This window comes from Nesoenas mayeri (assembly GCF_963082525.1).
Source record: "Nesoenas mayeri genome assembly, chromosome: 2".
Lineage (NCBI taxonomy): Eukaryota > Metazoa > Chordata > Aves > Columbiformes > Columbidae > Nesoenas > Nesoenas mayeri.
Window position 1 is genome coordinate 20,099,636 of NC_137543.1, and position 66,572 is coordinate 20,166,207.

At 39.6% G+C, this 66,572-nt stretch overlaps 1 protein-coding gene across 3 annotated transcripts; it reads right to left on the reverse strand.

Annotated features, from left to right (window-relative positions):
* Positions 1-19,785: 19,785 nt before the first annotated feature.
* On the reverse strand, positions 19,786-59,680 carry EMC2 (ER membrane protein complex subunit 2). Of its 3 annotated transcripts, XM_080340094.1 has the most exons (12): positions 59,606-59,680; positions 54,972-55,085; positions 51,759-51,823; positions 47,126-47,211; positions 44,190-44,247; positions 31,120-31,205; positions 30,908-30,967; positions 28,386-28,467; positions 27,161-27,271; positions 25,394-25,498; positions 20,541-20,627; positions 19,786-19,808 (listed from the first exon to the last, which is right to left on the reverse strand). In XM_080340094.1, exons 1-11 carry the CDS (start codon positions 59,643-59,645, stop codon positions 20,541-20,543), a joined length of 894 nt encoding a protein of 297 aa, XP_080196220.1. In that variant the 5' UTR covers positions 59,646-59,680; the 3' UTR covers positions 19,786-19,808. The 3 variants fall into 3 exon arrangements, with proteins under 3 accessions (XP_080196220.1, XP_080196222.1, XP_080196221.1); XM_080340096.1 differs by lacking the exons at positions 19,786-19,808; positions 25,394-25,498 and having other exon boundaries at positions 20,256-20,627; positions 59,606-59,656; XM_080340095.1 differs by lacking the exons at positions 19,786-19,808; positions 20,541-20,627; positions 25,394-25,498 and having other exon boundaries at positions 26,516-27,271; positions 59,606-59,656.
* Between the last annotated feature and the right edge of the window lie 6,892 nt (positions 59,681-66,572).

The window sequence follows — 66,572 nt, forward strand, 5'->3', positions numbered from 1 at the left end:
ACCAGTTATGCTGTACGACTGACTGCACAGCAGTGCCATGTCTTGTTTAGTTTACTACAAGTTTTAAAGACTAATTTAGTTTACCAAACCAGCGTTACTTTACCAGGGCCAACCTGAAAGCATCACTATTGCTGGGGAGAGTGGAGGGGGTAGAAGAAAATGTGTAGTGGGAGAGTTTGCAAAACAAACCTCCTGAACAAATCCCAAGCTTAACTAACACACATAATCTCAGGAAACAACATTACCAAAAGCCTCTCTCACTGCATATTTACTACTAGTTGGCAAAATTCTGCAAGGGGCAATTCTCTACATTAAGCTGTGGGCCTGGCTTTGCACCCACTGCAGGCTGATCGGATCCATTTTACCTGTGATATAGCACTTCATACCTATTAATCAGTCACCCAGGTACTAGGGACATTCAAGCAAGCCCACCACCCCTGTTTTACTGGGAAAATTAGGGCCAGATTGTTTCACAAAGATGTACACTTGTTGCAAAAGTCACACCCTAAAGCTCTCCTGATTATTATTAGCATTTATTATCTGCACTGCAGTACAGCCTATGCACCCCAAGCCTAAGTGTATGAGGTGCTAGATAGAAAACCAGAACAAAAAGATGTTCTAATGCTCCAATGAGCTTGTTCCGATCTGGCTGCTTAGCAATATTGAAATGTTTTGTTGAATATTAAGATTGAATAAACAGACAAGGTATGTGGCATGTACTCAAATATTTTTTAATGAAAATTTCTGACCCAAATGACCCTTGAAAGGTAGAAGCTGTCATTCTGAGAAATGCTTAGGAACAGGCGTCATCTTTTACGATGCAGAATCTGACACACTTTCAAAGCCCTGGCACCAAAAGTAAGAGAGACTTGGGGACAATTTTTGGCATAAACATTAAGGAAGACTGCCTAAACACTGGAAGAAACTGGGAAGTTTACACCTTTTTGAGAATTTAAACCAATCTATGGTGCTTCAGGGTGTTTTCCTTTAGAATAAGTATTCTGTCTTTTCTGGCACTGAGGATACCATTTTTGAGAAAGAAAATAAGCCTCATGACACAAATCCTGCTCACCACACTTAAGAAAACATTCTTCATATTGAATCCAATAGAGTGACTTATGAAAAGTAGAGAAGAGAATTTGGTCCATTATGTGGCTATCAGATTTAAATTACACCAATAACTGAGATGCATGGGGTATCAGTGACAGGAATAGTGGACCCAGAGTGTATGATTACTCAATTACTCCAATGTCTGTTGGATGCTTAAGGGCTAAAACAATTTTGGGCTCCTTCCAGTCAGTGCATATCACTGTCAGCTCTTCAGACAGTTTACCTTTCCCAAGAAGCTTTTGCTTACCTTATCACCTTCCCAGATCTGCTGCCTCTATTCTCCAATTACTGCACTTAACTGCAAGCCACGTTACATATACTTTACACTCCATCTTTATCTGTTCCATTTTGGTGATGTGATATTAGGCAAACATCTTAAACTTAGAACACTGGGCTTTAAGTCACTGACATCTTAGATTTATTTTCGCCAAAGCCTTCAATTTTAGCAGGAGCTCAAATGGAGCACTGAGAAAGCGGAGCAGGGAGCTGTAGCCACAAATGTGAAGACAATTTGGCAAATGAAAGTATTCTTAAAATGCAAGGCAAAAAGGGGCAAAAATCTGCAATACTCTGTAGCTCTGACTCATGGAGGAGATCACATAATTGAAAGTTGAAAAGAAAGATGAAACAGAGAGACATGAAGCAAGAAGAAGTAATCTATAAAAGAGAATACATTAGCTGTTAATATTTTGTATTACTGTGTTATCCCTAGTTAAAGAACCTTAAAGGAAAACAGAGTGAGCCAGAAATAGATATTTCCACCATTAAACAGTTTTATCTGATTTAAGTTTACCCTGCAGTAACACTATTTGCAATGTAATGCATCATTCAGGGAAATAACAGCCAACCCATAGATTGCTCCTAAAAAGAATGCAACTAATACTTAATATCCAAAATCAAACTTATTTGTTCATTCTAATTTGTCGCACAGGTCTTAAACTTGCTTGTGTGCTGATAAAATGAACCTGTAACCAAGTGGCTTCTGCTTCCATCAGTTAAACATGTTGAGCATCAGTCATCTCTTACAAATTCTTACAAATGCTCACAAATATTTTCCTCAGTTTGCTGTTTCTCTGAACACTCTTCTGCTCCAAAACTCAAGGAACAGCTTTTTAAAGCAAATAAAAAATTTAATCAAGGACAAGTGAGACAAATTTCTCACAGCCAATATAAGCAGAAAACTCATATACCAATAAATGGAAATAGTAAGAAAATCAGCAATGACTACAAAATAACCAAACTATTAAACTGATGTTATAATATTTTTTTATATTAAAATACAGTTGTAATATGAGATAATAACGGACACGTTGAAAATGCTGTCTAAGCAAAGTGAGGTGCTCCACATAACTTCTAATCCTTATGCTTTCAGGGCAAAGGCTCAGACTATCAAAGCTATTCAAGGAGGACGAGAAACTTAAATACCTCTTCAGAGCCAGGCTACAGTCAGAACTGGGTCTCTGAAAGAGACTTTACAGACACCGAATGCACTGATTTAAAACCATCTTTGGGTTACTAAGATCTTCTCCAAGGAAGCACCCAAGCATTCACTTGACCGTAAACAAATGATGCTGACTGAAAAAATGTTCTTTCTTCAGAGGGCAGTGTCAGCACTACTGGTTGCTTAGCAGCTCTGTAAACCATATTTTTCCTGAAGGTGACCCCATTTGAAATTAAAGGCATGAAATTTCAAAATATCAAGCCCAAGTCACACGCACATACCCCACCTATCTGTACATAAATCTAAGTCATATAAATTCATGGAGTGCCTTGCCCAATAAGGCCATGTAAATGCGTTCTATTATTCAAAATTAAAAAAAAAACCCTCTCTAGATAGTTATATTAATCATTGATTGAAACTTTTCAGATTTCAGAGTTAGTAACCCAAAACCTGCCTCAAATTAGAAAAAAATTGATGTGGTCGTAGTTAACGTTAAGGTGGAATTCTTCTGATTGAACTATTTATCTGGTAGTGTTTCAGATAATTAAACTGAGGTCTGAGTAATATGAAAGGGTATAGTTATGGGCAGTTTTTATCTTCTAGCACTGCAGGGCTGTTGGGACTTGAAAATTATATGCAGGCAGGTTTGGAACAGGTCCAAGGTAGACCACACTGGACTAAGTAACATCTGGTGCATAGGGCTTAGGTTTTTTAAAAGTGTGTCTGGACAGCTACAAAATGGAAATGACATACATCTCTGACTAAAGGCTATACGCAAATTTGGCAGCAAGGTAATTGTATGTTATTTGGAGAGGCACTGTTTTTGTCTCAAAGCTGGGTACAACCACCCTGGAATAGGTGCAAAGACATTCCAGTTAGGCTGTAAAGAGTTTATTTTACATCAAGTGAATGAGAAATACTTGTAAAACCTTCATTTTTTACTAGCATTTCTCCCGCCTCTCTTTCATGTCTAACAAGCTGAAAAAAAATACAACCCAACACAGTTCTAAGACCCTGGTCTGGCCTCAGGACATTACTGACACAGACAATATATAGACAACTTCAGAAACTGTTAACATGGTATTAAGTGCCAACACATACCAGCCTCGTCATTGCTGAATTCAAACAGTTATATATTTTACTCTAAGTTTTCAGATAAGAAAGACTCTTCTGTAAATTATAATGTACAAGCAACGTCCACCATAAGTTGCCTTCTTACTTTTTTCTCCATACTAGTGTTTAAACATGACAGAGATTTCTCCTGTGAATCCATACAATTGCCTTCCCACAGGTTAGAGCCAAAGCCAGGGAAAAGAGATGCTCCCCCAGCTCTGCCCTGGGCACGTCCTGCATGGCAGAGAAGGCCAGGAAGGCAGCGGAGGCTGAACGTTATCACCATTTGTTTCTGGCCAACTCCAGCGTCAGAGAGTATATTTGCACATTTTCTATTGAAAAAAAAAAAAGCAAAACAGGTACTCAGTGATGACAATCACTCTTGGAAACAACGGCCAACGTCCACTTGTGTGTTTATCATTTTCAACCTGCTCTCCTTTCCTCTCTCCAAATGTTTGTTGCACTGCCCTGTTTCATGCTCTCTTATATGGAAACGTCCATGGGACAGGTCACGCACGCACGCACGACATATGTTCGCAGAACACCTTAATGATCCAGTGCCTCAGAGCTTTACTGCAATGATACTGCATAGGCAGGAGAGAGCATCTGACCTGGCATAGGGAAAATTCCCTAAAAAGGCTTCGACATTTGGAAAGAGGTGGAAGGAAGAAAAGAGATGGATCTAAGAAATCAAAGAACTAATGTATCTGACCACAAGTCATAACTTAAAAAAACAACCAACCAACCAACCAGACAACCAACCAAAGAAAAAAACCACACACACAAAAAACCCCAAAACCCCAAAACCAAAAAACTAAACTACGTTTTCATGATTTCAACAAAAACTATTTTCTATCCTTTAAAATGCAAATTTTTGTAGAGGAAAAAAAATATTTGGGCAGAAAAAATGTAATTTATCTTTGTCTAAACAAGTAAGAGGCAAAAAAGCAATTACGTCACTAAAATCATAGGCTATCTTTAAAAGAAGTTATGTACATATGGTCAGTTTACCATTCATCAATGAGGGCTGGTTGCTCCTGGGAGCAACTATAAGACGTGTGCAGTGGTAAGGGATCGCTGAGACCTCCGCCTTCCAAGATAACTACCACATCACAGCTTAATGTGTTGAAACTTCAGAGCATGCAACCAAATGGTAGGGTGTCATTTTTTTCTTAATAGAGGTAGCTGAAATGTCCATTAATCAAACTAAAGTAAAAATTGCCTTGTCCATAACAGAACAGCAACCCTGACCATTGTGGAGTGACAGGAAAACTGTCAGTGTTCTCTAATGGCAGAGCTCTCACTCCACCGAATTTCAGTGTTTCAGCTCCTTTCAGCACAGTTCACACTGAGGGCTCTGCCTCTTCGTTTGGAGGGAGAGGAAAAGGGAAGGAGGAGAGAGTTTCCTCTTAATTAGAATCACCATGAAAAGGATGCTTTTTCTTTTTAATGAAGCTCATAGCTGACCCAAATACATGCCTGAGACAGTAACAATTTTATATATATATATATACATATATATATATATATATATATATAAAATGTTGGAGGCCATAACAACTCTTCTTTTTTTAATAAAATCCTGTGGTATGTAAAACGTTTTCTCTTACTGATCACCTGAGAGGCCCACAGGCTGCTGCTGAGACCAAACCTCACCCAGCTAACCACTGCTTTGGCTGCCCAGCTAAGTTCCAGTTGTTGTAATTAAGTCTGGTCCATACTTCAGTGAAGACCGGGCTGCATACGTTCAACGTGAGGAGTCATTTGTCCTTCAGCAAGAGCTGAATCCTGCGTGCTGTCTCTTTTTGCAGCCACCCAGCGGCCAGGCAAAGCACTGGGCTGGTGGCACTGCACGAGGTGGTGGCACTGCACGAGGTGGTGGCACTGCACGAGGTGGTGGCACTGCAGGAGGTGGTGACACTGCATGAGGTGGTGACACTGCACGAGGGCAGCGGGACCCACGCACACCAGCAGCCACGGCTGCTCACCCCTGGCTGGCTGGAAGCCACTTTGTGAAGGTCTGTGACCTGCTGCTTTCACAAAGTCGTACTATAAAACTCCTAGAGACACCCCAGGACAAAGCACCTGCAAAAAACACTTAACTCCAGAAATTCTTTTTTTTTTTTTTTCATTTAACAGCATCTGAAACCATTAAGTCAGCAAATAATAACGTTCCTGAAAGTGGAAAAAAATAAGCCAAACCATTTTCCTTCCAAAATCTGAAACATAATTCCTAGGCTGCGAACATCGCCAATTTTTATCCCGCAATTACATTTTTGCTGGTTTTAAATCTAAATCTATTGCAAACTGTGACTGAGATTTTACAGCATATCAACTACATGTTTAAAACTCAGTCACTAATTCCAATACAGCAGATTTCTTACAATGGGCAAAATGGACCTCTAGCAGCAATGGTTTATATTAAAAAGGGGCTCCAAAAGGCTTAAGGAACTTTTTACAATAGGAGTGCAATGCACTCATTGCAAAGGTAAAGAGAAGTTAAAATGCAGGAGCTAGAAATAGTATGACTTTGTCTTCAGAGCAGAAGATTGCCTATGAAAATACACCACTGCCAAGCAAAACTTTTCAAGTGACCAGGGTGAAGGATGAGCAAAAATTTTGCTATCAAGAAAGGACACTTTGTAACAGGTCTGGCAGATGCTGAGATGAGAGCCGAGCTGTGCCGCCTGGTACCCTCTGTCTGTCCGGGAGATGAAGAAAAGGAGAGAGGTGAGGACTGAAAAAGTGAAAGGCTGAGCACACAAAAGTTTGTGTGCAAGTGTCCCTGTAGGTTTTCTCTTCAAAACTCTGCCTCACTTGAAACAACGCTGCCGCGTTATGAAACGGTTGCAGCCGTTTTGGCATAGGAGATATTAACGCCACAGCCACGTAGCTTAGCATCATCCCGAGCTGCAGATTATTTGCTGCTGTTATGCTCCTGCTTCACCATCTTGCACTGTGCCCTTACACTGGATACTCTGACTTCAGTCATAGATCAAAATGTTCCTTCAGCAGAGGCAGCTGAGTCCACCCTGCGGTGCCAGCACCGTGAGGTGCTTCCCTGCCAGCCTCCTCTGCAACAGTGTCTTACCTGGGGGGAAACTCACCCCTCCTTTGAGCTCCTTAATATACACCATCCAGAAGAAGCTCACACTTAAAAATACTAACAGCTTATTATTGCACTGCTTGCTCACTTTTATGTGGAAAATGCTATTACTTGAAAAGTGCTCACAGCTTTTCTTCTCCATCTGAAAACATTCTTCCTGATTTGAAATATGGGGAGCATGGAAGAGGTCCAGCTGCAACCTGAAATTCAGACCAGCTTCTAAGTAACACCACAGCTAGGGGTGGCTTCACACTGACCTGTAATTCAAGAAAAGCTCGATCCATTTTCATAAGGCCCAAATACCTAGAAGGTCAGGAAAAAGGCAAATATACTTTCTACAATAAATTTTGGAAACAGTAAAAATAATGACATGAAACCACATCCTGGGGTGACCTGTAAGTGGATTCGATTCATTCAGGAGCTGTAAGCTGCAGCTGTGGGCTACTGGAGGGGAAAACAGAAGGTCTGTTTCTACAGTGTACATCCAAGGTATGCCCAAACCCACGCACAAACCTGGATCTCCCTCACATCCGTGCTGAGAGGACACTAATAAGCCCTTGCTCAAAGATAGGAAGCAACTCTTTTCTGTGGCTGAACATTGTGTAGATAAGGTTCTTAGGGACATGGTTTAGAGTCAGTGTTCTGTGAATGGTTGGACTCAGTGATCTTGAGGGTCTATTCCAACCAAAATGATTCTACGATTCAATGATTCTATGATCAGGAGTGAAACCGTGGGCTCTCAGTCATATGGGTCAATGCGTACACCAGCATGTACCTGACGCATGTGGACACAGCCTTACAGACCAGATGTTGTCTCACACTTCCAGCATCGCTTCATTTGCTCTCCATGGTTAAAGATGTTTCAGATCATATCTCTAGCTAGTTTGTATGGAGTACACATTTCCATGTCTTGGTGCTTTTCTAGTGACCTTTGTGACACTGCTGCTCGTCCCAGTGCTGTCCTTGCTCTGCCTGGACACACCTTGGCTCCTCTCACCTTCCTACAAAGGAGAAGGACAAACCCATCCCTCCTGGCAGGTCATCTGGCCAGTGTATTACAGGGGAAGGTCCCCATCATTACAAATTTGCTCCTTCCCAAAAGATAGCAGCAGCTTTTGCTACGCCTCACAAAAAGGATTGTAACTTTCACCTGTAGAAAGCTGCACTCGTGCAAGAACTCAAGTCACAGCTACCACCCCAGCGCCTAGCTCCAGACACACTACACGCTTAGCCAAAGCCTGTTTCAAGTCAACATAAACTGAGCTGAAATCCATGCAGTAGTTTACCCAATGTAATTACAGAGGATTAGGTTTAATTTCACATTTAGCTACCATGGCGAGCGCTCAGCACCACCACGACAGCCTCCACCCGTCAACGATGCATCTCGCTCCTGGTTCTTTTCCCAGCATAGTTCTCCATGTGCTGTGGTTGTTGATTTCTGGGACTGACCTGGCTACTACGTGAACAATTTGGCCAAATTACCAGGGTAATTAATGTCTTAGCTTCCTCTCCCTCAACACCCATACAGACAGTGGTTAATAACTACATTTGAATAGAAGCCTTGCACGTGAGTTTCCAAGAAGCTTTTACTCTCTGCAAACCTGAACACCATGTTTTCAAACTAGTCACATGGAAAAACCACACAGCAAGTGACACAATGAGAACCCAGAAACATTTCTGAATTACTTTTGCAGAAAGACTCTCCTTAGATCTGAAGCCTACAATTAAATTCCTGCTAAAGCAATGTTCCAAATAAAAAAACATAGGATAGGAGGAGGAAGGTAATGCAGCACCAGAAATAATGATGGTTGCAGCCATGACTGTGCAACCTTCACAAACAGATGATGAGGCTTAGCCCACTTACAGTTTAAAAGGCATTAGACCTTCACTACATGCCTGTTGAGCCCCTCCAGTTCCCAGTGAATTCTCTGGGATACCACGAGCAGGCACACACAAGTGTCTCCAGCCCCATGTGCCCTGCCTGGCACCCCTGGGGCACGTTCCTCACGGCGTCTGGTTTTGAATGTAGCAGGAGGTTGGCACTGGGTATCCCAGCTTCAGAAACACATGTGGGATTTGTCCCCCAGACAAAAATCTGCACAGCCTGACTCTGGGGAGAGCTCTCTCACAATGAACAAGCATAGCCAGTTTGGATACACTATACCTCATCAAGTAGATGGTTTATCAGGACTTAAACCCCACTATACCTCGTAAACATGTCCTTTCAAAGAGCCACTCATAAACTGGAAACAACACATCCTGCAAAGGGGAAAGTGTGGCCTACAGTTAACTTATTTATTCCTATCTAACATACTACAGACATCCTAATTTTTACAGCATTACATGTTTTGAACCTTTTCAGTAAAGTAGAGGTTTCTCATTTCAGCCTAACTGCTGTTAATCTGTTCCAAATGTTAACATTGCAAATAAGGTCTGGTTACCATCTCTGCCCCAAGTCGATAATAGGAACAGAGCTGATCAGCATCTGGTTTAGTTCAGACTACAACTTGCTGCCTAATACTGCAGAATTTGGGTTGGAAGATCGTTGCATTTCATGAACACCACAAAAAAAATTAAACTAACAACACTCACATACAGTCATGTGTCATTATTTATTGCTCTATAGGCTTGCTAAAGATGGAATATCACATTACTAATTTTGGCAAATTCCAGCACACATAAACAGGCCGAAACCGCTTAATATAAATTATACCAGAGCTCCCTAATGATAATTTAAAAACAAAAAAATCAGTTGTTTACTTTCCAGACTTGTGATGGAAAAACAGTTTAAAAATAAAAGAAAATCTTAAATCAGTTTCTTATTTTGTCTCGCACTTCGAACACTTGGATTGTTATGTGTCTGATTCATTGCAAGGTACTTGGCAGTCAGCACTGCCAGGATGCAGAAAACTATGGTTATAAATGGAAATGGTCTAAAATAGATTTATAGAATACAAATTGGTATTTTAACAGAATATAATAATTGACGTAAAACTCACAACACCAAGTTCATGTTAGATCAAAATAAAACCTCCTGCTGAGTTAAATCAGAGCTGAATCCAACTCCCAGTATATCCCAGAATAATCCATCTCAGGATTAGCTGTGACCCTTCTAACATTCAGAACCACTTTTTTCCTTCAAGCACTTTTTATACTTTATTCATTTACTGTGTGATCTATCATTTTGCAGCTGATCATATAAAAATTCTGTATGCAAAATATTTTTATTACATTTTTTTCTTAATCTAGATGGCAGATTATCCTTTATAAATTCAGCGAAGACTACAAGATCAAAAGCTCTTGACATGTATAGAAAATAAACCATGAATACCTAATGAACTTTATAGGTTAGCAAGACATGCTAACTTATATCCATTAACTATTCATTGAAAAGTTCAGTTTGAGAAAAAAAAGTCATAATCACTTCAAATATTAAAAGACCGTTTTTTAAACAAATGCAGAGAGTGCTTAAAACATCTGGAGCCTGTAAAACATGTACATTAATTCTGCCAAATTTACCCTACACTTTCCTGTCACCCGAAGCACTGACTGGGGTGACCCACACGACATAAATTCCTCGTTACCTGTGAGAAATGACTGGACACAGAAATTATTTCTTTCCCCAGACAGATGTAGCTGGTTGATCAGCCAACTAATAATACAATATGTATTAAGTTAAGTAGGATAAAACTGATAAGCACTGTATTCATTTCATGGTGACACCTATGAGCAGTGATTTTTTGGGCACAACAGATTCCATCGATCCTGTTTTACATTTGAGGAACCTGAAGCAGAAAAAGCCTAAATTACTGAATTGCACCATGTTGCAGAGCCAAGTCAATAACAAAATTCACAACGTGGCAGGCTATGTCATGCCACTCACAAAACTATACTGCTGCCCACGTTTTAGCAAGATCTCTCTCATTTTAACAGCTTGAGTAAATCTCCTTCCACTCCACAAGGGGAAAAATAATTAATCAAAGATAATTTTCAGCAAACTTACCTATTTTCTGCATACAGATTTCATCAGAGAAATTTTAAACTACATAAGGGGGAACAAAAAGTAATAACTGCACAGACTGAATGACTCGGAAGATAAGACATTTAACTAATAACACAAAGATCAGCATGAGAACGAAAACTCAACCCAGTTATAATCATACACAAACCCCAAAACCCACCAGCCTGAGACAGGTAAGAAAAAGAATGTTTTAAGATCTGTCACTGCTGAAATGGCATCTTCCTGACCAGTACAAGCCACATGCACTTGCCCTCTGAGCCAAGTGACAAACTAGAAGCAAGGTGCTGAGTTAATTAATTGTAACGAAGAGAATGTGCACCCATATACCTGGAAGATAATTCAGTTTATTCAGGCTCAGTTTTCACTTCAGTATTTTGCTGATATTTGAGTCTCTCCATGAAAGAAAGGCAAAGTGCCTAAGTGATGTTTCTTTTCCTTTCAAACTGCCAAGAGAAGGAAGACTTACTAGGCTGGCCCGTATCTCCAGCTCTCACTGACTTGTACAGAAACAAGGACTTCTCACCTTTCTCTTCCTTTGTGTTCCTTAAAAGTAATTTTCCATATATTGTTTACGCTATAGAGAACTTAATATAAATTATCAGAAGCACCAAAATAATTTAAGTTTTTTCTCTATGTTCCTTCTTAAAAAAAAATCTCCACCAGGCCATCATATTTCCTGGCTTCTCCCTTTTTTCATGGCTGTTACCTGAGCCTGCCCATGCAATTGTCCACGTGTGCAGTGACTTTCCTGGGTGACCATCAGTGGATAAAGCTGTTAACTGGGCTCTACAGAGCCAGCAAGAATTTCACAAGTCTCTTCACCTGGTTTATCTGCACTTGAGGAGCCCGAGACGACTGGTTGCTGCAGGTAGCTCAGCCCGTGTTGCCTCCTCTCAGAATTTCACCTGGGGTTCTCTGCTCCTCTGGGCAGAACCAGTTGTCCACAAGCTTCCCCTCACCAGCCACCACTCCCTCCTGCCTCCAGCTGGATTCTACTCTGCAAAAAGAAGCGATGCTTCCCCCTCACGCCGCCTCCCAAGAGCTGCCACAACTCAGGAGGTGTCTCTTCCTCCGGAGAGGAAAGAAGGCGGCCAGGACGAGCTGCTGGGTGATGCTCTTACAGTGAGCTACAAAGGAGAAGGGGGAAGGTGATTGGTAACAGAGCTGCCCAAATCTGCACATGAACCCTGACCTTTCCCTTGCCCGGTTCTGCTGGAACAGAAAGCTGCGCACAGAGAAGGCAGACAGGCAGTTCAGAATAAAACAGCCCACCTTTGCCCTTCCAGACGCAGGCAAAGCTCTGCAGAATCGCCTGTTCGTGCAGCTGCCTGCGCTGCCTGCTGTCCTGAGCTGCCCTGGAGCTCAGAGAAACCATTCACATCCTCACAGCACAAAGGGCGTCAGCGAGCAAAGAAAGGGAGCAAGCACCAAGCGCAGATTTGTGTTGTCCTTTCCCTGTAAAGTTCCAATCAATTAGCTGAAAAATATGCAAGTTACTTGATTATTTTTAATGCCTCTGAGCCACTGTATGTTAAACATATGATGAAGTCCATGTCCTGGTTGTGAAAGATCACAATTAATAGTGTAGTCATTACGACCCATAAAAGCCAGATGCTTTCCACAGAAAAGCATTTGTTTCACTGGAGCTTTCTCAGGGTTGGGTTTGTTTTAGGGAATTTTAGTGAGAGAGAAACCCACCTTATCAAAGCTCACTGGCCAATCTCTCCTGTTGAGTTCTCTCATTTTCCAGCCGTCCATGGGCCAGAGACTGACTCAACAACACGATGGTTTGGTCACTTGCTGGGAATACAAGAAACTCAAGTTCACAGTCTCTTTCCTAATCAGGTAGACAACTTAAACCTTGTTCTCCTGCAACCCAGGGAAATGACTCAGTTGTTAGGCTGCTGGTAATCCAATGTGTATTCAACTTCATGGGCATGGCTGTTTCAGTAGTGAAAAGGTCTCTGTTTTTTTTCTAAGATGATAAAAAATTCAAACCTCAATTTTATTGTATGACAAAATTCTTGCATTCTGGCCAGTCCTCAGTAATATCACTTCCCATTTAAAGAGTCATCTTCATCCAGGGTGGTTGTGCTCTCCTCCCTCCCACCCCTCAGTGGCACTGAAGCATTGGTTCCACAGCCTTCTTCAGACCTCTGGCGACCTGACAGCAGACAGACATCCTCCTGACACCTTCTGCTCTGCTGTTTCTTTTACCTGAAGTGATCAGAAATAGGTGAACATAGCCAGTATCTGGCAGCCTTCTGTTATTTTTTATTCACTGCCAAAGAATACACCTGCAGTTCTGACCCACCACTGAAAAGGAAACAGGACAAATCAACAGGAAAACTGCCACCCTGGTGTGACCAGATGTCATCCCTCAGTTTCCACGTGTGCCACGGTTGGCCAAAGCATATGGACAGAAACGTTGCCCCAAGAACCACTGCAAAAGATGTAACTGGTGGGAGGTCCCAGGTGAGAGACTGCAGGAATGGATGGAGCATGAAGAAAAAAGACCATGTGGCTCCAGAGTTGAACGGCATGCAGGCTTTCTTACACCTTCTCTATTTCTAGTGGACCTTTTACCTCACTAACTTCTACCATTTCCAGCCTCTGTAGCCTTTCCTGCATTAGTTTTGTGTAAAATGTTGTTCTTAACTGCATTAGCCAGCAGTCACTGTTGTTGCTTTCTTCCTATGATTTTACACATACGTGGCCATCTATGAAAAGGCAATTTTCAATTGCTTACAAATACACAGCCAGGGCGATTTAGACAAGTACCTATTTCTGCTTCCACTTCAGAGTCTGGCAAATGAAGGACTTTGGAAGAAAAAAAAAAAAAGTAGTTGGTGCCTAAATTTAAGAATCAAATCCATGTCTAAGCACTTACACATGTGGTCTGATTTTCAACAACATTTGGAATCAAAAAATGTGCCAGCAAGGCCAAATGGGAGCTGGTGATTTGGAGAATTCCATCCCTTATTTTGTTGTCTAAAGTGCAATCCAGGAATAGGGCCCAGGAGCTCATTTTAAACAAAATATTTGTACGTATGCTGGCTAGAGCTGGAGGGAATAAATCGGACCATGGATCCCCTCTGAACTGGCAGACCACTGGAATTTTGAAAAAGCACTATTCATATTATACAGGTACTTAGAAAATACAATGTGACAGCTGAGCATTGTAAGGACACGAGAAAGGTTGTTCTTGCCCTAAAGACAGCTGCTGGAGCTGGGTAACAGCCCCACCGCCTTGGCACCCAGCGCCCAGGTGCTCCCAACCTGGAATCCACGTGAGATGCTGCTCCTCGCGCTGACCTCAGCCACCCACCAGCCTGGCAGGCTCCTACCCCTCAAAATTCACTTTCTGTTACGTAGTTAGGCAGCTGGAACACAGATATTCAGCCCAAGTGAACTTTCTTCACAGAAGGCTTTTTCTTCAGCAAACTTCAGAGAGAAAAAGAGCCTGAGGAAAAACAGACATAAATCTCTTGCTTGGCTTCTTCATCCAATTCTCTCCCAAAGTGATAGCATCACGTATTGATTTGCTCTCGAACTTTGCTCCCAAGTGGCTGCATCTACATCTCTGCTTTACTGAGAAGATGGTTTGTACGTGGAGACGTCTTGATGTTCCTTGAAACTACTCTGATAATAGGTGTAGCTGTTTTTTTCACACGGCTAATGAGGCTCAAAATTACCTGAATATGGGAGATTCCCAGGAGGAGTAAATGATCTGTATTAGCAAAGGCTCCTTTCTCGGTCTGGGCAGTGCCCACACTTAACTAAATCAAAGTTTACTTAAAAGCTTATTGGAGCTTTTGGCTCCATACAGACATCACATTTCTGGGAAGTTTTGATCAAAAGCTTTGGCATGGCTACAATTACAATATTGTTACAAGTCACTAAATGTTATTGATATGTTTAAAACAGAAGTTCTGTGCTCGTTTTATATACAATTTATCGCAAATGCAGTCAGCAAGACCAAGGTATTTTTAGGTTTTTCAGAATATTCATCCCTCCTTTGAATCTTTCAAATATATTTCCAGCTCATGATAAAGCCTGCTAAAACGCCCAAGAAGCCCACACAGTAACCATTAAATTAAAAAGTAATGGAATAACAATATTGATTGCAGAATTAAAAGGATACAGCAGGTATTGACTTTTAATAGACCTATTAATTTTTTTTTTGTGGTTTTCATTATTGATCCTAAGCTAAACAGAATAAACTGCAGCAGCTCCCGCAGAAAGAGGTGCTGTTCTACTGGTTTTCTTGTGCTACTGCCCACACTGTGATCTGTCCACATTTACACAATTTCCAAAGTCTAAACTGAAACAAATAAGCTCAGATTTCCAGTGACAGCTTTGAGCGTCGTATCTATATTTAGTGGAATAAAAAACACAAACCACCTCGTCAGACACACCACTATGTCAAGTTCAATTACCTAAATAAACAAAAGTAATGGTTAATTTTACTTGCTGCTCACTTTTTTGAAGCTGCTTCAGTGTTGATTTTTGCAGTCCCTTCCCGAGAGGATTACATCTGCCTGATTTAAAGTTTCACTTCCAAAATCCACCTCCAAAACCTAAAAGCTTGCTACAGAAAAACTGTATCAATTTGGGAAAAGATCCTTCATTCTTTGGGGAAGATTAGCCTTGGTCCTAAGAGGAATCGTATTTAAGCGACACGGTCTGCGGGACAAGCAGTGCGTCTATTGCAGATGCAAACAGGTCGTGACCTGCCCCCGTGGAGGCCCATCGGGACCTGTTCCCCTGTGGGCAGTCACTCGAATTGTGTCTTTCTCCACTGGCAGCCCTGAGGCAGATGCCTACATGCCAACCAAACGGCATGAGGAACCCAGACATCAACAAGGTCACGCTGAAAGCAGTTAAAATATATAGGGATGAGGAGCAAAATAGTTTTGCACTAAAATGTATTGGTTTTTTTATAAACACAGCCTCAATGCAAAATACAGCATATTTTATCATCTTCCACAGCGAAGAGAACTGCTGGACGTACGCTGAATCGGGCAAGCTGAAAAGGTGGCTCATCCTCCTTCCAGTCATCCCTTTGACCTTGGAGAAAAGGCGTCCCATCTGGAAGCATTTTCCCCACGTTTCTCACTCCGTGCTCTCTCACACACGCACAGAAAGGCCCAGTGACTGCGAGAATCAAACTGCAGTCACTACAGCCCTGCGAGTAATAGATCTTTCTATACATTTGCATGTCGTTCATCAGGGATAAAATCCACCCTCTGACGTTCTTTGTCAAGCACCCACAGCCGGGCTCAGCAGGCTGCAGATGTTTAACAGGACAGGTCTGTTGTCCCACGTCCTGGCAGCCTGAGACAAAGGCTCACACGCTGACCTGGAGGCGTGCACGGGCAACTGAGTGCACCGAAACCCAGGATGTGCAAAACCTTCACACATCCAGGACCGATTCAGCCAACTCACCCATCTGTACCTTCACCTCTGTGACACCAGCAGGGTACCACACCAGCACGACTCTGCTGCAAAGACTCCTGCTCTGCAGAGGCCAGCAGGAGAAAAGTAAAATATCAAGGCCAGTCCCTAGGAGGGGCAGAAACCTGCGGGCACATTCACGCAGATGTGCTGCTCTACCAACAGCTGGAGGGAGGCTCCTGTGCTGGGTCCCTCAGCACACCTATGTGAGCAACTTGAGGATGTGCGCTGGGCTATTTCCAGTTGCACTGGTGCCTGCTCACCAGGAACATGCACTGCTGGGAGCCTGAGTGCACATAATCGGCATTTTCTACTGTGGCATGTGGATCAAACAGGCCTTTGTTCTGCCCTCCAGCCTTTCTTCTTTATAGACAAGCAATAAAATGAGTCCATAGCTTCATACAGAGGACTTCCTCACCACAGAACAAAATAAATGCACCTGGGACGTGTGCTGATAAAGGCTTTCCTTTTCACATCCAGCACCAGAGGTGACTTTTGGGGGGCTGTTGCTTTTGGATTTTTTTTTTGGCTGGTGCTTGGGCATTTTTTGCAGGGTGGTTGTTTATTATTATTATTATTATTTTAAGAGGCAGGTAGATCAATGACCCTTTATTTCTAAAAACCACTCTCTGGGTTGAATCCAACTTCCAGCTGTTGTCTCTCACAAAGATACAGGTCTGAAAGGTTACAGAGTTATTCCAGATACGACCAATTATTAATTTCAAGTACTTCGTTCTCCATGTAGACTCAAGTATCTGTAGTTAAGCAATAGTTAGTCCTAAAATTCAAGTAATAATATTTTTGAGACATATAAAGCAGTATTAGTTTTCTAAACAAAACCACATTAAGGAACTGTTCTGATGCCCCTCTGCTCTGACACCAGCTTGAGGGAGCATGGGAGAACTGTCCCCTCCCCGCGTAGCGGGGTCTGTGCACATGGCACAGTGCTGTTCCACTGGAATCTGTATGGTTTAGATTTTAACAGAGTGTTGTTCTTAGAGCTGAATATATGGAAGCTCTTGAGTTACAAGAAGAATTATTATTGCAAACCTGACTACAGCTACAGTTGGTGTTCTTGGAAGATGAGGGTGCAAGTAACAAGAAGCTAACAAATTCATGCCAGGAAGTCAAGTTTAATTTGCTTTCCTTTTCCCCTCCCTTCCAAAGCTGGCCGAGACACAAGTTCCACTGTAAATGCAGTGACTAGCAAACACGGATGCCATCACAAATACAGTGCTGCCAAGAGGAAGTCCTCCGTTGACTAATAACAGAGTTTCCAATAGCAACTGCAAGATATTCTGGGCACCGAACCAGAGAGATTTAGGGATATATTCTAAACAAGATGTGCTTTTTGTAGCTACAGAATATGAATTGTAGAACAGTTGGACAAAAGGTTTATAAGAAGTTACCCGTAACTTCTATTAAAAAGGCAGAATCGGAGGTTTTGCTGGCTGTTCAATGACCTTTACTTCAACAGGTAACATCAAGCTCTCCCTATCAAGCCTCTTACCAAAGTATGGCTGCGAAAAATAAAGACACAAGTCGTCGCTACATGGTTTGGCATTGCAGAGGTCTCAAGTTTTTGCTGTCAACTGAAACAATATGAAAACATAGCCTTTTATTTTGGAAAGAGGAAACTGCATGCTTGATCGTAATATTTTTGTGCACCATTTGTCATTGTCAAAGGACAATACAGAACATAATCAAATTCATTTGTTCACTAAGTAACCCATTCTTTGAAAACCTATTCTTCAATGCAATCCAGCACCAGTGACATGTTACAAAATCATTTACTAGAACTGGAAAATGACTTTTACAAAAATCACATTATGTCACAGCTTCTCTTCTGTAGCCTTTGCTTGCTCATATTGCAGGGCATTTCATACAGTTACTTCCCCTGCAGACACAGGGTATTAAGGTTTTTTTCCACTTGAGTACAGAAAAAATCCTCGAATTTCCATTGCTGCAATTCAATAGTTCTATCAAAGGCTGCCCATGCATTTTCATATGAGTAATTTATTTTATCATTGAAGTAAACAAATATGTCAGAACTATTTGACGGGTGAATTTGTAAGCTCTATCTATGTGGGAATTATGCCAAAATACAAGCACAAATCAGAGTGCTACACATTCATTTCAAAAATATACTAAACAGCAGTGAAAACTAGAAGGTTGTACAAAGCCAAGGGAGATGAAATTTGTCATCGAATTATTGAAAACAAGAAGTAGTACAAGCATCCTTACAGAGGAACTGATATAGTATATGCTCAAGTCAGACTTTGTTACGTTAGAAGTTGCCTCTGAATAAAATTCATATACAACACTTGCCAGCAGTACAGACAGAGGTGCCGGCTGCACAAGAACACTACACTGCTGGTTTTTAATACCTTGGAGGTAAAATGTTACACACCACTAATTATTTTAGTTTACCGTAGAGCTTCCCACCATTTTTAATTTTAGAATGTAAGCAAGTTATTTGAGTTGTAGGTAAAACTGAAAAAAAAAGCCTGATGAGGGTTTAAAACTCTAGATGGCACACTCATGCAGTAAAAGACTATAAATCTGAACAGAAACACACAGGTTCACCACGAGATTTTCTTGGTTTTCCACCTGAAACACACATAATCTATCTGCAAACACTGTTCTGAGGCCAGTTTGTCAATTACTGTTATAGAACGATCTGCACTAATTCCCCAAGTTAGAATTAGGTGATTTAATGTAATACTAGGAAGTATTTGCAGTTTTATATTTCAACAGGACTGAATTAAGTTAAGATTCCACATAAAATTAATCCTTGTGGCATAGCACCCATCCTGTAACACTATCATACTCCAACCTACTTTATGTATAATGGGAATGAGATCTTACACGTCTCTTACAGGCACAGCCTCATGCGACAACCAAGCTTTGAACTCACAGGGGAAGCTTTTGTTGCTGCTTTGCTTTTAACCAGCTCTGCTTTGTTTTACTACATCAAATCCAGAGTCATAAAAAGGACATTTTAATACACAGCCTTTAACCTACTCATCCATACAGAGCAGGCGATATAACATCTGAAACACACATGAGCCTGGATGGTGGTTACAGTCATGAAGAAAATGACACCACAATATTTTTATTAGAATTTGTCAAGGGTATATAGCTGCTGTTACGCAATCCTACTGAAGTTGTAACAAATGAAATGGTAGCTGTGTAACTGAATTGCCACCGTACACATGTGAGGAACATCCAGAATGATCAGAACTGCAAAATTCATGAATTAGTATGTTTGACTAATTATCTGAGTAAATAAAACAAGCACCTAAAAGACAAACGAGACATAGATTCACAGTGATCTAGATGCTTCGTGCTAATGGTGTAAAACCACTTTTATCTCCCAGTAAGTACAAGGCAGTCAAGCAATCAGTCTCATCCTCACAGCCTGTGACACTTGGCCACTGCGGAGCAGTTAATACACCACAGCTTACACCAGGGTGCAAGTGCACTGAACCGCAGGCGCAGCAGCAGCGCAGACCAGCACGCAGCGTTCAGATGGTTTTGGAATTCACGATGTGAAGCATCTGTATAACAATGACACGCAAAAGGAATTTAAAAAGTGCATATGCATATTCTGACTGGAGAACTATGTGGACATGGAAGCATTTGGCCGCTAGGCCACAGAGAATGTCTTTGGCCTTCAGCCAGTACAAAAGTCCCCCTGAAACAAAGGACACCAAGTTTTCTGCATTTCTACAGTACTGGCTATCAGCTGATTAATAAAACCATTAGCATCAACTTTTTTCTCTAATTAAGTGTATTTATAATCACTCCTTGCTGTATGGTAATAATTTACCAGAAAGTATACATCTGCAGTGTGCTTCTACTCTTAAATATGCAAATAAGAGAAAAATTTCTCACATACATTATTCATCTACATACACACATTGGTAATTTCTGTTTGCAAGTCCAATAAATCACTGTAATAGTCTTTTAATCATTTAACAAGTTTATTTCTACAAATTACGGCATAAGAGCAGGTACTGTAGATACAAAAATCTAATGAGACTGATGTGCAGCACATGTTATTTCTTTATGATATTGTCTTCAGGGATAAGTTATTCATTTCAGTGGGTATTCAACACCTTTCTCATAGCAGCAATAAATAGGTATTTTACTTTTCATAAAACATTATCTTAGATAGCAAGTTAATCAATACAAAATTAACTTTTAACAGTACTAGAGTAATATAATCCATAGGTCATTACAGGTTCATCACAGAACTGGAAAATTTAATAGTGGGTCTTTGTGCCAACCTAAGACTGAGTGATTTGCAGTGTCTCCAACATGTCTTCCACCGCCTTCAAAGAGTATTTAGTTTCTTTCTTACTGCGACCTGCAAACTAAACAAGAGAAAATATTGTTGTCATATATCACAAATTCTGTGGATAGATCCTGTGCACATAACAGTTCTTAAGATTAAGCACGAAAAATTAACTCTAACTACTACACACCTAAAAGCACAGCCTCTTTAGTCTTCCACTACAGCTCAGGTTTTTAACTAGAATACAAGCTATGTCACCCTTTCTCTCATAAGTAATGAAAAATAAAACAGAACTCCTTAATTTCACTCATTTGCTCTAAATTTGTATATTCAGCACTAATATTACACTTTAAAATTCAACTTTTCTGAACAGAGATCTTCCTGTTGTTTTGTTTGCTCTGTAAACTTTAACATAGTTTTTCTTTCAGGCTCAAATTTTTTATGCAATCCAAATTAGATTATATTCATAATTTAAATGGTAACAAGACTTGGACCTGTTATTTAAGCCAATCTATCTTCTTTTTTTGTTATAGCGAGACAGAGAAAGCTCTACTTAGTAAAATCTGCTATAAAATAATCAAGTCATCATATCATGATATTTTATCGCTCAAAGTAACTATGAGTAATGACCTTGTATTTGATTGTAACCTACTATTACAACAGCAATTTCAGGGAGTGTTTGAAATAAAGTCTGTCTTGATAACAAAGAAAGATATGGCTTAATAAATACTACTGATGGCTTTAGATTCCCTAAGACAAATGCAGGCAAGTTTGGGAAAGGAAGGGGTAGCAGGGCACGAGATGTTGATCACCCCACGCTGACCTCACACGGGTTTTTCTAACTGTACTGACAATTCCCATCCCTCATCAGCCGTATCTAACACAGTGGATTTATTGACCAGGTTGGTCTTCGGTCAAATGAAACTCCCAAACATTTTTAATGCACCTGCACTAAAAAGTTTTGCATTCGGGGTTGGGAGGGGTGGTAAAGACATTACAGAAGTAGTAACTATAACTTGCTGCTAGTAAAATAGTCTATTCTCTACCTAAATGTTAACATCTAAACACTCAGTAAATTTTCAATTTAATGTTTTTTATTTCTAATACCACTGATGTCTTGCATAGTTAGCCCTTGATTTATAATGTGTCCCTTCTCTCTTGTAATTGACTTAATTTAGCAAACTCTTCATGACCTGTTAGGAAAGATTAAGTCATCAAACCCAGGTAATATCACACCAGCTACAAGCTGCAGGACCTCTTAACCTGATTCTGACCCCCAGGCTACAATCTAACATTGGGATTCTCAATCAGTACTGAGTCCTTAAAAAAGTAGTTTGACACAGTAAATGAAAAGCTATTTCAAATTAAATAGTCAGGAGAACGAAATGCTGTTATTGTGACGACACTTTATAGTTAAGAGACATACTGAAAACACCATATTTTCGTATTTCATATTTCCAGATGCAGAACTGATGTGCCATGTTTTGACTCTAGTGTTATGTATGAGACCATTCCTCATGTTCTGCGGTTTCCATAGTGACCCACAGTAGCCAACTTCAGAGGAACACCAAAGATTTCTTAACGCTCTCCCGGGTGAGAGACGTAATGTTTGCTCAGATCTGACTTAATACAAGATCCTCCTTTTATTCACACTAAACAAGAATAGTTCCAAGCAGATACTCGGAAGTCCAAATCCTTCCATAAAAACAAGCAAATGAAAAAACAGAATGCAAACCCTTGACTGAAAAATGGTTTCAAAATCAAAGAATTCAGAGATTTCAAGAAAAAGCACAGAAGCCTGAATATACTGTGGTCAAGAAGCGTGCTTGGCAAGACACACAGAAAGCACACAGAGGAAAGCTTCAAAATAAGAAAAAAATTACTTATTTTACTGCTCTTCAGGGACACTGAAAGCAAAAGTGACATAAGACATTAGTTTAAAAAATGTTACTTGCTAATTTCAAGAGTGGTCGCCTTCCTGATACTGACGTGTACTTTAAGCTGAACAAATAAAATAAAACTCTGCGTCATAACAAACAGAAGTGTACTTGGAAATGTAATCACTTCAAATTTGCCCTGACGAACAATTATTTTGTCTATTCTGCCATTACACAGCAACTTGACTGATTGAGCTGGAATCCATTTCTTGAAATCATGATTTAATTTTCTGTTTCCCAAATGGTCTGTAACAAAATCACCTCTCTCCAACCATAAATAACGTGTGGATTGCTAACACAGAAGAATTTAGCAATGTACCCGAGAAGCATGTATCTGGAAAATTACTACGAGTAGGATCAGATTAAAGATTTTTGTGAGCATTAATCAAACTTGCCCGCCTCTGCTGAAACGCTTCTAGCAGAGGACATGCTAAACCAATTACCTAATTGGAGAGCACTGGGTAGCCATATTTTGTTTCGATGTTAAAGTGACTGTGACTCGTGTCCTCACTCAGAACAGACACACGTTCTTCACGGGGTCTGCACAGAGAGTAATCCAGTTTCCCAGCAATAAGGCAAAACTAAGCTTGTAATAATAATAAACTTTTAACAATTCCTCCAATAATGAGTACTCCTCTAACATTTGAAATAAAAGACTAAAGTTGTCGTCCTTTTTTTTTTCTCCTTCTTTTTTTCCTTCACTGGGTCAATTAAATTTAAGTGGCCTAGAGAATATTGACCTTTCTTTCCAAAGCATGTGTTAGCAGCCAGGAATTCCAGCTCCATGCAGAAGCCCAGGCTACAAGCCCTTCCTGTCTTCCTTTGAAAGTTTACATTTCTTCTAGATTAGGCACAGGTACTAATCAGCACAGAGGGTTATGTATTTAACATCAAAATAAGTATATTACCCAGATGGAGTGTCAAATATCTGTGCTTTTCAAAAAATTACTTAATTCAACTATTCCTTATCACCATATTTTCTTGTAAAGAACACGCTGTACAGTCTAACCAACACTGGTGAAAGTAAGGTTTTCTTTTTACACCCAAAGATTGTTTTCTTCTTTAAATGACAATAAACTAAAAAGTTCCTCTGGTTTCATACAGGAATGGACAGGAAAAGCAAAAATCAAGTGCCAAGGCAAACGGCCCGAATGAGAGAATAAATCGAAAGAAGGGGACCAGTAAAAATATTTCAAGTAAATTGCATATAAAATTAAAAAAGCAACTATAGCCAGTGCTAAATTTGAAAAAATAAAGGCAGTTTTCCAAAATTACTGAGCAAACTGCTGGTAATCCAAGTTCAAATCCAGATTGAAGATGGGGAAAGATCTCACTGCTTGAGATCACAACTGCTTGAAAGGAACTTTTTGAATTAATAACTTCATGTATTAAAGCCACAAATTCATATAATTTGTCTAGGTACCCAAGTCAGGATTCTAAATGCATCTTATTGTCTAGAACATGACTACAGGAAAAAATGCATTTAGCAATATAAGGAGGTCCAGTTCATAAAAGAAGTAAATGCCAAACTCAACAAGCCCTTAAGGTTCTTATTACACTTTACAAAGTGCTTTGGAAAATGCAAGGACAGTGGGGAGGATTTATACAGATAATATAAATATCTAGCTCAAAACCTGGCTAGACAGCCCTCCACTGAAGGAGAAACGCTCTGAGGGCTTCCACTGGCACGAGCGACCAAGGTTTCATCCTTAGGGCCAAACGATGACAACTTCCAACCACTCAACACGCCGAAGGAGCAACAAATCAATACTGACTCACAGGGGAAACTGGCACCTACTACATCACCGAACACCGTCTGCTGTCGCAGTTGGACGTTGTAAGTCTCTGATATAAACACTGAGCGGCCCAACCCTTCTGCAGCCCAGTGGGGCTGGGCTGGGGCGGCCCTGTCCAGCTGCAGCCACCAGAGCTGCTTGCGGTGCTTCTGTGAAGAGGAACGGGGTGTCCACACCATTTGCACACCAAACCCTAGCTCAAGTACTTACATTTTCTGTATAGCTAAATTCCCCCTGATTCCAGTCAGATATGGTGCTCGTCACTTTGTGTCCCTAACAGCTAAAACGAGCAGCTGAAGTATGCAACATATCATAAAAGTATGAAGTCACAAAGAAGTTATGGCATGTGTTTTAAATACATTAGTCATGTTAACGTGATCTGTTCTGGGAAGCATCAACCAAAAATGCTTGACATAGGATGCAAAAGACCTTCACAGAAACAGTGGAACTGCATTTTTCAGGAAAAAAAACTCAAAAACCCCTCCCCAAAAAATATAGAGGCTTATAGTACGAAAGTAAATATAGATGTTTATGCATAACTTTTGCAACAGCTGAAAAGACTCCTAGTGACTTCAGGAAGCCTTGCTTGTGGCCTACAAATCTACATTTTCACAATTCAACATGTATTTTTCTATAAAACTATGCAAAACCGACTTCAGGAACAATTGCTAAGGTAATTATTAGGAACACCACTAAATAGGATTTTAAAAGGAAGGAACACAAAATTCTAGAATTTTCATTTGTTTTCTAGTAAAATAGAAGTAGCTGACCAAGTTACTCTAAGAATTAAGACATACCAAGCTTTATTAAAATACTTCGCTGTAGAACTGAGTCTTGGAGGTCAGCATTACACTATTGTACATCCAGTTAATATTAGTAGAAAAAAAATCTGTTTAAAGCTAATAAGTAAATAATACTAATTAATAACTGTAAAATATCAAGCTTACAACAATTAAGACTTACAGGAAATCAAACAAAAGTAGAATGCAAAAAATCAAAGCAAATTATGCTAATTTACATGTCATATCTAACCCCTTGAACAGCAGCTGATACAAGTGCAGAAAAGAACTAGAGAGCTTATTACGAGTATCACAGAACAATAATATACTAACCTGGTATGCTCTGTTTATTTGGTTAGCTGCCCAGCTGGCATATTTCATATTATCTTTTTTCATTTTTGCACTTGCTTTCGGATTGGAAGCAATATGGCTGGCAGACTAGGAATACAAAAATTAAAAACTTGTAACTACAAAATACACGTGCATGACAAAAACTGAGAGTATTCAGCATGTTTGCAATCAAAGCCCCACACACCGTGACAGCAGAAAAAGACAAAAAATAAAAACAGTTACTGGTAAACAGTATCCAATTAAAAACGAGCTAAACTTTTTTAACAGTTGTTTGTTCTAAGATAAACTAGACTTCAATTCAGTTATGTACCAAGTCAGGAACAAACCTGGGCACGGTCAGCAAAACCAGGTCCTAAAGCCTAGAACAGCGCTACAAAGAAGCTAGGAGCCGAAGGGTATGGACAGAAGCAGCGATGGCAAGCTGTGCTTGCAAACAGCACATGGAATGTGACAGCAGCAAAGCCGAGCAAACCAAAGAACTGAAACAGAGCATACATGCATTTTTTCCAGTAATGAACCCATAGTATGTAAATCAGGGTTTATGCGTATGACTTTCAGGCACTGCCAAAACAAAAAGTTTCTCAAATGCTTGGGTTATATTAGCCCAAGGTTGCCAGCCAGTTCGTCACAGACAACAGGTTCTAAATCTACTTTACAGACTGAAAATCATAGGCAGGACATAAGATCTGACTAAAGACAAACCAAGCTTGGCCATAATAAACCCTCAGGCCCATTCTAGAACCAAAGCAGAAGTCTGTATGTATACACACCTTAAAAATCAGTTTAGGCCACTAAACGGATTTGCTACAAAACTTACTCCTAGCGAGCTAAATGACCTAAGGAACAGTGAGGAGCCAGTCTTTTCTCCTTCTCGAACATAAAATCACCAAGCCAAGAATCGCTGCAGATGGGCTGAGAAGATTAGGTCCAAGTCTATTTGATTCTTAAAGGTGATGCCTAACAAGTCCTTGAAGGGAAGCTACTATTGCCTGGTGTTTATAGGAAGCCTCAAAGTTATCTGCTTGATGAGTCTCGAAATTGCCCCCTTCCCTCCCAAGAAACAAAAGGGTGGCCTAGAATTTATTTTTTTTTTAATAAAAAAAAGGAAACTCTTTTTTTCCCCTAAAAAGATCTTTTAAAAGATCTAATATCTAGAGGAAGATCTTCAATGGAGCAGCTTTGGAGAAACTGAACAACTGGTGCCAGTACGCACCACCTGTAGTTACCATAGTCATGGCTACACTCAAGCCAACAATCCTGTGCACGCTAAAGACTAATTTTGAAAGTGAAAGTAGAAAATTGTACTGAGAAATTAGACTGAAGGTTAAAAAATAAACAAACAAACAAATAAATAAATAAATAAGAAAAAATAAAAACCTGGTTTAAAAAAAAAAAAAGGTGAAAAAAAGCAGTCACTGTACTGTGCTGGTATTCTTCAGCAGCTCAGCATCCTGTAGAGAGGAGTACGACTTTAAATCTTTTTTCAAGAAGTTACCTTCATGTGCCAATAATTATAATTCTTTGGAAAACATGGGCAAGACTTAAAGGTTAAAAGCACTTCAAGTAAGCAGTACTTACTGGCATAAAATTGTCCATACTCAGTATAATAAAAACACTGTTAATAATCTGACCTATTAAGTTAAACCAAAATGAAAAAAAAAAGAACAAAACAGCAAATAGTCTAGGATAATGTACATACACAGAAATATACACAAAATTATAACATGGAAAATATATAATCATGCTTACCATGTAAAGTCCAAACAAAGCTCTCATATTTCGGTTGTTAAGCTTCAGCGCTTGTGCAAAATACTTTCTTGATAGCTCAAGGTTTTCAAGCCCCCCTTGAGTGTATTTAACCTGTAAAAATTATAAGCTACTGAGACTTGCACATGTCATCCGTATCTCAGGCATTCACTCTTGAAGCAGAGATATTATGAAACTTCACTTCAGGTTTGTTTCACATGACATTGCAAATCAGGCAAGCTCTACTAAAGGATAAATACTGGCTGGGGAGAAATTCGAGCTCTTTTCAATATACAAATTAAAAAATATGTAACTATAGGAGGAAAAAAGCCAGCATTAATTTAATTAATTTATTTTTGCACCTACACAAACTTACAGCCTCGGGATAGTCTCTTATGAAAAGCATTACAAACTTTAAATCTACAGCTAAATTCTGACTGCTATAAATCCATACTAACTCTATATTCCTTCGGCACAGCATTTCACCAGTACGCAAAATACCATGATGCCTTTCATTACCTATTCAACTGCAAAATAGCACACAAAGTTTAGAAGATTATTCCATTGTTTTTCTATTCATTTTGCCCGTTATTAGATCAAAAAGAGGGATAAATATTAGAAGGCATGCTTCACAATCTTTCTAACAGAAAGCTGTTTAGACTTTCCAGTTTTAATGTTAACCCAATTTTATCCAGGTTAACAAAACACATCCATTCTAAGCAGTTAACAGCATAGTTTAGGAAAAGAATAATATACATCAGAATAAAAGAGTGCAAACAGCTAAAAACCTTGAGCTAAAACTTCTAAGGGCCCTCTCTCCCTCCCACTGTTCTTTCAGGCAAAATTTCCTATGTGGATTCCAAGATCTGGCTCCACAACAACAGGCAATATATCACAACCTTCTAGGCAGCATTGTTGTCGAAAAGTTAAACTTCTCATGCACTTAATTTGAAAAGTGTATAAACACTTCAACAAGAATAGCTCATTTAAAACAAATTTTTATCTTCGGTAATTCCTGCCCTTACTCTCATATTTAAGTTAGTCTCACTAAGTAAGAAACCACATTTTCTTTACATGTTAAGTTCTACGAGATGTTAACAGTCCCTATGTACTCTTAAATCTCCTAGGGAAAAATTAAAGAAACCATTTTTATTCCATTTTCACCACTTCAGTAACATGAAAACAGAATAAGTATTCAAACATAATTGATTTTTCTGCAAATACTTACTTCAGCGTATTGCTGACAATATAAGTGGTTGTGTGGATTAGTCATCATAAGCTCCTCTAAGCAGAAGGCGGCCTTTGCATAGCTGAGGAATACGAAAAACAGTGACAATATGAAACAGAGTTTACAGCTCTTCATTTCAGTTTCTTTACGGCACAATAAGTCTTTCTCCCCCCATAACTTCATGACTCATAATTAATAAAAATATTTTATTTTTAAATTATGTTTGAAACTTAAAGATGCTTTTTTTCCTTACATCACAGATAGTGAAAACATACAAAATTTCATAGCCTAGGTATATATGGAACAGCTCCCGGAAAGCATTTAATATATTAATTTCTTATTAATAAGTGCCATTTCTCAGCAACAAGAGTGACAAGTGGAAACAGGCATTAGGCACTACAAGACATTGAACTCAAGGCTACAAAACAGTTCACTTTTGTTTCTACAAGAAAATTCAGTTACCTGCGGATCCACAAACCAAAGTACAGACTAGAGCACTTACACTATCAGTTACCTTCATCTGCTCACAGTCACCCACAGAAGTGAGACTGAAAAACTATACTAAGAACAGTTCTAAAAATCAAAGAGTTCAAATCTGTGTATGAGAATAGCATCATGCCATCCAAATAGGCAACAACATCATTGCGAAAGAAAAGGCTAGTACCTGTTCTTTAAATGAAATCTTTCAGAAATAACTGAGAAGTCAAGCTCAAAATGTAAGTTTATTTAATTACAAAAATCTTAGCTTCATAATCTTTCAACTAATAGAGTTTCCTGCAGAATTTGCATCTTCTACAGATACGTGATAGCACTTTTGCAGAGTTTACAAGATAGGATTTCAAAATTCAGAGACACGGTATTTATAATGACAGTGTGGGTAGATATTTAATATTGGAGTAAAAGCAATTTAGCAATTACGAGACAATATTAAATCACATAATCTGTAAAACCTTATTTCTTAAAATGAATATATTGTGGTTTTCTCCTGTTCACACTATGATAGTTGTGTATATATTTCAAATATTAATTTGGAGATAAAAGGATAGCCATCTCATTCTCCAAAAGCAGACGCTACCGTCCACATAACGGAGCACAGCCCAGAACTGAGGAAAATATAAACCTTGTACACTGAAGTGTGTTTATGAACAATGGTAACAGCACGGTGATTTCACACTGATAAAACAAATGAGCTGATGAACTGTTTCCTCTTTTTAAAATTCATTTTTAGTTGCTTTTTAGCCAAGATTCCAATTTTTTCCCTAATAATAATAATAATGCTCATAAAAGTACAGTAAGCACTGTCAATTTTTTCAATGAACTGGAGAAAGTTCTACTTTTTTTTTTTTTAATTGGAATTACAGACCTAGACAAATACAAGCAAAAGCAATTTCTTTCTGTGGTTTTATTACACAATTTTGTAATAAAGATTATAGCAAAAAAACCAAACCAAACCACCAGTAATGAAGTATGTACGTTTGCACCACTCTATCATTCACTTTTGTACTGACAGATTTGACAAGCTTAAATATCTTTCTAACCATTTAAAAAAAATAACAGCTATTTTCTTGGAAAAGTGGCTGGTGAATTTCCCCAAACAAATGGAAATCTGGATATCAAAATTCTAAATTATTCCTTAAGTCAGCATTTGAAAGAGTTAATAATTATTTTCTTTCAGAACGAGGTGGAAGGAGAGGTGATGGGAGAAAAATGTTTTCATCACAGTGAGAATGGCTATTTCTTCCATGAGAATTTGATTCTTTTACTACTCTCTAGAAAGGAAGGAAGGAAACAATGTGGTATAATTCAGACTGGGCTGAAGAACTAAAGAAGAGAGGGGGGGAAAAAAAAAAAGATACGCCTTTGGTTGGAGGTTAGAATTAATGCTGTGATATTAGAAAACTTGCACTAAAGCTTTGAGCTAATCCTCTCACACTGTGATTTCCTCCTGTCACTACAGCAATAAAAAAAAAGCTAACAAAAACATTAAATATCCAATAAGCAAGTTACTACAACATCCAGCATTCTTGATTGCGTTGGGTTTTGTACCTAGGCGACCAGCTGCCTCTAACTCTGTAGCCATGGTTTTTGTTACGTTTTGTTTTGTAGAAGTTACTAAAAGTTCTTGCAGAGGTAAGCGAAAAGAAAATCAGAATATGAGTTGCTGTGATCAACCAATTTTGGAGGAATTAAAATCTATATCACTTCAATGAAAAATTATGGGAAATGAGTGCTGTTCCCTGCTATACTCAAACCACTTATTTTAAAATATCGGATTTAAATAAATGAACTAAACATACAGGTAGTTAAGAAAACTGTTTCTGTTTAAAAATCAAATGCCTTCTTAAAGCATTTGGTAGTCAAATAAAGTTGGTAATTATTTCCTGCTGATGCTTGTCATACTGGAAATGAGACAGCCTACTTTCTAACACTAGTCCTTCGAAAAAAAACTCACTGAGGTCTTTGACTTACACAAAGTAGGTTTCAATTTAACAGTTTTCATGTGGACTTAGCAAGCAACTTACTCGTGTTCATTGATGTAAAGTTCTGCAAGTTCATGCCAAGCTTCTTGGTCTCCAACAAATCTGTATAGAGAAGAAAAAAGGAAAGAATGTGCAAGGGATTCTGTAAATGACCAGCATGGAAGCAAAAGCGTAAATCAAATGCAAATTCCATTTTAATTAAAAAGATTTATCAGCATAGCAAAACACAACCTGTATTCTTGTAAGACACTCACTGTTCCAGATACTCATTCAGCTCTCGGATGGCCTCAAGATTTTTCCCCTGGGCTTTTCGAATGGCAATCTTACGCTTTCTTGCTGCCTATGGGTTGACATTAATAAAGGATTAGGGTCTCATAATTCCCTGAGTTTTTGTAAAGAAAGCAATTTGACTGTGCAAATTATTATCTCAATACCAGTGGAATTCCACTGCAGAGCAACTGCTAGGTTGAAGTTTATAAACATACCCTATGACACCCCACTGAGAGACTGAAAACCTCTTCTTACAATCACATTATGTATGCTTTTCTTTGGAGGCACAAACTGTATGCATTATTTCATTCAAATAAATGACTGTCCAGATTCTGATAATTACAAAACAGCAGGGGATGCTAATCTTCAGCCGTTCCAAAGACCCCCACCTTGTCATTCACAAGATCCGTGACTATAGAGGAGAGACGGTGACTGAGTCTTAGAGAATCCCACAGATGTGTCTTGTTGCCACTGTATAAATAGGGCTTTCAGCCATTTTTAGAGGTTCTTGGTGAGTGCTGAATGCCATCTTTAATTAACGTTGAACACACACCAATTTCATAAACGAGTCTCATCATTCTTGGAGCACAAAGTAGGCTCTTCAATGTAAAGGAAAAACAAAATAGCTATTTCAGTGGCAAAACTGAGCAGTACTTTGATATTTGGGTGGAAACTTTATTTCAACAGAAACACCACAAAATGAGTTATAAGAATTAGAAGGTATTTAAATTTTGAACTCCATAAAAGCTGTTACAGAGCACCAGGAGAAAAGATACACTGAATTTTTACAGTTGATTATTCTGTACTTCAATCCAATATTCCAGTTTCTGCAGTATGTTAGTTACAGTTCTCTAAAAGCAGTTTGCAGACCTCTAGGAGTTGTGAATCAAGACACACGAGAGGTGTAACCCAAAACAACAGACACCTTCCCTGCAGCCTGACAGGGTGTGGGGCAAACAGCACCACACCTCTGCCAGCCTGAAAGTCATCACAGCGGGGATGTGACAGAACAACAGCAAACCCAAATTCCAGCGGAACAGGCCCCAGAGAAGGAGCCGCCATGAGCCCCAGCCCTGCCCGTGGGCTCGGCTCTCCTGGGATCAGGAAGGAGCAGACACACGGGCTGCTGTGCCTGACGTGTCTGCATATACACACACACACACACACACACATGCCAATTCTCCACGAGGTATTATTCATTAAAAAAGCACACACTTTTCCAGCAACAAAGTCCCACTGCTTATTGCCCTCATAGCTCTCATCCCACTTCATATCTTGTACTGAGGTTACACGGTTGGAGATCAGCTTACAGAAGCCTGGACAGCATGGGAAGTCCTGAACAAATCCTTAAACAATTTTAACATCTGAATTTAAGATAGCTCTGAAATTAGTTTCTTCATGATGTACCTTCCTAAGATCACAGGCACATAGTTCTTGTATTTTTACAGTATTTTAAATGTAACTATTCTCTTAAATAATTTCTTAGTCTTTGATCATAATTTAAAGAAATTTATTGCTTCTGGAAGAAGAGGAGAATGTAGCATTGAAGTAAACTAGTTCAAGTAACCCAAGCAGAATAGCTAGAAATGCTTTTAACACTATCTGTAGGTTTATTCTTTCCTTCGAGTGGATCCCCTTTTCGTCCCACGCAAACATATAATCGATAAAAATCCAGTGAAAATTACCCGTGAGGAAAAAATATTTCACTCTTCTGCTTAAACACGAGGCACAGGCCAAGAGAAAATTTATCGGAAAGATCAAGAGACAAATGAGGACAGAGGCAGAGTGGTGGGGTTACCCACAGTCATTTTGTTTCCCGCTGCTGCTTTGTCAAACTGCAACCTGTGAAGTTACATTCATCATTCTAATTTTACTGGGAGAGATTTGGCTAAAAGCCATAACAGACTCTGGAAATTTTAACTGCTGACCACATTTATCACTATAACAATAATACACGCTGTTTATTTTATTTTTCAGTTTTACAAATAAAGATAACAGCGTAATTAAACTTTTTAAAAAATATAAAAAGAATAATCCCACGTTTATCTTATTGCTGCTACTAAATTAAACTAGTACTGAACAAAACAAAACAACCCAAACCCATTGCTATCCATCACCTTTCACAAACAAGTCTCAAAGCACTTCATAGGGCAGGTCAGTCACTACCCCGCAGTGGTGGAACAGCAGGGCAGCATTGGGCTCCTGCCCAAGGCCGGTGTCACCCAGGGCAGGTGGGGACAGCAGCGGGGACAGCCAAGGGCATGTAACACCCAACTACAGCTCACAAAGACACAAGATTTTTTGCAGGTGACAGACTATTTTAAAATGTAGCTTTTTGACTAAAAATTCAGCTGTTTTCAAAATTTAAAGAAAAATTTATCAAGAGATTGAACGGATCAACACTGAACTACTTGAGAACTGAAATCACCTGTTTAATACATAAAAACCAATCGATGCCTCTGACAACTTAATTTGCAATGGCACACAGGAACAGTCTACATCAGCCACTCTTCTTTTTCGTTTCTAATACAACCCCTTCAATCGCATGCAAGTCGGTCCTCCGCATGAGGCTGGAAACAGATTTTCTCCACAGTTGCTTTATTTCTTAAGCACGGTGCACCCAAATAATGCAAATCACTGGAACCTCAAGACAACTATCCCCGGTCACAAATATAAGCTGATGTTTACTTATAACCAGCACACCATCTACAGTAATCAAATAATGAGAAGAAAAGGATTAGACATCATTAACAGGTTCTGATGGTAGCACTTAGGAGTAAAATGAATTACAGATTTATTTGATGAGAATTATTTGCTTCTAAAATGCACCACATCCACGATAATTCTTCAAAATTACACTTTTTCTTGTTTGAGAAAAGTAGAATTTGAAACTTCCTTTTTTATTCACCTTATCACCAAAAATAAAGCAGCGACTGGTCTTGAAATCTGCGCTCTCTTCACCCTCAAATAAACCTTCAAAAATGCCAGGACAAGTCAGTTTATTTACAGAGAACTCTTAGTTTACAAAAACGAGGCTCAGACACTCAAAACAGCGCTGGTGTTCAAAGGATGAAAAAAATGCTGTATAGTAGCAGAGAATTTTTGGAAGTCTCTTTAAAACTGCTTGGAAAGCATCAAGGAGGATGTAGATTTGTTTGAGAGGGTTTAAGTCATTACTAACATTTTTCAATCACATAAATAAAATTATAATAGATATTCTGAATGCATTGCCAAGGGTCATATATATATGTGTGTTCAGTAGATCTGACTTTCCTAGCAGTGATGAGACAGACTAAAAATAAAGAAAATCAAACACACCAGTATTGCCTTTATTCGTATTCACAGACTCTCCCAGCTGACTTTCTATCTTTTCTTTGAATCATGAAAACTATCAGTTAGAGTTTGGGGGTTCGTTTGTTTTGTTGTTGTTTGTGGGGGTTGTTTTTGTTTGCTTGTTGTGGTTTTTTTGTTTGTTTGGTCAGGGTTTTTTGTTTTTCCAGTAAAACCTGAAATTCAATATGACTGCAGTGGTCAATGCTGTAAGTAAAACATGTGCAAAGATCTGCACTAAAACCAGGACATGGGTCATTTTGTGTGCTGTAAACTTCTAATTCTTATTCCAGTTTATATGGTCCCCAAGGCCCTGTGTAGGTCCCTGTGTGCGTCAGGCTGCTCCTCAGTGAGCTGCTTACTGAGCATCCTGATGAAAGCAGTGACAATTTATACACATAGCGTCATTTTTTCTTTACTTTTCTTTATTCCCATCAACTTAAACAAAAATGTTTAACTGCACAGGACCACTGCCAACATTAACAACCACCTTACCAGACAAAAACTGGTTCTTTTATAAGGAAAGGCAGACTACCACCAATTCTACAAAAGCTTTACCCAACCTTTGTTTCATACACCCAAGATTTATTCCCTGCCTTAGTTTCAGCTGACATAAGAAAACCAGGCCACTTCATATGTTTTAGCATGTTTCAGGGCTTTGTTCAGTAAAAATCTCACATTTAGAACACCAGCTCATCTGTAGCAGACCTGTTGTAAGATACTAAAAAATGGAGAATGCAGAGTACAAATCTGTTCAATCGTTAATTTCAAGTCTACTAAAAGTAGTCACGAGAAACCTATTTTAAACAAGACTTGAGATTATTTTGAAATCTATGAATCATACCAAAATAGTTGTGACAATGATGTTAACAAAGATAGAAAAGTAACATTCAAGAGTTACATTTAATTTCTTCGCATCACAACAGTAAGATTTTTAAGATCAAGCCTGATAAAGAAAAAAAAAAGAACTCAAACATCCTTTCTCCTTCCACCTTAAATTGAGAGGAAAAAATGAAAATTTCAGTGCTGCAACAAGATCTGGAGTGTTTGCCCATGCAGACCCTACAACATGGAATTCCCCCTATCAGTTTTCCAGTTTAAAATAAAACGCCGGAATGGTTATTGCCTGATTCTGTAAATCAAGCATTCTTAATGGAAAGATATATGCCATCTTAAAGAAACACTTGTACCATAATCAGTATCATATGGACTAAGGCACTTCAGTATGTCACCTATTTATTAAACAGTGAACTTTCCAAGCCATTTCTTTAAAAGACTAGTAATCCCCAAACTGGCACAAGAACTAATCCTTCATTTGTCATGATTCTTTTTAATTAGGATTAAGTAGACTCAAAGTGAAGTAAGGATTTGAACATTTATCAACTTCTGCATTTGATCAGTAAAACATACCAACAAGGAGCCTAAGATTGTTCTAAATTTCATGGTTGCAAAGAAAGTATTAGTAAGAGGATTTTCAGGGACTGACACCTCTAAGAAGGGAACAATTTCAGATCTGTATAACTGCTGCAACGTTAAACAAATAATATTCTGCACCTTAGAAAGAAATCCTTCCTTTTTTTTTTTATTTGTTTTTATCAAGGACTTAACATTTCAGAAAATGTGCGTTTGGTATGACACATTAAAATATTTTCCTTCAAATTGCAATATGCAAATCCACAGAATCACAGAATGTCAGGGATTGGAAGGGACCTCAAAAGATCATCTAGTCCAACCCTCTGCCAGAGCAGGAACACCTGGATGAGGTTACACAGGAATGTGTCCAGGTGGGTTTTGCATGTCTCCAGAGTAGGAGACTCCATAACCTCCCTGAGCAGCTTGTTCCAGTGTCCAAACAGACACGTAAACAATTACAACAAAGATAAAGGGAAGGAATTACACAGACATCAAAAAATACCACATCGTCTGAATACAGTCACAATAACAACTGTACTCTTAACAGACTTAAAATTTTTTCAAAGTTAACCCTGGAAGACAGCTAAATCAGGCCAAATCTTGCAAATGACTCTGTGCAGGAACAGAGCTGCTGAGGTGAAGCTGCTCCTTCAGGGATATTGTCAAGGCGTAAGCAGCAATGGTGAACACAACTTTTTAAGAGAGCTCTAGGGGGAATCCAATAAACAATCGTCCACAAAGTCTAACATCAGCACACAGCAAATTGGTAGGATCTATAAAGGCTAAAAAGCTAGGAATCAGACAACATGAAAAATGTTATATACCAAAGAAGAGTAAGAACAGTTTATGCAGAGGAAAGTAAGGCTTCCCCGATATACCAGAGTTCTTCAAAGGAGTCACAAAGAGTGTGGATGAATAAAGATCCACTTAAAAGTCAACTTTCACTTCAAAAATATTTTTAACAAGACCTCTCACTCTCAAGCCAAAAGCTCTGAAGGAAATTCAGCTGCCGCAGGGTAAGAGGGGGAGGTTTTCATGTGGATAAATAAATTAGTCAAAAGATATAAAATAGAAAAGAGTTACTGTCTATCAGTGAGTTCTCTGCACTGAGAATCCCAGAGTCACCTGCACTAAAAACTACTGCTCAGCAACTTCGGAAGTAACCTAACAAGGGAATTAGCAGTGATGTGCTGAAGTTAGTTGATGATAATGAGTTACGCAAGTATAAAGAACAAAAGTCAACAGCAAAGAACAGCATTCACAACAGTGAATGACAGCATGATAAAACAGCCCCTGACATTTAATCTAGATAAAGGGTTGCATATAGGGTAAAACAGTACTAATTTAATTTACACAGAAAAGCTGCCTGAATTTGCCCACTTAGGAAGGAGGTGCTGGAGTTGCAATAAAGATATATTTACATATAAAGCATCAGCTCAATATTCAGAAGAGGTCTTAAAAAACAAACAAAAATATGCCCCCCAAAATCCACAACACTGCGATACTGGAATTGTCAGAAAATAATACAAAAGAGAATACAGCGGTGGCATCAGTTTGCCATTGTATAATTCCATAATGCTCTTGCATTTTTAATACTGACTGCAGTTCTCTGCTCTCCTTCCTCATCCAAATATAAAACAAAACAGGATGGACGCTCAGAACGGCAGCAGGGGTTTGGGGCACAGAATGGAAACAAGAATTGCTGGACAGATTAGGACTTCTCAGCTCAGAGGGAAGAAAAATACAAAAGATCCCTAAAATCATGAGCATGAACAAAGTGAACAGAAAGCAACTGTTAACCAGGGTATCAAACACAATTGTGAGACTGAAGGTTTGAAAAACAAAGAAAATGAGAGATTTGCACAATCCACGAGTAAATTACAAAATTTCATTTCTGAGTGATTTTGTAGACACACGCACACCAAACTCATAAAAATCCAAAAAGCAATTAAAAAAAAAGCAGAAATTAAAGCTATTTTAATTAAAATTAAAATTAAAATTAAAGCTATTTTTAATTAAAGCTATTAAAAACAGTTACCACTTCTGGCACAGGAAAACTGTAACATGAAGATGAATAGAAATCAGAGAACGGACAGAATATACTGTGATTGCCCCATCCTTATACATTTCTCCTTGTATCTGCTATTGGTGACTGTCAGAAATAGGACAAGTAAAATGGACTTTTGGCATGACTCCAGGATAGCAGTTCTTATGTTCTCAAATACTTCATTTCAAGGGACAAAATCTCCACCAACATTTAAAAGTGCTACAGCCACAAAAATAAAACATAGAAAAAATGCTGGAATGCACTCTGCTCTGTCACTTTGCCTATCTTATAATTGAACCAGATATTTTAAAAACCTCACAATGATAAATGATGCTCTGTCAAAAGAAGAAAGCATTTCTTTAGGATGCACAGTGCATCCCCAGCTCAACCATAAGTCTTCCCTGGGAACCCTCTGAGGCAGCAGTTGCAGCTCTTCACAGCTCTCATCAGCTCCATCCTGTACCAGACACAGTGCCAAACCATCTTTTCTTATTCCACTTAAAACTACCAGCACACATAGTTAAGTTTAGGACTAGCTGCATCTTTCCTGGCAGTGCTAGCATTGAATTTAATGAAACATAACACGCCACCTCAGAAAATCCCCCCTATTAGTAGATACTTCATTGGTGAGCAGCTTTCTTTTTTGCAACTTAAGTGTCCTGTAGATAAATGCACAAAGCCTGCAAGAAGTTCACAGGAGGTCTCTGGCTGCTCAAAGTGAATGCACAACTACTGCAGGAGTTTTAAAGAATTACCACTGTTCAGATGATATATAGATATCCAACGCTAAGACTTAGCACTAATTATTGTCATATTATTTGCCAGAGACAAGGAACTGGGGAAAAAAGGTTACTTATACAGTCAAGAAGGTAGTAATGCATAATGGTAAGAAAATGTTAGGAAGAACGAACTCAGATGTTCATTATATATAGCCGATGCCTATTTACACAATATACAGTTCTAAGATTTTACTCTGGATCTTGCTACTATCTGGATTCTTCAACCACCTCCTGTACCTCTTCTGAAACATGTCCAGCTTGGCTAGAGAAAGAATCTCAAAATATTCTGAGAAAGTGTAACTTGATGTGACCATACATACACACTTGTTCCTGTCCACTCCCATAAATGACAGACTTGTTAGTAAAGTATTTTACCAACCCTTGAAGACAACAGCTTCAGCCAGAACAGCGTTATGTTCTGAAAATTCTATTTTTAATTCTTCAATCACCCAATTACATTACTAGACCGAGGAAGTTAATGAGATTATCCACATGCCCTAAGCTAAGCAAGCATATATAGTGTCTTCTTGAATTAAAAGCTTAGTTGAAAAAGCAAGAGAAACAGCAGAAGAATTATCCCAATAAAGACATCAGATTTTCTGTGGATTAGACTTGGGGCAGAACTTTGTGTCTTATCTCACTTTCTCCTGGTGCTGACCAAGTGCTCTGCCAGGGCAGTGGGTCAGACGCCAGCCTAAGTCTTGAACAGAGGAACTCCATCTTCTTCATGCTCCTGGGCAGGACACCTCAAGAAGGGCTTTCCCCAAAAGCAGAATTTTTGCCAGTGCAAAATAATGCAAAAAGACATTCAACTTAATCTGGTACAGATACGCACACAGAGTTTAAAAATTCTACATTTCATATTCATTACAGAATTGAAATTAATAGAAAAATCAGAGAGCTAACTGCCTGCTTAGGAACTGAGTTCTAACTAATTTTGCAGAACCAGGCTTTCATCTGCTCTCCATATGTAACATGTCAGCCTGTTTCATCTCACATGGCTGTTGTGGGACAAATGAGAGAACAAAAACACATTTAAGATGCTACTTCCATTTGTAAGGTTCTTATGCAAAAGTCTCATTCCAAGAAATGAGGACTTATATATCAAATCAAAAATATGGACATATCAATTCCAAATCTCCTACTGAATTTTACACAAGCAATCCACCCAAAACATAAAACCTAATGTAGTATCCAGACCACTAACAGAGATACTGAGAAGACTGTGAAGATCACCTTGAAATGTAAAAATGCCTAGGGTTTGAATGTGGCATTACATTTCATACTATGAAATTATATCGAAGTTCAGCCATTATATTATTTGAATTTACAACAGATATGGCTAAACAATAACTATTAATACCTACTTCAGAAGATTACCAGTCATTTTAAGGGCAGGCACTTTTTGGTATTTTTTAAGTAGCATGCTTGAGTGTTTAGTCTCATTTCCAGAAGGTATGAAGTGCACCTGGGTTTTCTTTAGTGAAAGAACAGAAGTTCCATTTTGCAGAGCAAGTTTGGTTACTTGCAGCATTCAAATGGTATACATCTTCACTATTAGAGCCAAAACAGTTACTGACAGAACTCATATACACCAGGTACTACAGGGAGTAAGAGACACTTCACCAGTAGGTCTCAAAGCTATTTACTGGCGGCACAAAATACAGTGCCACAAGACAAAATGTCATTTATTTTTTAAGAACAAATGAAATTAAAATAAAAGCACCCAAGATTTAAATGTTAATACATTTCTCTCTGTTCTGATCTTCTACCTATCCCTCAAGCCATCTGTTCCTGTACATCTGACTTGGCCTCTGCTGTCAGCAAACCACCCAACCTTTCATTACCTGTCCCTCTCCCTTTTGCTCCTCACAGTTCTGCTTCCTTCTCTTTTTACTCACTTCCTTCTGTATGTTTTTTCCCTTCCGCTCGTCACTTGAGTGCAACTCAAAGAATCAGAGTCTGCCTGCTTTCTGCCACCTTCCCACAGCCCTACAGCCACGAGAAGCAACTGCAAGGAAGCCCCACTTAGTCTCTGTAGCCTAGGACAGATCATGCTCCACACAAATGGGGTTTTAAGAAGATATATTTAACAGAAATTCCAACATTCTCTACTGAGATCATGAAGTGAAGGCTTTCAAACACCTGTAACTTAGCCAGTTTGGGTGTTTTTCTCGTACTATAATAAAAGCTGCATTCTCCCAAGAGCTGTTTTCCTGTTGGTATCCAAGGCTTTCCTCCAAAGCAAAGCAGGGGGAGGATTTCTCAATGAAATACATTAACAGCAAACAGAAACAAAAAAGTTCTTTCTACCAACCTGCTAAAAAAAAAACAATGCCCCTCTTATTTTGTTCTGAGAAACAGTCTAAGCATTTTATCTGAAGATGTACAAACAACTCAGCCACTGCTCAGCACCAGTAAGGATTTTGAATTGGATGCTACATTAAATTTTCATTAATAAAAAGGCCCTACAATGGAAAATGTAGCCTTAATAATAATCTGCCAGCTACAGCTCTAATAAGCCTTCATTTCAACCAAAATGGACACGAATGGCAAAGGTTCCCATTCTTATCCCATTAAAATGCACACAAGTTGTGCTGTTCACAGGAGTCACTTTTCATTCATTAATGTTAAACTCTTTAGAGAAGGGATAGACTCTTAACAACTCACATGCTTCGAAAAATGAAACACAATCTCTGAAGTGACAACATTAACACTGCTCCATTGTCAAATGAGTCATCGTTTTTAGTAAGTAAGTGAGATAAAACATTAAGAGATGGTCATCTTTGGAAAAAAAAAAAACCAAACAAACCTACTTTGAATTCTATCCTGAGAAATTAAATAATTACTGTTATCTTAATTTCATCATTTTGCATGCATGAAAACCTCATCCAAAGATGCGAGGGCGAAAACTCATGGACTCCACACAATTCAATATGAATTCAAGTGAAGCCATTTATTACAGAAACAAGCCTCCTTATATATGCAGTTATTTCCTGATCACGCGTCCACACTCCAAGCATGCATTAGCTGGTTGGATATTGTCCATGTTCACGAGCTGTCCATGTGCCTGAGTCTCACTGCTGTTTTTCAGCCTTCGGGCTGGCCTTGAGATTCCTTTGGCTAGTTCAGAAATAAATCTCTGTCTAACAGAAACCCATCCACACAACAGCCTCAAGAAAATCCCTCACAAAGGTGTAAATGTCCGTGATACAATTTCAGTTTAAAGTTCACTTTTCATAATGGAAAAGTCTGCTAGGTGTCTAAAACAACTAATTTCTAAAAAAAGCTTTTTGCGTGCTTCTATTTGAAACTATCAGTCGATGCAACGCATGATTTTTACATGATTCGTGTGAACAAATGTCTATGTTCCACTTACAGCACTTGCCAAAACATTTAACGTACATAAGCAGCTCCATGTGTCAGCAGACCAGGAGAAATTGCTGTAAGATTAGTGCCAAGACAAACTCAGCAACAGGTTGTTTTTTTTAAATCTTGAGTATTTATTTTCCTACAGCAGCCATATGTGTGCATGGAAATATTAACAGGTAAAAGACACAAAGAAATCTGCACATGACAATTCATCAAAACTTCCTATTTAACTTTCACTCTTCACATATAAGCCGTAGCCAACCTATTCTACAGTTATATAGGAAGGAACCTTTGCTTTGCATTTAACACTCCATTTCTGTTCTCACATCTTAAGAAATCCAATAGATCATGCAGCTGTTCTAATATTTACATCTTATGCTTCTAAATATTACCATTTTATGGATCTTTATGATTTTTTAAGGAGGAAATCCAAATTAGGTAATAGTCATGGATATTACTTATTTAAATATATAATTTCATTTTATAAATCTATCCAGCAAACCACCCAGATGACGTTAGCCATGTTGAGACAGCTGAAGTGTAGAACTGCCAAACACGCACATGTGGTCCACAGGAGTCATTGTAACATGGTGCTCCATTTCCCATTGGCTTCAGCAGAAGGTCATAAAATGTGCACCCAGGTGGCTTATTCTTGTAGCTTTACTGTAGATGGGTTCCATCCTGTTTTAACATGACTCTGAAGACTTAGTGTCTCTGAAACTCTTTGGGCTGTACACTGATAAAATCCACAGGCACTCACTGCGGACACTTTGTGCTCAAACTTCTACTCAAAAACACTACAGACCTTCAAAGGACAACTGCAGATCACCTGCATTTGTCTCACAGAACATAAAGTAGCACTGCTCTAGGGAGAGCAAAAAAGAGAGAACATTTGAAATATTTCATTTTACTCTTGCACAAAAAAATATGAGTTCTATCACTGCTAAAAGTCACAGATTTTAATCTGCCGCTGTCTTCAAGTGCTTGGCTTGGTACTAACGTTTACAGATGCGCTGCCTGGAAAATAATTTTCTGGTTTGGTGGTTTTGGGTGTTTCTTAGTTCTTGGGTTTTGTTTTGTTTTGAGGGTTCTTTTTGGTGGGTTTCTTTTTGTTTGTTTTTTAATGGTTTACTTCAGTCAAAGTGATGGCACTTTATCTATATCCAGCTCTGGCATATCCTAGTTCCCCCCAGTTATCTGTATTTCTATGGGTTTTCCCCTCCTGAATAGCAGACCACATCAAATAAGCTGACTGAAGAAAGGCAGAGGTTCCAAACACACCAAAGAGGTTTATGTGAGAGTGCCAAGACATCTGCAATACCCCAAGTATTCCATGTATACAGAAGTTCACCCAATAAAGGGAACCAGTTCCTTGAAACCAAGTGACGCAGACAAACATATACCCTCAGACAATGATTAATAATGATTAACTGACTTTGTAACATGTGATATAAAAATTTGAAACTCCATAGTTTCTCCATATTTCTAGTTTTAACCTTGTGGAAAAAAAAAATGCATTAAAATATACTGCTACAAGTTTCCCTAGACTCTCACTTTGGCATCTAATAGCTCAAGGTGCCTTACGCAGTACTCAAAAAAATGCTTAAAAGTACAGCTTGTCTCACATTTTGTTTTATAAAATTGGCAAGCTTTATAGCAGCTTGATTCAAAAGCTAGTAAAGTCTGCTAGACAAGAAATCAAAATAACTGCTATTCAAGCACTACCTGAGTGTATTCGCACAATCTTTAAGTAAGATTAATCATTAGGAAGACAGAAGACACACGGCAGACTATACTGGCCTTTTAAACACTGAATATTCAGGGCAAATGGGCAAGCTGAAAGCCCTATTTAAACCCTACTAATACTGCTGAAAAGGTTGCTAGTTATAATCCTGTCTTCTAAATTCAGTGTTTAAGCAGGTATTACGTGACACCTCATCATGAAACAAATCTCATTTGTTCTAATGAAGGCAGCATAGGTTATCATACTAGGAAACAAAGGGAAACGAATACAATAATACAGACACATGTTTTTCCACAGTGAAACCCACAAAATGTTATGACAATTTCAAACAACAAACCACTCAAGTTCAGAAAAATCTTTTAAACTTACTGTGTTAGTTGCATCTTCTTGTAAAATTCTATCATATAACTGGATAGCATCATCATATCTGTTCAAAGAAATAATGCACATTTATTTCTGCTAAGACAGAACTCCCAAATTGGTGAATGTCTTTGCAATAGTTAATAACCTTCCTACATTTTTATATCAAATATATTTAAGCAAACTCTACTCATACAAAATTCTGAAGTGAGTGCTAAATAAGAAAAGCAGAGTTTCATGTCACCATTTAAAAATATGTGGTAATTGCTTCACGAAACACTATTTAAGCAGCAATTTATACTTATTACTATTACTTTTTTTAAAAAAAACCCACACAATTTCTTGCTCTCCTGTCTGTTCTCTCTTTTTCCATAGCCAATAGTTCTAATCATCACATCCCAACTCTCACCTCTCCCAAGAAACAGAAACCCCCAATTTGAGAAGGCATCCAAAATACTGACTTTTCACTTCATTGGTGTAATTTAAAACTCCATGTAAGTTTCTTCTGTTATGATTTTATGAAGTATAAGCAGCCACATACCGTACACAGGGGGGATTCTCATGAGTCCACCCCTAGACTCTACCATAAATCTTGAAGGAAATGTTTTCCACCATCACTACATAGGTTTTATTAATTAATTCTGTGATTTCAAGTATGCTTGAAACAGGTTACTCCAGCTGCTACAAATGCTTTAAATCTTCTGGGAAAGAGATCTGTGTGTTCAGCCAGCTGTGTACAGAACCCAAACTGGACAAATGAAATAATTCGATTCGAACCACATTTGACTACACAGCTGTTGCACTGTCACCACATAGCTAGGACCCACTTTGTGTTTTCATGTATAGTTTGACAAGTAGTTTTTCAGAGGTACCGCTGATTGACTTTGATGCCACACATCCCTTCTCACCTGGAACACCCATTTTCGTATGTCTCTCTGCTCCCTAAGCACCACTGACATGAGCATCACTCAGCTGTCTGGTCCAGTTACCATAAGGTATGAGAACAAGTGTGAAAGGAAGCGCAGAAGAAGAAAGGAGTAGACGGTGACTGCTACGGCCTTGAACAGATGTGCTGTAAAATGCTGCATTCATATTCTCTTCTTTACCAAATGTATTTTACTCAATACAATGGCCATAATGCCATCTTTACAGGGTGAAGTTCCAGAGTACTATTCTTTTGATTGGTGCCTACAGCAATGCCTCAGTCTACAGGGATGCTCTTTCTTGTTTCCTCTTCCTACTAGAGAAGGCAGGATCTTAGCGACTCCTAGAAGTCACCTAGAATTTAACAAGAAGCTGACTTCTTAAATTCAAGATGTGATCCCTCCAGCCTAAGTCTCCCTAGGCTTCATTTAGGGTCAGTGGAGATAGACAGGCTTCTCCAGGGCATGGCTCAGAGCTCCTGCAGATGGCTTCCTGCTCAAGACAAACTAGAGCTGAAGCCTCTTTCTTCTCTGACTTCTGAGAAAATCTATGAAGATGAAACCTCAGCTTTCATTAATACCTCTACTTCCTTGATATTCCAGTCTCAAGGACCTAACCTGACAGATATTTTATCAAGAATTTTTATGAGCACTTTTGGAAAACTGTAGCTCAATCTCACTTGATTGCTGAAACAGCCCATAATGTTTGTGCACCTCCCACAAAGATCTGTTTCCATGCAATGACATCTTCAACGCAGTCACATGGGCCTTAACAGAATTATTATCTTCTGCACTTCTCAATAGGTTTCAGGAAAGGCTGGGGTGGTGGGGGGGGCAGAATCTGCTGCCATTCCCTCACTTTATTCCTATGCTACATCAAACCAAGACAGAAAGAGAGCCAAATTTCACGGAAATTCCTTACATTTGCTATAAAGCAAGAGTGTATTTGCTATAAAGCGAGAGTGAAACATGGAACATTTTTAGCTGCTCCTGTGGTTGTGGAATCCAGTTATACACCCTTTTTGATCCAAGCCATGGACATTCATTGGTGGTTCATATCAAATAAGATTTCCAAAGTTAATTTTGCAAGGATGTAATGGATGAAGAAGATCTGCTAAAGAAATAAACTAAAAAAAAAAAAAAGCATTTAGGGGGTTTACTTTTAAGTTCCAATTCCTTCCTATCAAGATGGCCCAAAAGCTCCAAATCTCACCAAGTCTATGTAAGATGTGATATGCAATCGATTTGTCAGCATTCGAAGGCACTGGAAGGTGAAAGACCTTCTCAACACCTAAGACAAGTACTTTAGAAAACAAAAGTTGATATCAAAATTGTATCCAAAGGAGAAAGACGGACAGTAAAGGTCAACCTCAAGCCCCGAGGTCATTCCTCTTGGAAAATGATAAAGTTTTTAACTGTCCATTATTTTAATAATTCCTGTTAAACTTCATATGCTATAAGCCTTCTATAGGTCATTTCACAAAGGCCAGTCTGACTTTTAGGTTCTGCCATTCTATTATGTGTGTTTTTTGAGTTGTTTCCATAACTAACTCTATAGATTTCTTATTAATTAATGATAAAATAATTTTATTAATAGCATTACTCAATTCATTCAGACTGAGAAAACAAGCAAAAAGAGCTACACACTGCAGTAATTAGAGAAAAAAAAAGGCAAAAAAATGCTATTACTGATTTTCATATGCTCCTGTATATGAAATGTGTACCTCTCAGACTTTGTTAAAACAGTGCCTAGTGTTTTACTGTATGACTTATGTTGTCAAGTAAGAGACCTTTTTTATCTCTGAAGTCTGATGGGAAGATTGCAAAAATCACTGTATAGTAGATGCAAAAATGCAATAAAAACACCTAAACATTGTAACATGATCATGCCCATCATTATTTTCCATAATGAAACTGCACAGCATTTCTTTGCCATATTTGTATAGTGCACAAATTCCTTTTTAAGAAATAGAAAGCAACTTTCCAGAAAGAAAGTACATTCTTTTTAAATTCAGGTTTTACCTTTCCATAGCTTCAAATCTCATTCCAGTTAATCGTTTAACTCTGTGGCTCCCAGGAAACTGCCGCCTTAGTTCCTGAAGACAAAACTATACAAATAAAACAAAAAATATTATTGTGAATGTAATTATCTACACAAAGCTGTTAGGAAAAAAAAAAAGTCCCTGGCTGATGAATTCAACAATCTGAAATGGCTCTTCTAAGTAAAAGCAAATACTAATTTTTGAAATAAGCCATAAAAAGTATTGATGAAGAGAACCTCAGAAACTGAAACTTTCTCTGTTAGACGACTAATTCTAATAAATATCTTCCATATGGGTCATTAGATAGTGAAGCCTTCTTGGAAACAGTTATTTGTCTAGAAAGTTTAACTCACCTACTAAAACAGTTCTGATACTATTAAAACCTGAAGTCTGCTTAGTTCTTAGATGCCTCAAAATAACACAATATAGTAAAAAACAACACAACAACAAAATAGATACAGTAAGAGCTTATGTGATGCTTCTTTAATAAATGGATATCTTGCAATGGAACAAACTATGCTAATACTATGCTCTGTGTTTATTTTTAAAATAAAAATGGAAATCCAAAGAAAATGTTTGTCACTGGTTTGGGTTGAGCCTGCTGGCAGAAGAGGAATAGCTTCTAACTCCTGAAATCAATGAGACACCTGGGCTGGATAAAGGAATTAATTACAGGCAGCTTTCTCTGGGTTAGCCAAAAAGGATGTTTGGTAGAGGGACTGAGTCACAACTTCCCCAGAGCAAACTAACTCTAACCATATCATGAAAGTGCCTGGATCACATTGCAAAGTTTGTAGCTGACTCATTATGGTGGGAGGCGCGACAGTCCCCAGGCTCTCAAAAAGACCAGTGGTTTGAATTTCATTAAAAGCTTCACACAGAACCCCCCTTTTCCAGGCCTTTATTTATAAACTTATTCTTCAGACCTAAGGTTCTAGCAGAGGCCTGTCTACATGGTCTGTTCCATCTCATCACATCCACTGGTCATGGAAAAATACAGAAGCAAATCAGTAAAACTGTGCAGGTTCTTTCTCTGTTTCTCTAGCTAAGCAGCTTGCTAGAGCACACCAAAGACAAACACTCATATCTCTCCTAGACGCAAAAAGACAGAGAAGGGAGAAACAGAAATGTAATCAAAGAAGTAATGCTTAGCCTCAAGTAAGCACTGACTATTTTCACCATGTTCATCTTAGTTCCCAATGAACCAAGACCTCAACAACACTATTCCACATAGCTATACTAAGGTTTATCATAAAAATATGTTTACTGGCACTTTGAGTGATGTCCAGGTGAACAAGTGCTGCTCTGGACAACAAAGAGTCATAAAAACTATATGTACTTAGCAGCACATTACATGACATCTGAACTAACCTGTGAACATTCTTAAGAGACATGACAACTTGCACAGACCTCCAGAAAAGTAGTTTCATTCCAGCTTTTACCATACAAATGACCTTCTAGATTTTAAGAAGAACTTTTGCAGCCAATAAACCCCCTCTGTGGGTCAGTGATCTGGGAATCCCAAAGGACAGTGATTTTCCATCTAAAAACATATACGGCTTTTCTCCAATAAAATTTTTAAATGTTAAAAATGTTACCATTTGCAATAATACTAAACTCAACAATCTGCAGATCAAATTTTACATGTAGAAAAATCCCACTGACAACATAAAAAAGTTGACGAAGTAGCACTCAAGTGCAGGAATCCTACAAGACCTGAGTTGTTCTCATTAGATCTGACGACACGATCATTATTCAACTGAATACAGCAGCCATGAGGCCAAAATAAACTTCTGTAGATTAAAACATAGGACACAAAAAAGTGACGTGAAAAGTTGTGAGACAGTCACCAAAAACTCACTGCAACACTTCTGAGAACAGAAGTGCATGAATAAACTACACGAGCTGTATCTTCAAAATGTTCTGACTTACGAGCTCTGAATGTCTCCTTTTTAAATTTAACCTGTAATCCCCATAATAATTTAAATTATTAAGGCCTGGTTCTGCATTACGTCAACAACCCACTTCTGAGATTCTCTCAGAAACTCAGCAGTTACAATGGCAAAACTCATTTCTATGTGAAACTTAATTTGCAGTTAATTTCCTTTCTGACTTTTAAAATTATATCAATTTTTAACTCTAAGGGCCTGACAAAGAAATATAAATCTGAACTTCAGCATGTGAAACACTGGTGGTGCAAGTGCCTGTCAACCAAAGGCAATTTCATCAAAAGGCACGTGAAAGAACTGGCTGACTGCAGCAGGGACATGTGTTACACACACAGTCATTCTGTGCAGGACAGAGAGGACAACGGCAACACAAACAGGAAAGAAAAAGCACAAAAGTCAGATAAATGACTCTGAAAACCATCTCAGCCCCCTCATTTGGAGCCGATCAGACCTATCGCCGTGAGCAAAATGTATCACAGCTGTCAAAAGCTCATTGCTAAAACAAGAAGTTCCAAAGCTGTTTGCTTGCTTTGGGGCTACAGCTGTAGTAAAAAGCCACATATTATGTTGACTTGTTCAAATTAATTACTCCTTTATTATAAATCAATCAAATTTAAAAAAAAAAACACACACAAAACAAAACCAAACAAAACACAAAAAACCCCACAAAACAAACAAACAAAATCACGAAAAACCAAAACACAACTAAGATTCCCTCTAAGCTTTTAACCTCCTTTCTGAGCTGCATATGAAATGTTGCACTTCCCTCATCTCAAGCAATATTCCTTAGAGGGCACAGAAACGCCATTTAAAATCCCTGCCAGGGTTAGTAAAAACAAACAGTGTTTCACAACTGATCTTTCAACACTGGCTCCCTCAACAATTTTGTGAAAGTCTTCCTAAAAAGACCCTGAAAATAAAGACTAAAACTGTTTTAGCTATAAATCAGAACACAGAAATATATTTATTTAAACAGTAAGTCTGTTTGGTTTTCTTTGAACAGAGAGCTATACTACAACAATATTTTCTTCTGAGGAATAAAAGAAAGGGAAGTTGAGTGGGTTCACAACAAGTTCAGCATGTTGTGCTGTATTTTCCAGCGTACCCCATTTTACCATATACATATGGGATGCAAGAGAAACTTATCTAGTTCTGCCTACTTTGAAATTGCCCTTGTCTCAACTACATCCTCTAGTCTTGTATATCACAGACCTTTAAGTTTTACCCAAATGACATCATGTAAACCTCAATGACTTTATAGGGTATTTTATCACGTGATAGAGAACAAGGCACTGGAAGAGTAATCCTCATGAAAGACCTGGACTCCTGAGATATCTTTCTTTTTACTTAGAATAAGCTCAAGCTTGCTGGTTTTCAGGGCACAAGATAAGCTCGAGGTTTTTTCCCCCCAGCATTTTGTGAAGGATGGATGAAAAGATTATTAAAATTTGCCTGCAAAACACACTTTTGCCTTCTTCAGTTGCTGCTTTTAAAGGATTACCTAAGCTTGGTTAGGTTTCTTGGGTCTGTTTCGGTGTTGTTTTCATTTTTAATCTAGTGAACAGATGTTAGTTCTAAATAAACTCATTTTATCTAAATTGTTGTTTGTATAATTCAAATAAATGTGCACACAAACGGACTGAACCCAAATATCCATTATAGAATCATCGAATAATTCTAGTTGGAAGAGACCCTCGAATCATCGAGTCCAACGGTTAACCTGACACTGGCACTAAACCATGTCCCTAAGCACATGTACGTGTCTTTTAAACTCCTCCAAGGATGGTGACTCAACCACTTCCCTGGGCAGCCTGTTCCACTACCTGAACTATTAACAATATTTTTATAAAGAATCACTGAATAATTGGGATTGCAAGGGACCTTTGGAAGTCACCTGCTCCAAGTCCCCACTCAAAACAGAGCCAGCTTCCAAGTGAGTGCACGGTCTCCAAAGGAGATTCCACAGTCTCTCTATGGCGCTTTTCACGAAGTGTTCACTAACCCCACCGTTAAAAACATTTTCCTAGTATCTAATTGGAATTTCCTTTGTTGTAACTTATGTCTCTTGCACTTGTATTTTGCTGCACATCGACAAAAATCTGTCTCCACCTTCTTTATACCTTCCCATTACCACATGTTCAAAGACAGAAATAAAATCCCTTCTTAGCTTTCTCATGACTTAACAGATCTCTCAGCCCTTTCTTCCACATTATGCAGTCCAGCTCCTTATTAATCTTGAAGACTTGCTCCTATACGTCAATGACTTTCTTTGATGACAGCCAACATGACATATAATACGATATGACAGGACATTTTACCTCCAAACATTCAAAAAAACCAATATAATTTGAGAGTTTTTCAATAAACAAACCCTCTCTCTACACTATGGCAACTTCAATATTATTCTTGACATTTAGCCCATACCCAAGTAGCTGTAAATATTTTCATGGCTATTGGAAGAGACATGATCTGTCTAAACAAAAGTTACACATTCAAGAAGGTGGGTGGAGGTGGTTTCTTCCCAGCAGTGTATTTCTCTATATATATCCTAAAAGTCCAAGCTATGGAGTACAGAATAACCTCTAACTGTCCAAAGAACTACCTGGAACATACACCCAGGAAGAAAAATTAAGGTTTGAAGGAAAAGCCAACTTCAAAACTTACCAATGCCAAATCATCTCGACTGCAGTCCAGAGCAGCAATCATCACTTGTTCATATATTATCCAAACTGGACACAAAAGAGACATTAAATGCAGATAATTGATTTTTTTTTTTTAAGGCAGTGGGAAACACCTACAATGTAAATGAGATCAATGAATTCTGTCTGCGTATTTTTCCCCTTCTACTTGCGCGGATCACTACTGAGAAAGGGGCATTTTAAGAAACTCCTGGAAATAACTAAAAACGCATTTAAACAATTTCATTCCTTTTAGTAACAAAGTACCTTTTCACATCTTGAAAGGCAAAAAAAGCTCTGATTCTCTGCTTTTCCTAACATTGTAGCTGCAGTCTTCTAAACAGATCCCCATTGGGACTTACTCTCTGATCGGACCTAGAGAACAGCCATTTGGGCTAGAAAGAAAATACATTTCCCTTCACTCTTTCACTGCAAATGTTGTCTTCTTCCTGGATTTCTCTAAATCAGTAACAGATGACTATTTCTGTTCTAGGCCTACCAAGTTCTTGAATGTAAAGAACTTAACAGCGTGGCTACCCAAGGTGCAGAAAAGAGAGGTTATAGTAGTGGGAAACACATAACACAAGAATTAGAAGAACAAAGCATTTTGAACTCATGTAAACTCAACCAGGTGCACCCAACAGTGCATATAACTGAAACAGAAGCAAATACCTTCCAAAATAAAAATATAAAATAAAACACAAAATAAAAAGAACAATGGCCCTGTCATTTTTAAAAATAGTTTTTATTATATGATTTTCCACTATTTTTTAAAGAAATTACTATTTCTTGCCAAATATACAAAAGAAGAGGAACAAGCTTTAATTTGCCTGTAACCCCTCTTTCTCATTGGAACTATTTGTAAGACATTTGTATATATTTTTTTCATTAATGTAAAAATATGTGGATACAGACAAAATGCAGATAACGTATTTCCATAATATAAAAAATATATTTGAAAAAAATTGTAAACACAAGAACAAGATACTTTTATAGTTCATGAAATGGCTCTTCTCATTGGATCAAACCTCTGCTTTGATACTCTAACCCTAGCACAGTTTAGTGTCAGATTAGGCAAAAGAATACTTGTAAGAGAATCAAGTGACATGTTCAGAGGGGTGTGTTTTTTTCTAATCTGTACTTATACCTCCACTTTGAAGACGAACTCTACAGCTTTGAATTACTGATTGCCCATAAGAAAATACTACCTTTTAATTAAAATTATATTGAATATTTGATAAGTTGTTTTTATTTTAAAAACTCTAATCATTATAAAATCTTTTTTCCCCCCAATTACATTGGATGTCTTCTGCCTGAGGAGGCAAGTTACAGAGATACCCAAATAATTCATTATTTTCCTTTCTATATGCATTCTGAAATTAGCCATTGCGAACATCCATCATATACAACTCATTCACCTTCCAAGGCTACCCAAGAAAGAATTCTAGGTCTGCTGCAGGTGTTTGGGATTTTTTTGGTTAGTTTTTCTTGCCATTCTGATACTCCTTTTAAAGGCAAATTAAAGAGAATGCAAATATATCAATAAATTTCAGATGCTTTTATGCATTTGCTAAGAACCTTGGAAACATTGCAGCTCATTTACCTAATGAATCCTCAATGTCAAGTTTATGAAAGAATAAAATACATGTAACTTTAAAAGGACAAACTCAGTACTAACAAGAAAGGAGTAACTCAGCCTCTGTTACCTAGAACAGTGTTTCAGAAAGGCATCAGTAAGGTCTGAGAGAAGCACCAAGCTCCTCAACAATTTCTTACTAAAACACAATTCTCATCAATTTCTAGCAACGTGGTATGAAGAAAGTAAAATCAAGGTTAGTTCTCAAAGTTCTTCTAAAGCAGAGGGAACCTACATCAATCCTCTTGCAGGGGGGTGTATTAAGGTGACTTACACAGTCTAAAAATGAGCCACGTCCCTTACAGTTACAGTGCAATATTGTCCTCAGGCTCTGAGTCTCCAAATTAATCTCCATGACTCACTGCTGTGCATAGAGGTGTTTTCAATACATGATACTCTGGGGAGATGATCCAAGTATTTATATCCATAAAAATACAACATTTGCAGTGGCCATGTTCTTTACAATGGAAAGAACTCCAGAACAGACTTATAGCTCAGAGGGTGTTAGACAGAACCAGAACAAAGCAGCGACATAAAACAAATCCTATCTGCAGAGCCCCAAACCCAACACTGAAAGATTCCTGACCTGAAAAGACAAGGAGGCAAAGCGCCTTTCTGAAAGGACCACAGGGATTTTAATTACTGAAACACTGGTTGAAGTGAATTATTTGAAATTATTTGAAATTAAAGTTAACTTAAAGCTAAGCAAAGTTAATCGTATGGAATACTCTTACTAGTAAATACAATGTACTACTGTGGCTGCTAAAATCTACTTGTGATAGCAGTTAATAAAATGAAAGAACTAGAAGATAAATGTATTATGGAATATCTATATTAAATCACCTGAATTATAAAAAAGGGAAAAATAACAAAGAAGAATGAGCATTAAAATAAAAACCTGTGTGAGATTAATATCCAAACCTATACAACCCTGTTTGTTATACCCTTTTTTTAAATTTTATGCTTATAGTAAAGACTGCTATTGTATTGTGACGTGTTTCTAAACAAATATCTTCTAGTATGAAACGTTACATCCAAGCTTCTTCCTACTGAAACTAGTATAAGGTAGTTAACACCTGCTGAAAATAATAATTTCATGAATAGTGGAAATTTAGATTTACCTTAAACTATAATATCACAAATGTAAAGTTATGATAAAACCAGCATCAATATTAATTCTTGTGGTAGGTATGAGCTGACTAAGGAATAGCTTTCACTGTTACAAAAAGATACTTTTCAACTTTTGCCACAGTGTTGAAGAACAGAAAATCAGTCAAATAACACCTAGATAACAGTTTCATGCTAAATTTTCACGTAATGGTCTAACTACCAGTATAGCAATTTAACAGTTCTAGTAGGTAATTTTTACGTCTCTTTTCCCTGCAGTCCTTATTTAGGAGAGAAATCTAGGAATTCTGGCAGCCTCTTAGACTAAGAAAATAGTATCTATTTCATCAATAACAGCAGATACAGAAAAGCAACACAGAAATACAAAATAGACGCTGAAAAAAAGAAAACAAAATCAGGCAATGAAAGTTTTAAAAATAATGATTGTTTTCTTACTGTCATCTCCAAGTTTAGATGCATATTCATTAATTAGCTCTTCTCCAACATCCACTATCTGCTCACTGTTTCGGTAGTTTTCCTCCCTCCATTTCCGCATTTTATCACGCATGTCTGGGGGCAAAGCGGAGGAAAAAAAATAAAAATAAAATACTGAGATTTCCAGATAGTAACGGAATTTTAATTTTATTTCTGGAAAACGTGGATATGCGAAATGTGTATAGTGAGCAACAGATCTAAAACAGTGACGTCTACTAATATTAACTGCTAGGGAACAGATAGGGGTATGAGACCTCTGAAACAGTATCACACAAACTGTGCTCATGCTGTAATGTAATCAATTCCACTTCTGACTTTGCAGTCTCTCAGGTTAGTATCATATGCAGTAAAAAACCTTATGCTTAGTTATCCAATAAATAATAAAATTGAACACACATTACCCATGGTTAGGAAAAATAGGCTATAAGAGATTTCTCCCAAGTAGTTTCACAGTTACACTTCCAAACAATACTAAAATGGCATTTCTGCTCTAGGTGAATATGTTTTTACTTCAAGTATTAGAAAAACTATGAGAACTCAATCACTGCTCACGTTTATCAGTGTAAGCAAAATGCTGTGAACTGCCACCCTAAAAAGAACCTACACGTTCCTACAGAAAGGAGCCTCAAGAGCAGAAAACATGGAAGTGAAGGCTTTCTACACCACAAAAAGCCCAAAGGTATAAAAATTATCACTGTTTATCTAGGTAAGACAGCAAAGATGGTTCATTTTAGCATCAGGAATTTTGTCTCAAGAGCACATTTACTATGAATCAGAGCTCCAAGAGAGCAGGAATGCTCAGGGAGCCAGCTAGAGGTCAGTCCCTAGCCTAGGTTTTATTTATCCTCTGGATCAGGAAATCGTTAAGAATGTGATTTTATATGCACATATACATATTTATATATGTAGATATTCCATATACAACAACAAGTTTTGAGGAAATTTAAGAAAAATAGTTTTCATTACTAGATAGTGGTTTTACTAATATGAAGGTACCACAATAACTGTTGCCAATATTTTTTTTAAACTTCACAACAGCTGGAAAAACAAACACAACGACAGATCTAAACATTGTCAGTTTTTCTTGCACTTCAAAATGCACAGTTAACATAACTGACAGTAAAAATTAAGCACTGAGCTGTCTTCCATCTACCTGAGGTGATCTCGGATCGTTCATAAGACTGTTATTGTGCTACATTTTGTATTTTGAAATTCAACCAAAACCACCACAGGGTTACATTTCATATGCATGGGTAAAGTTAAATGGTTATAGACACATCACGGTCCCTGGAAATTCAAAGTTAGACAGCAAGAATGTGAGAGAAGACAAAACATTCACAAAGGCTGAACGCATAAAAATAAATATGCTGTCTGATTTCTACCTACTCATTTACTTGGAAATTACCAATGCCTCCATTTGAGTGTAATTCTAAATGGAATATTGTCTGAATTATGTATTAACAGAACACACATCTACCATTCATCACCAAAACATGGCATTTACAGTGACAGAAAAAAACAGCAGGACAGAGCATAGTATATCAGCTGATGACCAAAAAACAAAGTAAAAACAAATGTCCTCATTCATGTGAATCTCAAAGAGGCTTATTAATTTTACAAATATTGAATTTTAACTAAAAGAGAGGTGAACAAAAATGTTAAAAATTGCAGTAGAACTTAGGCAAGGCTTTTTACAATGTGGTCAAACTTAATGACTTTTTTACTAAGAAAGCTATCAGAAGTGTCAGCCAATAATAAATTAAGTCTTGGAGGCATATTTACATAGAGCACATAATACAAGGTTGGGTAGTAGCAATCAGGGATCTAAAAAAAAAAAAAGTTAAATAAATGTCTAGTTTTAATTACAATCAGTCCTGTCACATATATAGGCTGGCTCCAAATGACTGAAACATCTGTTTCAGTATTAGGTTCTCTTAAGTTAGCAAGCTTTGTGCATATAAATCAAAACACTGTGGGTTCAAAGGAGCAGGCGCACTTGCCACAATGTTTGTTGCTCCCTAAAAACATCAAGCAGTCTACAGGAAGCCAAAAGAAATAATCTGTCTTCATACATAACTTGGATGCAGAACTTGATGGAATAATAATCAAGTTTGACAATGAGACAAAATTGGGGGGAGCTGTTGACACTCTCAAGGGCAGAGAGGCCCTGCAGGGGGATCTGGACAAATTGGAGAATAGGGCAATGATCAGCTGCACGTATTTCAACAAGAGCAAGTGCTGGATTTTGCACCTGGGACACAGCAACCCTGGCTGCACATACACACTGGTGGACAAGGTGCTGGAAAGCAGCTCTGTGGAGAGGGATCTGGGGGTTCTGGTTGATGGCAAGTTGAACATGAGCCAAGTGTCCCTGGCAGCCAAGAGGGCAACCGTGTCCTGGGTGCATCCAGCACAGCATGGCCAGCCGGGCAGGGAGGTGATTGTCCCGCTCTGCTCTGCACTGGTGCGGCCTCACCTGGAGCACAGTGTGCAGGTCTGGGCACCACAGGATAAGAAGGATATAAAGCTACTGAAGTGTCCAGAAGAGGACTACAAAGTTAGTGAAGGGTTTGGAGAGGACGATGTATGAGGAACGGCCAAAGTCACTTGGTTTGTTCAGCCTGGAGGATACTTCATGGTGGCAACAGCTTCCCCACAAGGGGAGGAGGAGGGGCAGGCACTGAGCTCTTGTCTCTGGCAACCACTGACAGGACCCGAGGGAATGTCAGGAAGATGTGCCAGGGGAGGTTTAGGTAAGACATTAGGAAAAGGTTCTTCCCCCAGAGGGTGCTGGAGCACTGGAACAGGCTCCCCAGGGAGGTGTCACCCCCAGGCCTGACAGTGTTCAAGAAGAGACTGGACAACAACTTCAGACACACGGTGTGAACTGTGGGGTTGTCATATGCAGGGCCAGGAGCTGGACTCAATGATCCTTGTGGGTTCCTTCCAACTCAGGGCATTCTAGGATTCTATGAAATCTGTGGGGTTTGCAACAATATATGTTCAAGGAAAATAAAAACTGAGAAAGTTCTTTATACACGCTGATTTTAGAGCAGCTTCTGGGAAAATCTGACAATTACACCAGTAATGCTCCATACAACTGCCCTTCCCATACAGTGGCCTGCCTGCTCTCTATTCAAGCTAAGCTTCACAACTGCTGTACCTTTTCACAAGATACATAAGAGGCGACCAATCTTTTCCAAAAGTGCTACATTAGTCTAATGACATCACAGTAATGCCACCAAACATCAGAGCAAAACTACATATAAACCAATCACCAGACACGCTGGCAAGAAAGTCCCTCTCATCCTTAACCATCCAGCTACAGCACTATTTTCTTCAATATCAGCTAAAATATTTGATGAGGTTAATGCAATTGGAGCTGAAAAGCAAATATTTCAAATTGATTTTGTTTTCCTTCAGAGTCCTACAAGAGACAATGCAGGAAAGAGCATGGGCACCAGTTCTGATGAGGAAGTCACTGACATCTGCTAAAACCCATCCCATGCAACATTCCTCTTCCTACGCTGTTACTACAAAATCAAACCAAACAACAATCTATGCCCAGGAAATTATTCTATTGTTTTTTCCTTCCCTCAGACTGTTCAATTCACAGATTAGCAACACATAAATAAATTTTAAAATAATAATAAAAAATCAAAGATCACATAGCTTGTCTCTACATTATCTCCTGTACTGTATAATGTATGGAATCACCTACTGTTCCTTTAAGGACAAAATTATTATGGAAAAGCACTAACTTGCTCCTAATAGCAGACTCTACCAAACCTGCATTTGAACATACACTTGCTTACAAGAAAACTATTCAGAATTACAGGTCAACTTCCAAAGGTATTGCTATTAAAAAAAAAAAAAAAAAACAACCAAAAATCCTTACAATCAAATAGATATGAAAGCTACAAAGATCTGGGGAGCAGGATTTTCAAAACCTCTGATGTCACCTTAGAGCTTCTGAGAGCTCCTCCACAAATGCTCATGATCAGATTTTAGGAAAACGTCAGGTAACTCTCGGGCTCTCCAGAAGTGGACTGAGACACAACCTGCTGGCCCAGCCAACAGGCCACTTTCACTTGAAAGCGCTGTGCTGGTATTTCGAGGGTCGGGGGCACCCCCTCCCCAGCCTCGGGGCAGCAGGGTCGGTCCCCGCAGGGAGGTCGCGCCTGGAGGGCACCAAGCGGGAAGGTCTCCCCGCGGCACAGCGGGACACACGCGGGCCCCCGCTGCTCTCCGGGCGGTCACACGCCGGCGAGAGGGCCGGGTGGGCGCCGCCGCCCGCCGAGGGGGCAAGCACCGGCCGCCAACCCCGCTTCTCAGACAACACCGCCCCGCTTGTGTCGGCCGGACGCCCGCAGCCCGGGGAGCCCGGCAGCTGCCAAACGGCCGCCCCGGCCGCCCTGGGTACGGCCACCGCCCGGCTCCGGGGCACAGGCGCCGGCCCACGCCGGGCCCGCCGCGCAGCGGGACTCCGGGGGCACCGCGCAGGGGCGGGCACCGTCGCCTCACCCTGCGCCCGAGGGCCGGTCGGTCCGGGCCCGGGCCCGGCCCCAGCCCCAGCAGGGAGGCCGTGCCGTTACCTTCCCAAGTCACGTCGTACATCTCAGACACCTTCGCCATCTTGGCGGCCGCCCGCGTGACGCGCGGCCGTGACGGGCCCGGCCGTCATTGGCGGGGCGGGGCGGCCGAGGCACCGCCCGCCGCGCAGTGCCGGGGCGCCGCGGGGCTCCTCTCGCCCTCCCGCGCAGCCCGGGCCGGCAGGAGGCGGCTTAAACCCGCTGGGATCTTACCCCCCGCGCCCGCACAGCCCGGGGCGGCAGGGACGGCGAGTTGAAAAACTGTCACTTGTCCCGCCGCGGCTCTTGGGTTTAATCTGTGTTCATTTCGAGAGCGCAGTGACCGGGGGGCGCGGGATGGCCGTTTCCCTAGTAGCCTGTGCTTGTCCTGGCCGCGGCCAATTAACACAGCCTAGACCAGAGACGGCATGCAGGGCTGCAGATTAATTTATCCTATTTTATAATCCACATAAACTTTCCACATCCTGTCCGCGTGGTGCAAAGTTTTACACCTTGAACACATGACGAGGCACCTGCATTGGTTCATTTTCAGCTTGCAAACTGCCAGCGTGCCCCATGCCCGCAGGCTCCTTCTGGAGACTGGGATGAACCATCAAGGGCAAACCAGCTATTTCACCACGTTTGTTCCAGCCACCCCATGCACAGGGAACCACCATAGCGGCAAATTTCTGGCGAGGAGTCAGAGAAGTCACCGAGATGAAGGGTTTCTTAGTGAATAAGTTTTCCAATTCCAGTAATGGAGAGCTGTTCTGAAATAGGTGTGTCTATCTCTGCTGAAAATGTTCAAAAAATTGTGATGGATTATTAACTTCAGGTATGGAGCATCTCCTTTATGAGGAAAGGCTGAGGAAGCTGGGTCTCTTTACCTTGGAGGAGACTGAGGGAGGGGGTGACCTCGATAATGTTTATAAATATGTAAAGGGTGAGTGTCATGAGGATGGAGCCAGGCTCTTCTTGGTGACAACCAATGATAGGACATGGGGTAATGGGTATAAACTGGAACACAGGAGGCTCCATTTAAATTTGAGAAGAAACTTCTTAACAGTGAGGGTGACAGACACTGGAACAGGCTGCCCAGGGAGGTTGTGGAGTCTCCTTCTCTGGAGACATTCAAAACCCGCCTGGATGCCTTCCTGCGTAGCCTCATCTGGGTAGTATCTAGTATCAAGAAAACTGTTTCTGTATTTATTGTGTTGCTTCCTCTGAGCTAGAATAAACTACTAATTTTTAATACAATCTACAGTGTAATTACATGTAATGACTTCAACAGCTAATGTGCCTCAACTGGAATTCAAATGGTGGTCTAGGAAGACTGTGTATGCTTCATTTTACTTCCCTCAAAAGTGGTTTTTGATTTTCAAAGTCACTGAGTTGTTTAGACCTTGTATAGCAAAGCTGTACTTCCAGCTAATTTTACAACACCGGTGTTTGTATTGTCTGAACACTTCCAGAAACATTTATGTATTTATTATCATAATACTCCTATGGGTAGGGAACTATTACTCCTGTTTTACAGGTAAAGGAATGAATGCAGAATGGTTATGTGCCAGATCCAGAAAGGATTTAGCACGCACCTGCTCTGCACATTACAGGGTATCACTGAAATAGCTGAGGTAAAATGAGAAATGAGCTTGCTGAGTTCAGTGCTGGTGGATTGCTGAGCTAGCTGTAATGACTAATGTGGGACGCAGACAGAACTTTTAAGCATATAAATCCCAAATTTTGATCCTCTTAAAAGTGCTGTCAGCTGCCACCTAATGCTGAAGCAACTGCAATTTGAGAAAAGTGTGTTTGAAGTGTTTGGGAGGGGTTCGGAATTTCAGTTCCCTGGATGTCCAGCTCTTTGCTTCTGCACCTGCCCGCAACTTTCTGTCTCAGCAGGAGGCAGGAGACGAGACCTCACAGGCATTTGGTCCAGTTACTGTTCTCTGCAATAACTCTTATCCCTCTCCCAGCTAGATTCAGACAGCTCCCCAGTTCTTCTGGATTGCTTCCTAAGACGTGCAGTCCTCCACCTGCACTGTAAGAGGAGACTGGATCCTGAAGTTATGCGCTGTAAGTGTTGCCTGCTGCCTTTTTTGGACAAAGACTTGAATAACTTGCCTAAAATCACATAGGCTGTGTTCTGCCGAGCTCAAAACTGACCCTTTCACTGCATTCCTCTGCTCTTACTGTGGAGGAGAAAACCATCCACACTCACTAAGAGACGGGAATTATTGTTACAATATCCCGCTATGCCATATACTGTTATAGCTGGAAACAGAAATGTTTTTGGTATTAAGTTGTTTTTTTTTTTTTTTCTTGGAAACTGAAACAGTGGTTTTGAAAGATGTTTTCTAATGCAAAGGAGCTCCATCACTTAATTTATACTGTTTTGCTAATAAAGCTTAAAATGCTCTGAAAAGGGAATAGTCATGTGAAATCTCTTTTGTGGATCTGTCATGTTCTGCTCTTGTGCCACTGCTGCAGGAGCTGACCAGAAAGGTAGTGATCCAAATCGCACATAATAATGGTAAATGCAAGGTGTTTTGAGGGGACTATTTAGAGGTGCAGAAAACTCACCATAAGCTTTTTGTAGATAGCACAGCTAGTTCTACATATCACCAAATGAAAACAGAAAAAAAAAAAATCCTTTTTTTTTCTGCAGTTTCCTATTAAAAAAAAAGCATTCTCTTTTATTATGAAACCCATCAGTCAGTTCAATAATAATTCAGTCAGAATTACAGTTCAGAGGAGTGATACCTACCAAGGAAGAAGAACACAGTAATTTAATTTATTTACAGCTTACCAGTATAGCAAAGTATGGGAATGTTTGTCCTGTGCATGAGATACAGGGCATATGGACATATCTGGGCTCATCACCTACTAGGATCTAGAGCCTGTTTTAGTTCAGTAATGTCAGGGGTTATTTCAGTAATGTAGCAATGGTGGCATCTTTCAAGTACATGAGGTATAGGAGGAAACTCTGGGACAGTCGTGGCATAAGGAAGAATGTACACATATGGGATCTGTGTATGCTGTGAATGAATAGCGTGATATTTTGTCTTCCATGTGAACCAGATGATTCATTCGCTTGTTAAGATGCGCTTGCGCACTGTGCAAGAGTATGGACAAGCTTCATTTTATGTATGAAGCATTTACATACTATTAACTTACGTAGTGATGGTAAAGATGAGTCCCAGTAGATAAATTAGTGGATGAAAAATACACAAAATTCAAGACATGTGAATCATGTGACTTAAGGACTCTGTGCTTTAATGTGACTGCCTTTGACCCTGGTCCTACTCAGCATTCATTTATTAATGTTGGAACTTCAGATGCTTTCTTGCATCAAGTTCTACATTTCCCAACATAAAAGAAACATAGGTAAGAAAATAAATTAAGAAATTTGCTTTAAAGGAATTACTACGGTGGGTAATATATAGGAGAGAATGTTTTATCATGCTTTTAAGTTTTATTACAGCATCACCACAATTAGGAAATGCTAAGTAAATATTTTCTAGGTCATCTTGAAACAAAAATGAGGTTTTTTCCTTATAATTTTGACCAGTACAAACTGTTATATATTGCAACATATGTAGCAAAGCAGTAACATTTCTAGTTTAGCATTGGTATTTACAGTCAATTTAAAATGACTTCCCTCTTTCTGACTCCGAAACTAAAGGACAAGAGGAGACCATGGCTGGAGGAGTTTTTTATCCCTACACTATAAATCTTCTTGGCTGTTGACACTCACAAATGGGGAACACTGCCAGAATTACATCATTCAGCATGCCATGAGAAAAGGCAAAGAGGAGAAGCTTTTGGAAAGCTGGGGAAAACAATAAATATAAGTCAATTTGATGAATTGACAACATTAACAATCTTTAAGCAAGTCGAGCAGCACTTCCTCTACTTGATACTCTAAACCGGCGGTGTCAAACTCATTTTCACCAGGGGCCACATTGGCCTTGCACTTGCCTTCAAAGGGCCGAATGTAATTTTAGGACTGTGTAAATGTAGGAGTAGTTACATTTATACAGTCCTAAAATTGTATTCTGCTCTAAACTGAAAGCCTCCCGAGATTGATGTAAAATGCAGAGAAGTGAACAAATACCACAGGTCCAAGTTTCTTTGAGTTCATACGGTAAGGTAGTATGTGCTTCAATTTCAGCATTTACCAAGCACATACAAGCTTGAAACTGCTGCCCCGAAGAAATCTTGAGTGCTTAATTAAGAATTTCCGTTGAGTCTTAACTGGATCCTGTGGACATTAATTAAATGTAAGTACACATTAACAGTAATATGTTGCACAAGCTTAAATTTGGTGCTGGAAGTTGTTATTTCCCAGAACTAAAGTGAACAAATGTGCAGTGAGGAGTGTCCTTTGCCGGGGGAAGGCGGGGAGCGGAGAAGGGGCGCAGCGCGGGCACCCCGCGATCCGGCCGGCACCCCCCGATCCGGCCGGCACCCCCCGATCCGGCCGGCACCCCGCGATCCGGCCGGCACCCCCCGATCCGGCCGGCACCCCCTCCCGGTGACCGCCGCGCACGGCGCAGCCCCGCGGGGCCACGGGCACCGCCCGGCCGTGACCGCCCGGCCTTCGTGACGGCGCTGCCGGGCGCGGGCGGGAGTGACGTGCGCGCGGTGCCGGTGACCTCATGCCGCAGTTCTCATGCGGTTTCTGTCTCGCTCCCCGGGCAGGTTGGGTCAGCGCTCCCCCCTCAGCGGGCTGCGGCGTGTGGCAGTTTGGTGCTTGCTCGTAGGAGGCAGCGGTAGCTCTCTAAGGGCAGAGCAGCAGAAATGGATGTCTTGCCCCCCGTGCCTGCCGGGGCGAGCGCTTCGTGCTTGCACAAGAAATGAGGACGAGAAGCGGCCGGACCCGAGAGGGCGCCTCTCCCGGGGCAGCAGACGTGCCATCGGCTCCGGGGGCAGCAGCCGGGGCAGAGGCAGGGGGAGGCTCCCGTGGCGCGGGGTCTGCAGCTCAGCAGGTCCCATGGACTTCCCTCAGGGGTGGTGGGGGCGCGGCAGGCAGCCGTATGCCTGTGGGCTGTGGCCGAGAGGGGTTGGATGCTCACTGCTTGCAGTTGTCTCATCTGCCTGTGCATTTTTCCCTGTTCTGGGTACTGATGAGGCCCTACCTCAAATCCTATATTCAGTTTTGGGCATTTCACTACAAGGAAGACATTGAGGTGCTGGAGGGAGTGCAGAGGAGACAACAAAGCTGGTGAGAGGCCTGGAGCACAAGTCTGATGAGGAGCAGCTGAAGGAACTGGGGCTGTTCAGCCTGGAGAAAAGGAGGCTGAGGGGAGACCTTATCGCTGTCTACAACTACCTGAAAGGAGGTTGTAGGATGGAGGGGGTTGGTCTCTTCTCCCAAGTGACAGGACAAGGGGGAAATGGCCTCAAGTTGTGCCAGGGGAGATTTAGATTGGATATCAGGAAAAAAAAATTATTCACAGAAAGGGTTGTCAGGCATTGGAACAGGCTGCCCAGGGAAGTGGTTGAGTCACCATCCCTGGAGGTGTTTAAGAAATGCGTAGATGAGGTTCTTAGGGACGTGGTTTAGTGCTGGAGTTTGATTATGGTTGGACTAAATGATCTGGAGAGTCTTTTCCAACCAGAATGATTCTATGATTCTGTGTTCCCTCCTGCCCTCACCTTGCCAGCTCCCAGCCCGGTTACTCATCTCATAGCTGCAGTGCTGTGTCATATGCATTTGGGGTCTTTTTTGACTGACTTGAAATGAGTTGTACTGAAGTTAAGGAAGTTACAGTGCTCTCCCTGGGCTGAAGTCTGCTCTCAGAACATTTTTTTAACACCCTCTTGACATTCTGACCATTTAAAAATCTTCTCATTGCTGAACCATGTATCTGTCCCACAAAGAACTCTCCTGTGCTTTCCCCAATATTTCTTTATTAACTTTTTTCTTTTCCCAAGTTTTCTCCTTGTGTTCAGTTACATCTCATTATTTTTGCGATGCTTCTGAGATTATTTTGTCAGGACAATCACTGAACTTGGACGGGAAACGATCTCTTTTTAGGGCAACGTGTTTTATTCATGGATACAGTGGTTCGTGTTTATACCCTTAAAAAGAAAGATAAACTGTAGTGGAAACAGGGACTGGTTATCACACCTGCCAAGGCAAAATGATGGTGACAGCTTGTTGGTGGTAGCCAACCCATTCTCATTTCAGCAGAGGCAGAAATTACTTCCATGCTGTTCCTTGAGCAAGGCGTCTCCTCATCCTGAGGAAAACAAGAAGTGTCTGTATTTGTGTTTCTCATCTCAGCATTAGAGATGAGAAAAATCAAAATACAGGGAGCTGTTGTAACTTACCTGAACTCCTACTGAAAAATGAAGGATTTACCTCCCATTCATGAGCATTGTGATTGTGCAGTTTGAAAGATCTTGTTTCTGGTTTTAACCATTTGGTATTCACACACATTCATTTTATGTGCTGCCCTGCTACAAAACCCTGGTTCCCTGAATGCTAATCTACTGCTTGCTTCATCCAGTTCTTCTTCAGCCTGTGGATTCCTCTTGGAGGCAGAAGCAGACTAGAAGAGCAGTGGTAGAACACGGACACAGCAATGGCAGACATCCCTTGACAAGCACAGAGGGATGTGCTCTCAACCTGCTCCGTGAGATGGCCTGGGGAGTTTCTCTGCAGATGCTTTTGGTGGCGCAGCACCAGTCGCACCCCGAGCTACCGCACAGTCTCAATTTCTGCCCTCTTGTTTGATTTCGGAAGAAAAAAATTTCAAAGAGGGGAGAAAATTTTCTCATGGATTGATAATGAAAACAGAACTTAAGAGGATTCTGGGTTTCCTGGAGTGTCACTAGCTTAGATTTGGGACAGAAACTTCAGTGATTGATTTACCCATCTCCCTGCCTCACCACATCCCTGGCAGTATGGCTGCCAAATGAGAGAAACAACATTTTAAAAGCACAAGCCGTGCAGAAAATGCCTCATAATAATCTAAACTGT

Bases quoted from the DNA above. Each gene is read 5' to 3' on its own strand.
- EMC2 (XM_080340095.1), bottom strand. From the start codon at position 59,645: ATGGCGAAGGTGTCTGAGATGTACGACGTGACTTGGGAAG. The intron at 55,086-59,605 runs GTAACGGCACGG...CTTTGCCCCCAG, and splicing joins GTACGACGTGACTTGGGAAG to ACATGCGTGATAAAATGCGG. The intron at 30,968-31,119 runs GTGAGTGTCTTA...TTCTCTATACAG, and splicing joins CTGAATGAGTATCTGGAACA to ATTTGTTGGAGACCAAGAAG.